Source organism: Eutrigla gurnardus (assembly GCF_963514095.1).
Source record: "Eutrigla gurnardus genome assembly, chromosome: 2".
Lineage (NCBI taxonomy): Eukaryota > Metazoa > Chordata > Actinopteri > Perciformes > Triglidae > Eutrigla > Eutrigla gurnardus.
In genome coordinates this window covers 9,526,817-9,598,905 of record NC_139916.1, presented here as the reverse complement: position 1 = coordinate 9,598,905, position 72,089 = coordinate 9,526,817, and the positions used below count along the sequence as shown (strand labels likewise).

Genomic DNA, 72,089 nt, shown 5'->3' with positions numbered 1-72,089 from the left:
TCCTTTTGTTTCATTACATATAAGTGCAAACGGCTGATGAGTAGGACGTGGGGGAAAAAAAACATAAAACAATCAAAAAACACATTCAGTGGGAGGGAGATTTATGGCAGGCTTGTACTCCAGGAATCAAAGGCATCAAATGAGAAGCATTTCAAAACAGGTCAGCTATCCGTTTGCTGCTGTATGAATCAGTATATCTCTACGTGTGCGTTTATGTCTAACAAATATCCTGAAGCAGAGAATATCAACAGTGTTAATACGATGGGGTGTGGCTGAAAAAACTCACCTTCTCCCTGGGTAGCCTTCGGAGTATTTGTTGTTCAGACAGGAGCCCTGAATCTCCAGAGCTGCTCGACTGCAGAAATTCTGTGGTGCGAACACACACACAAGCAAAGACACACACACACTCGGATCAATGGAGCGAGTGGACAGAAGGGACAAGGACGGCAAATTAAAGTCTGTTAAGTGATAGTGAGAAATCCCCCTCCGGCTAAAGGCAATCATTACAGTATTGAACCTCTGGACTTCCATAGACTAACACTCTGCACTTCATAATGCTTATCGCCTCACCGCTGCAGGATACAAGATTAACTTTTCTGCACATGCTGAAATACACGGGCATTGCCTTTTAAATCATTTTTGCAATGCATTTTCGAAGAAAAACACATTTTAGTAAGTGTGTTTTTTTTTAATATATATCTTGTCCATGAAAAATATTTCTGTTGAATATACAATACCAGCGACTTTTATCAGACTCATTCACTGGCATAACTTAAACTTACTAGTCTAACTCATTCCTTTGATTTATTCATTTTTGACTTCTTAATATCAGATTTTCTACAATAGAAGAGCATTTTTTATTCACATTTTCCTAAAATATGAAACCCTAATTTGAGAAAAAAATACCAAACATTCCTTAGCTATAGCTTCTGTAATGTAAGGATGTACAGTTTCTCTTTGTCTAATGCGATTATAAAACTGTATTTGGGGGGATTTTATACTGCTGGTAAGAAAAAGAAGGAATTACATGAGCTAGGAATTTGCCAGTTTTCTTACATTTTAAGGACCTAATGATTAATCAAGAAAACAACATTAATAAATGGTAATAGCAGCCAACTGTTGTCAACTGCTGCCAACTTCCTGTTCATCTTGTAACTGTTCTTTCCCACCTCAAGCCTATACTAAGAGAAAACATAAAATATAATTTTATAGTAAGCCTTCTGTAGGGAGCTATTATATTATGTGGGAAAAAATACAATTACATACAAACAATGAACATAATGCCGAATTATACAAATAAATATAGTGATCATCTGTTATATATGCAACAGATGATGCAACCTGTGTGTGTGTGTGTGTGTGTGTGTGTGTGTGTGTGTGTGTGTGTGTGCGTGTGTGTGTGTGTGGTTATGCCAATGGAGATCAAAGGAGATAACAGCTCCAGTAAAAGCTCTCTGCTGAAGAAATACATTAGCTTCTTATTGTCTTGAAGTGTGTGTGTGTGTGTGTGTGTGTGTGTGTGTGTGTGTGTGTGTGTGTGTGTGTGTGTGTTAGAATGCATGTCTTTTCATTCAAGGAATGCCTGCCCGAGCCGTTACTGTGATAGGCCTAGCAGAGTGAGGTGGGGAGGAGGAGGCAGAATGAAGATATCAGCTTTATCTCACACTAGAGCGGTCAGGCTTTGTGTACAGAAGGGGGCCGATATACTCCACTGAAAAACTACTGTGGCGGAGAAGAAACAGGTGGAGAGAGAAAGAACAAAACAAGATAAAACCCCTTCTGCTCTTTTGAATTGTAAAATTGTCCATTTCTCACCACCCGGCCCTGGAATGAAAACAAAGGGTAACCCAAATGTAACAGCTGAGCTGTTCTGGCTTACACAGAGGGCTGAATCCTGTGAGTGTCTTCATTACTAGAGAAGCTACATTTGTTTTTTTTTTGTCTGAGCCAGAATGTTTCTTTGCCCTAGCAAGCCACTGACATAGATAAAAACACACATTTACTGCTGTAACATATTAACACATACAACAGCTGATGATTTAGGAATATGAATAAAGATTAAATGTACTCTGACAGCGCATGCATTTTAAATACTAGATGTGCTGTTTATACTGCATTTAGTATGAGCCCTGATGATGACCCACTGATAAGGAATGTTTCTGTCAATGCTGCAGCGGCGATATGCAGGGGGGGGAAAAAGTAGAACTTGAATAAGATATCTGTGAGGCTGACAAGTCTATTCATTCATACAAATTTGCCAAAACATTAATCAGGAGGTGATGAGGCATTCTCAGCTATCTGCACTGCCAACACAGAGGAGGGGTGCTGCCAGCTTGTACAAGCAGTGAGTAGGTGTGTACATTGACTGTCTTTCTTTAAAAATATTTTACATTTTAATTCAGTATCAGTGTATCTGTCGACATGTCACATTCATGCCAAAATGTGTAAGGCATTGGCCAAATAATGTCCTTGACGGACCAATCATCGGTGCAATGAAATGTCTATACCATCTGTGTCCATCTCTCTGCTCAATCAAGCAGAATGTAACAGTCAAAAATCAAGCAAGATGCCTTACCTCCGATGCAATGAGCTCCAAGCCACGGCACTGCCTGTCCTTCTCCTTCAGCAGCAGATCCCACATCTCGGGGTCGTCCTGAGCCAGGCTTTCCTGGCCTGTCCATGGATGGTCTTCGTCCGCCGTGCGGGTGACGGCGTGGGACTGCTGCCCGCGTACGCTGAGACGGAGTGGGGCTCGCTGGCACAGTGGCTGTGAGCAGGAGAGAAGTCACAGGGTTAGGGGGTGTGATGAGAGAGAGACGGGTATCAATTGAAAGAATATTAGTTTTATAAAGATAGAACCCTGCATCCGCCTGAATCTAACGGCATTTGGAGTTACTTTGAGACACACAAACATAGATAACAAAAAAAATGCTGCATATCTAAAAAATGAATTTGTTAATCACGGGGATCATATCTAATTTAAAGTGAACGATTCAGAGACATCGGTATATTGACCCAGCATCTATTCTGGGAGAATGTGTGCAGAATGTTTAAGATTACTAGGAAGGGTTGATTCACAGTGTATTGTAAATGAAGAAGGCTCGATAAGAAGGAGAACATGAAAAGGAAAACATCTCCCTTTTGGATAAATGCCCTCCAAGCAGGGTAATGTTCGGAAGCAAGTGGTACTGATTGGACAACTGTTAGTCCCCCTCCACAGGAAACCAGACAACAAAACAACAGCACTGCAAATTCAAATCACCATAGCTTTAATAAAAGGTATGGTTAAAGAGTAGGACTGTCTGTGTTGCAGCTGCAAGATTTCTGCTTTAGAAAAGACGAGCAAAACATTTTAAATATGGTTGTGGAGATGCATCGGCTTTGTTTACCTCCTTTCAACTTCCGCATTAACAAACAAAAAGAAAATACAAAAACGGCCTATTTGGAATGTTTATGTTTGAGAGGGTCCATTATCTCTGAAGAGTAAACTAGTTGGGGATCCATCTGCAAAAGGAGGGACCAGACTGTAATGAAGAAACATCAGAGAGCATTACTTCTCTACATACTTGAGTTAATACCCTGATCTGTCCTTTATAAATAAGGAGACATTTCAAGTCCCCTCGTCTGTTCCTCATACACTCCAATATGTAACCCGGTATAATTAGAAACTGGCGTGTTTGCATGATATCAATAATCAGCATGGTTGTTCAATTATGCCGCTATCAGCACTTCTACAAACTGAGGGACCAACTTTTACAGCCTCAGTGTACCAAAGGAGGCATATGGAGAACAGATTCAGCACTTCCTGCTTATCTAATCTGGACTGGGGCTGGCGAGTTCTCCTGCTGCTGCTGCTGCTGCAGCAATGCCTGAACATTTGAGTGTCCACACAATTTTCACTGTCTCAGTCTCTCTCTCTCTCTTTAAAAGTTAAACATGAATCCTATACTGATTTGACAGGTTGACTGCATTTAAAACAAATTGTCTCTCTGCCGTCCTTTAATCAACAATATGATGATGACTGTTGAGAGCGATCCCACCACTATAGTTATCATCTGTACAGGTGTTCTGGGATGTGAGGGACAACCTCCCTCTAATAGTGCCATTAAAAAGCAATTAACACAATGCTCAGGACTGGTTAACGATACCTATATGAATACAACAAAAATGTGATCTATGCTTATTCAGTGTGGTGTAAAAAATGTTTAGGTACTTCATCGTTCGTAGAAGCTAAACTCCAGTTTTTCACATTTTGAAGACAAAAAAATTAAGAACGTTTCACAATTCAATGGCCTTTGTTCAAAAAAGAAGAAAGAACAACAGTTAATAGGAAGACTTTATCGAGAGGAACAGCTTGCACATAGTTTATCTACTCCATCGCTGTAAGGCCCATCCTCTCTACTCCGCCTCTTCATCTGCTCCCTGGGGTGCAGAGGGGGCAGAAGTGACACACCAGGGGAGGTATTCATGGCTGATTTCTAACAGTCTCTATTCTGGCCTTCTGTCACCGGTGGCGGTGGCGTTCATGGAAAAGGGGAGAAGCCCCCCCCCCCTCTGGGTTCGGGTAGAGATGAGAGCTCGGGGAGACAGGTCAGGTTGCCTCCTAGGACAAGTTTCTCGCTGAGAAATCACACGGGTCATTAAATCTTGACGGAAACTGTCCTTCGCTGTCTGCACTTCCGCTGAGACACACCAAGGCCGGGGAACGTACTGGCAGGAAAACCCTAACACAAGCAAACGCTGCCATGGTTATTCTACCACTGACAGCTGCAAAAGACAAGAGGGCCTCACCTTCCTCCACCTTCATCCCCTCTTTTTCCTTTCCCCCACGTTCAGCCTGTCATCCTAAGCCAATAAGCACGCTCAGCCAAGTAGCACTTGTGTGACGTTTTTATTAGTTGGCCTTGTCATCTATATCACTTCCATGGTGCCCAAATGGGACACTGAGCTTAAACAAAGAACACACAGGTCAGTCCCTGTGTGCTGCCTCTACCACTTTCCTGCCTCATTTCCTGGCACTGATCATTATAGGGAGATTAATTAATAAACACGAGATAAACTGATCCAAAAAAAAAAAAAAAGTGAGAGCCAAGATGCAAGCACCAAATATGTCACAGCGAGCCTATTTTTAGGCGACAGACGATGCTGTCGTTTGAAGGTGAACTTGATGAAAAGTGTGCTGAGAGGGAAGGGGCGGGATAGGCCACATCAACCTGGGCGCTAAGCACGAGATAACGGCGGAGTCACAGATGCACTGCATCTGAGTGACAATGATAAGGTAATTGTTGGCAGTTTACCTTCCCTGTCAAACATCTGTGCCCAAAGACCAATGGCAGAGAAGAAGAAAAAGGGAAGAGCGAAAATCATTTTGTTAATCCTGGTTCTGTATTATTTTTGCCATCGTTTCCTGAAGCAGCTCCTGAGGCGAGTCAATTTTACAGATGACTGCTGTCCATCAGTGGCTGTACCAAACAACGGTCAGGCAGGTAACAGAAGCAAAACAGAAGGGAGTAGAGAGGAGAAACGCTTAAGAAAAAAAAAAAAAAGATATGTAAGGTTGGAGAGAAGAAGTGTCAACAGGGCAGCAGCATCCGTCAGTCTGACACGTACTTGCCTCTCTCCCCGTCAATGACTAATAGCAGGGCTGTCCGTTACAAATTGCCCTGTGATCCAGTCTAGATAACACTAGACTGAGAAATCTGGATGGGGTGAAGAGGCGTGAAGAGACGGAGGCCGAGTCCAGGCCGACTCCACTCTATTCGGGTCAAAGGGTTGTCAAGGAGACAATCAGAGACATCAGAGACATAAGCGATGCTGGCAACAAAGCCAATCTTCAGGCGGTGTAGGCGGTGGAACGATACTTTTATGCTGTAATCTTTCCACAACACTTCTTGTGGTGATAGTGATGATGGTGAAGGAGCTCTACGCTGGGCTTCCTGGTGCCTCAGGGAGTCCAGATGCACGCTGTGGACTGTACTGTTGGCATTGCCAATGACCGCCTGTGCCCACAGCACTCTCATTGTCAAGTACGCACTGTGTTAAAATAGAAATGCTCAAAGCGATCTTGAGCCACCTCGTTATGGCTATTTTTACATCAGGAAAGGAGAGGAAATACATTTATATTTACTTTCAATACACTTTAATTAAGCAAGTATAGCAAACTTGGCTAAACTAGGGTTTCAACTAACACTTATTAATGTTATAATCAATTCATCTATTGCCATTTTTCAATTATTATATTCATTATATTATCTAAAATAATGTCAAACTAGTGAAACATGTCTGGCATAATTTCCCATGGCCCCAGGTAACATTTCCACTAGGGATGGGACGAAATATCGTTTGGCGAAATATCGTTTGGCGAAATATCGCGATACAAAACGTGACGATACACATCGAGTTTGAAAAAAATGGATCGCGAAATGAAGACTAGATGGCACTGCCACATGATTTGTGTAGTATATAAATTATTTAGTGTGTGTGTGTGTATATATGTGTGCGGCAGGCATACAGTCTATGGTGGCAGGTTGGCAGCACCATCTGCTGGTTAAGCAGCGGAAAACTAAATGAAAAAGAAATTACATCCGAGGAACGGTGCAGGTCACAGTCAGGTAACAGCGCATGCTGCAACAACAGTGTTGTTACAACACTGTACAGCAAGCTAACAAACATTAGCACCAACTACCTTGCCCTCAAACCGCCGAACAATAGAGTCGAATGAGGTCGAAATTGAGGACGCTCCGCTGGATACAGGTCATTTGTCTGGCAGTATTTTCTCATTAAAAAATAATTGGCTACTCTTCTCCTAGACAGGTAAGTTGAGCTTGGCTAACTAAGTTAGCATCATAGCTTGATGGGGATGGACATTTCGAATACTTTGAACTGTCGAGTAACAACGTTATTCATTTCAATCATAGAAACAAACGTTAGCAGCACAGCTAATGCTAGCAGCATTAGCACTGTCCTGTTACGAGTTGTGCTGCTAACGTTTGTTTCTACGATCGAAATGAGTAACGTTGTTACTCCGCTGTCCGGCCGCCTTCGGCGCGTTTGGATACGCCAACAGCTCCGGCAACCTTGATTCTGGAGGGGAGGGGGTGGAGGGGGAGACGGATACGACTCGCCGCAGTGTTTTGAATTTGAGTGTAGTATCGTTTTTGGCCACATTCTTACATATAGCGCCTTTAAGAGAGGCTGAGATAACTTAAACTAGGGTTAGAGCACTAAGGGAGTGTTCTTGTTTGTGTTTGAACTGTTGGGCCGTGTGTTTCCTTGTGTGCAACTGAAAAAAAAAAAAATAGTTGTAATTACGCAGTAATATTTTGTTTTGTTAGTTTGTTATTTTGTATTTTGATATCGTATCGTGACGTATCGTTTCGTGACCCTGGCATATCGAGGTGCATCGTATCGTGAGTTTAAGTGTATCGTCCCATCCCTAATTTCCACATGGCTTAATATTCAAAGATAAAAGAGTAATAATGGCAACTCATATTTAAGAAGCCTGAACATCACATTTTTAAATTGTTTTAAGTTTAATGATAAAAGAAAAACTCACTGACCTGCTACACACACACACACACACACACACGTATGTTTTATTTGAATGCAGAACAGTTTTGTCATTGAACTTCACCTGTATGTCCTTGTATTGTCTGTTGGAAACATGTAGATGAAAACCGCAACACTGTTTCACTTCCAACTGTGTCAACCTCCCTGACCCCTGACTTTGAGAAAAGTTTGAAAAGCTGCTGCAAATCTTTTTCTCAGACCTTCAAACAAAAGCATGAGTTGACAAATTCCAAAGGCCAGCAAGTCTTCTCACCAACAAAACAACAAAGCCCTGCTGAACAAATCTAATCTTTCAGTACACAACAGTACTGACAATCCTGAGTTGCTCTGAACTGTGATTTCAATACAGTTCACAATATACAATAAGGTACACGGTAAACTGAGGGAAATTTCACAGTTAATGAAATGTGATTTTTTTTCCAGCACTGATACTAAAACACAAACACGCATGTATTTCAGTATAAATTCATTCAAGTTTCCTGGTTACGCCACAAATGTGTTGATTCCATCTGTCCAGATGCAGCAAGCAGAGACTGGTTTAATCTGTTAACTAATTATCAAGCAGTAGCAGACATTTAAAAACAGGCATGGGGAATTCATCTCCGTTTTCTCTTTTGTTACTTTTCTGCATGTGCATGTTTCAATGCTGAAAAAAGTAGAGGACACATTCACTACGGACAATTAAACACAAGTATTCAGAACAGCAAGCCCTAAAACTTAAAGACATTTGAGCAGGCCTGCAGTACAAACACTAGTGGGTTCAAGTACAGAGATACAGCAGTCTGTTGAACTGAATTTTTGCTCATTCACTTACAAAATGTCTTACATAGCAGAACCCAAACTGTCAATACTACATTCTGTCTGTAGTTCTACATTAAAATCTAAGTTTGAGTCATTTTGGACTCAAAGCTGGATAGCCTGGGTCTGTTCCATCCGTCATTATACATAAGCTTTAACACCTCTTTATTTGGTAAGTGAAGATTCAAACTGAATAAAATAAAATAAAATAATCTAAAGAATCTGTACCGAATCTAAAAAGAAATGTTCTCTTTTTAAAAAATCTAAATAATGTTATTAGAAGTAATGGCTGAGTAGGGTTGAGGCGATATCCGGTTTCACCAGGTTCGGTGTACGGGATAAACCAATTTAATTAATGCACAAACAATTTGAACCGGCATTTGTCCTTATGACACATTCTGGAAAATTAAAAACATCAGCGACCTGTGCCGACGGCGTCATGGCACTAAATCCGACGTGTCCTTCATTAGTAATAAGCAGCAATAATGACAAGTCATTAAAATTATATTGTGATTATTTTTAAATGGATTGGCGAGTATCCAAGTCGGGTGGTGAGCAAAGTACACGTTTCAGTCGAGGTGGGAGGGGAGAGATGCGCGCGCAGTACATTGTGTTTGTTTACGTCGAGGTTTTGAAGACGCACCGCCACATTTAACGAGCTGAGAACGTCAATCCGAAGAAGATAAAAAAGCCGGAAGTTGCTCGTACGAAGCCGCCATTGTATGCAGCAACACGTATGCACAGCAACTTCGCTTGCGGTTGAGGAGTCGTGTAAATATGCAAGACGAGCAAAAGTTCACCTTTCAGTTGTTTTGAAGCCATGGAGCCAGTCGGAATTCCGACGCTCATTGAATACGTCACATGGCCTGCGGCGCCGTATCCGTGTCTCTGGTTACGGTAGACGGGATGTTTTGTAAAAAGAGCATGTATGTAAATATGCCGCAAAGCAAAGTTATTTATGGCTTATTCTCCTTTCCACGATTACGGCGCAATCTTATGTGCAAAATAAGATGTAACACTCAGGAGGGTCTGCTATGGCAAGTGTGACGTTTAGTGGGAAAGGTCGGTATAGCCTAACCGTTTTAAGTCTGGTCTTTGGCTTAGTACCAGACCGGTTTGAAAATGTTTAAACCAGTCCAAGCGTAGCAAAGAGCATTCTTTGGCCTCTCATAGAGGGAGAAAGCTCATAATGGGATTAGAGATTAATCTTTATTTTTAAACGGACAAACTGAAATCTTTGGAATCCATCAACGGCAGTAACTGGCCTATTTAAGAGGAAACACCCCCAAAAGACCCAAAATCAGAAAGTTTCCTCACATATAAAATCCACAGCAACAGATGATACTCTTCTAAGAAACAAGTCACAAAAGTGATTCTCTCATATTTAGACCAATCCTAAAACTGTGAAAAAATGTGTGTTAACAGCAACAATAACTCTCTCGCTCACTCACTGCATGCCTTCACCAAAAATAAATAAGAGCCTTGTGAGTCCTTTGGAAATTCAATGAAGATGCATGCTTAACCAATTTCCACCAATAGGAAAAGCATGCAGGCACGTGAATCACGAGGTTTAATGGGCAACATCAAACACGCAGTGACTTATAAAACTAGGTCTGAATACATGCCACACAATTTTGGCACAAGCGTGGCATAGCCTAGTTGTTTGAGACAAACTACATGAAATTTGTACCCTCTCTGAAATGGGTCACTCCATAAAAGTAAAAATTTAGGATATTTACAAGCCAATCTCTCAGCACAAGGAACACGTGTTCCCTTGGTCGCATATTGGTCAAAAGTTCTCTGGCTGGCTCTGATTGGACTTCCTAACCAGGAAGCGATGAGATAAACAACGCTTGGTTTACGATCCGGAATTCAATGTAGAGAAGAAGCTACTGTTAGGAGAACAACTTCACAACATGTCCCAGTATGAATATGAGGAAGATGTACTCAAATCATTCATTTATTGCGTAACTCGCCGTGTCAGTCGAGCAACTTTCAGCCAATATTCAACCTTCTTTATGCTTTGGTCCCTCTGAGCTGTCAATCACAACAGAGTCAAGACGGCCATTGTTTCTTACAAGAACTGAATTTTGAACTGGAATTTCAGCTAGAAGGAGGATTTTAACGTCAAACATGTTCTGTTACATTCTGAAACGTTTATTGAATATGGACAAAACGTAATCAAACAAACAATATAAAAAATAAAGCAGCTTTGGTAAACGTGGTGAGGTTTATGCAAGCTAGATGTCCAATGTCGATGGACAATGACATTTAGTAACAACTATTAACAGCATGTCAAAGGTTTTCATGGAAATATTAAATAAGTTACGACCCTGCAATACATATTTCAAGGTGATAATGGTGTAACAAGAGATTTTCATATAACTTTATGGCCATCCTGGTGGCCGAAGGATTATGGCGCTCTTGAACTGTTGCCTTACACTGAAAGGTGTTTTAAATACTTATATAAACTTTTTATCAACGAGAGTATATTAAATATTACAGTTGTATCACTGGTTTTAGCCACATAATAAACTACCAACTCAGTGTACAATAAAAGTGGACCGTTGAACCTATGTTCACTAAATATATTAAGATAATACCCGTATCAGTAAAAACTTGACTTATCCTTGAAGCTACCCTAAAGCAATAAATACTTCAACTGGAAGAATCTGTTGAGACAGCAGAATCAACTATTGTTTTCACAAAAACATACAACCCATTGGTAACAATAAAAGTATGAGGTTAATATTTTCTCGGTGCTCCTGCAGCATGTTTTTTACGCTCTTTTTTTGCACTTTGAACGTTATTGGGGGGCCCTTCCAGTTAACTTCCCTTCATTATCTGCATGGAGATACCGTGATGAGTGAGGCTTTCCACTCGTCTCTCCATTAAATCACGCAAACAGCGCGTGAAATGCGAATTAAACACTGAATAATTTAATAAAGTCGCCGTAACTAACGTAGACATCCCACGTGGAGTCGTTAAATGGGAGTTTTTTCGCGATAATCCGCGTCGCTTCGTGCAGATTCTTCCCCACATGATGAAACTGACTTGTCGCTGTTGCATCATTACTGCCACAGCTGCAGCTTTACAACACGCACACACAGCTAGCATGCTAGCTCACCTAGCGAGCAAAGATGTCCCAAGTCAAATGAGCATTACGAGACGACCGGAAGAGGCAGCTGGCGGTTAAATGCCGCATCTTCCATTTAGTGTCTTGCATAAAGTGCAGGTGGGCAGTTGAAACCCCTCTTCACGTCTGTAGCTGTGTTGGCGTTTAAGCTAGCTAACCGCTGGATCGCACAGACCCGGCGCAGGGTAACACTCAAACACGTCGTCATAGCGACGAGGACACGAAGACAGGAGTCTTTGAGAGCCACGTACCCGCGTGAGTTGTCTCAGAGCGAAAGACAGCATGTTTCCAGTCCTCGGGTCAGGCGAAGAAGCAGGACGGCCAGGCGACGCACCGCTGATGGGCTCCGACGGGGCGGATTGAAGTTGTCGGCAAACGGCGTGTTACGCTTATCCTGCCGAAAGGGTTGGTGGGAACTGTAGTTTTGTTGTTGTTGTGAGTGCAATTACGCAAACCAGCAGCGTGCCTATCATTACTTCCTCACTAGGGCCTACAACTGTGTCTGTCATTCATTCACTCCAGTGGTGGAAGAAGTTTCCTGAAGTAAAAGTAGAAATACCACCATAGTGTACAAATAAACAGTAAAAAGATAATTGTATCAATATAAAGGCCTAATTAAAAGTACCAAAAGTCAATGTACAGCATTTTAGATCATTATATCATTGGTCATAAATTCAACTTTACTTGTGTGAATTAATACTTGTGTACATTCATTTATGAGGAATTATTATCTAGTACAGTTCTGTTCTGTTCATTAGTTTCTGCTGCTAAATTAATCTATTTTCTTTAAATGTATCTATATTCTATGATACGACTACCTCAACAGCAGATACACAGCTATATGTATATTGTGTATATATATATATATATATATATATATACACAGCTATATGTATAGTGTATATATATATATATAATATATATATACACAGCTATATGTATAGTGTATATATATATATATATATTGCTATATACATAGCATTTCTAGAAAAAAAGACTCAATATTTTATTTCTGATTGGTGTGATGTAGTTATTGGACTTTTAATGGAGGTCAAAAGAAGTACAAGTTTTACATGTTTCACCATATGTAAATGTACGCATCAGTTACTGCATGCTGTCTCTAATCTCAGTGAATGTCAGTGTTTGAAGAAGCATATGGCGCATATTCAATCTGCATGTTAACATTAATTTACAAAAAAAAAAACTTTTTCTCTAGAGGTGTCTGATTTCTGTCCAACAACTTTCTCACCATTCTCACTTATGAGGCCCACCATCTCGAAAGTGCTGAGCTCATCACTCTCGACTGTCTGCGTGAGTGTCATCATCAAACTGTTGCATGTGAACCATATGATCAACTTGTCAAGTGAAGCGTTGGTATTGTGGTACTACACATTTTAATACAATCATGCTCTTACTATAATGTTCTTTCTTTCATATTTTATAATATGTTTTCTGGGAAATACACCCGGACACATACAGGCATGAATAAAGATGATCAGAATCTCTCTCTCTCTCTCTCTCTCACACACACACACACACACACACACACACACACAATCACAGTACATAAGGATCTGTCTACAACAACTAGTCCGGTGATTCTTCACCAAGCCACCGTAGAGAATCTGTGTCACAAAGAGGAGAACTCTGGAGAATCTGGGTTGCAGCGACTCCATCAATCTCCGTGTCCCCGACCAGCCACAGCAACTCGTGTGAGATAGGTGGACCTCCCCGGACCTCCGTCTCAAAGCCATTGATCAACGCCGTAATAGGCTATCGAGCCACAGTGAGATGGAGATTCAATTAGCATCGACTGTGTGTTTTCTAATGAAAGTATGAGCACCGTTATCATCAGATCAAAAGTGTGGAGAGCAAAGAACTAACAAGTCTGCGCTGAGAGAGAGAAAAGGGGGGGGAGTTTGTGAAAGAGGAAGAAGCGAGACAGTGAGATAATCGCAAGGTGGAGGCCTTTATTATAATCAGTGAAGAGGTGGATGAGTTGATTCATGCTCTCAGTTTGATCCTCTAATCTGAATTTTAAATATATAGCGCCAGGGATGCCATCCTGCTTCATTTACACTCATATTTTCAGCATAAAGTAAGCAATGATAAAGTAAAGAGTAGGTAGCCAACGGTGGCACCAGTAATAGAGCAGTGACGGATTGTGAGGAGGCCACCTGGAGCTTTAGCTGCCAGTGAAAAATGCTTGCTCAACTGTGCTTCCTTTGCTTGCATGATCAAACAAACTAAATCTGCCAGCCCTATTACCTCCAACACAGTAGTTATTTTTCCTTCCAGTTTCAGGGTAAATGTAATTAAAAATACATCAGATACCTCCTTCGGAGTCAAATACTGTACGTATCAATTTCCTCAAAAGAAGTCAAGCATTATTATCATCCTAAGAATATTTCACGCTTGGTTTTTCATGTTAAAATTCAATCCTTCCCTTCAATGTGTTTCTGAAAATTAAAATGACATATCTTTGCAGGAAGCCGCCCAATCGGAGTGAAACGTAAGTTAATTCTTCATAGTGTCCTCGCTGCGTTAGATAAAAAGGAATTGTGCCGCACGGAAACATGAACCCAGTAAAAGACAGTTTAAGAGATTTTAATGTGCTTTTTCATACAGTATATTGTATGCATATCCAGCATAGCATTTCTCATACATATAACTCTCTTATATCCAAGGAAACGTAGAGCTGAAAGGATGATTAACAGTCAGTCTACCGTAACATTACATCTGCCGTACAGTGACGGCAGCTGCCTCAGAGGCTCCCTTCGTACTCGGAGGGCGTAATACTGATTCCAGCTGTTTTCAACCGAATTCTCCAACTGCAAAAAAGTAATAACACTGGGAAACATAGATCTAAAAACAATAAGTGTGCTGAGGGTTGACTACATTATTTACAGAAAAAAAGAGCAAATAAAAACAGAAGTTAACAAACACAAAGTTGGAAAATAAGTCAGAGAAATCAGCCATTGCCTAACCATCCATAACTCGATTATACTTGATTTAAATCCACAACTCACAGCAGTATAGAGGCAAAAAAACTGTCCCCTGCTTCTTCATCGTAATCAATATGACTATGATTTCCATCATTATCATTATAATCATCATCGTCTTCGTTAATGTTGTCTCTTTTTTTTTTCTTCTTTCCCCTCTTCAGTCTCACTTACTTATCCCAAGTAAGGGTGCTCACTTTGGAAGTTGTAGTCTGGACACACTTTTTGAACCAGCTTGTAGTCGATGCTGAAGAACGAGATGAAGATGCAGATCACCTTGAAGGGTTTGGCGCAGAGCCAGGCGGAGTGGGACTGGGTGTTCTCCGTGAAGCAGGTCTGAGAGGGGTCATACAGGCAGGGCTTGGGCTTCTTGGACCTGTTGGTCTTTTCATACTCCACCCGACAGTTAAAGGTCTTTGTCTCTTTGGGGTCGATGGTGGACTGGGTCTCCCGGATCTGGACGTCCTGCTGGGTGCCGGGATGCAGATTCTGGACCTCAAACTCCACCACTTTGGTCGGCGGCACGATGCTGACCGACACGTTGCCCAGGCTGGACGAGTTGTGGCGGAAGTAGACGGTGAACGTCCCGTTGATGTGGTCCACGATCTTCCCCGTCACCAGCAAGCTGAACTTCATGGTCTTGACGTTGAAGTAGAACTCCCCCCAGCCAAAGATCTTCTTGGTCTTCATGGCTGTCTTTAGTGAGGGCTTGTGCTTCGGGCGGTATCCTGTCTGGTCCAGGAGCATGGACTGGTTCCGGGTCGAGTCGTATGGGTTGAAGAAGCTGTAGGTGGACGGCTTGGACTTCATGGGTGTCTGGTCCATGGAAGTGGAGAAGACGCGTGTTTGGTACGGAGGCTTGACCACTCCCCCCGTTGTTCCCCCCACAGCGCCTCCACCCATGCCATGTGGAAAGCTCTTCATCGCCGACCCCATGGGGGCCCGGTCTGAGAACTCCACCTGCTTCTCCAACCCCTGGACCTGGAGAGGAAAGAGACAGACAGCTGGTGAGTATTGATATGAGCTGACAAGAGAGACAAATGGGTAGTTTGATTTGGGAATCTGCAGGATTCCTTTAGACAAAACAGAACAGGGTGAAACAAAAACATCTGATTGGTTGACCCTTCACCGCATCATTGGAGCACTGAAGAAGGTTAAGACCAGCTCTGCTTTCATTTTGGGTGTAGCTTCACGTCACTGGCGTCCCTTAAAAGACACTTGTAGCTTGTTGCTGTGTCGCTCGTAGCGTGAACGCAGCATCCATCCCTGTTCGTTCGGGACATTGATCAGCTGTCGGGATGCAAAATGAGCATCACACTACAACTGATCGAGCAGGAATTCGGCCCAATCGGTGGTAACAAATTAGGGATTAAAATCTGTCTTAATCCTCACAATGTCTGCCCAGAATCAGCCACAGTATAGCATTCATGGAGCAGTTAAAGGCTTCAGGACTTCAGGGTAGTAGAAATGATTTTTCTGGGACATTGGTGGAAAAAACCCCCAAAAAAGAGTCTTGTATACCAGAACAAAACAAGACAAGAACAAAAAATGATCTTTATTAAGAGATAAGGCTCATCGATCATCGCAAATCCATATCGGCCAAAAATGTGGCATCTCTAAAAGTTATATATCAGCTCCCCCTTTTTTCCGTGGCTCAAAACAGCGATACGATCCTGTTCCAGTGCACGCCTATGAGCGAGCAGCATGCGACTTCTACGCCACGCAGATCGAGATCAGTCTGAATTACTCACATATTTATATCAAATCCCATTTTATCTCATATACAAAAAAAAAAAAATCCATTCCCATTTCATTTAACGTACATTATCATAATCGTTAGAGTTGTACGGTCAGAGATCTTTTTACCTCACATGATTTTTTTATTTCCCCGAGCATCCGAGTTGTTAGATGTCGCCACGTTTCATCTCGTGCGCTTCGAGAAAACAAAACCATCTATTTTTGTTTAACACACTTTAATTTTGTTGTCAGTGTTGCTCCGGAGAGGAAAAACAACTCCGCATGTAAGGTAATGGATGTGAGCCTTTGTTAGTTCAGACAGCTTTCTGCCTTTAATCCACAGCCTAGGTGGAAATTCACTGGGCTGATTGACTCGAAATCTTCCTCTGCTCTCTTTCAAGTCTCATCAATCACTTCACTGCCACGCTTCCATCCATATGCATATATGTACACACTTTAAAACACACACTTACGCACACTCGAGCGCACCCATGCAAACTTCAAGCTGGTAGCTGTCATGAAGTGACAGCGAGAAGTATTACAGCTATTCGGAGGGGTTACATGTGCTTCCCCTGAGGATGCATCTGGATAGAGTTTTAAACTTTTCTAGTGGATAAACAAACCAACAAAAATAAACGGAAACAAGCATTTCAAAAACAAGCGCAGAATCACATCTTTGTGTCTTCTCAAGCGAGGACAGTTTTCCCATCTGCCTTCATTCCTATCCGGGGCAGTGGAACCGACAGGCCTGTGCCAAAGCGCTCCTCGTCTTTCATCAATCACCGAACCTAATAATAACTCCATATTGCTATTCGCAGAGGCAAAAAAAAAAAAAAGGTGCGGCGCTCAATACGACACCTAATGTATTCGGCCATTCAATTAATGTATGCGCCTCTGTTGGCCATTCATTAACATGCCGGCACAGCTGATTTCTAAGTAGATTGATTGAGGGGAAAATAACTGAAAGTTTATTGACCACCGGGGGAATGAATTACCCCCCCAAAAAGACAGGTGTTGATAAATGACCGGTGACTGGGATAATGACCCGCCGAAGATTTTTTACAGGCCTGGACTCCCTCTGGGTGCTGCGACAGGAGGCCCGTGCGGTGGTCTCGCAATTTTAAGCAAATTTTTGGTGCCGCGAGCCGACTTTGGCGCGGACAGGCAGGGAGAAGCTGGAAACACCACAATATAAGAGTGAAGTGCATGTAGGATGGGGACTTCCTGCGAATGTGCTGTCAGCAGCGCTGCCAGCCAGCTCATTGTGTTGCCATCTGTCAGGCCAACACTCGGCTGGTGCAGGCCTCATCATTCCTCTCGCTGATGGGACGGAGCTGGAAACGGCACCATCATCATAAACCGTAACCATCTTCAGCGGCAACATCACGCCAGGAACCGCAACCTGACCTTCAGGGTCAACTGTATGAAGCTCAAAAGTGATTCCATGATGGGGTCTGTGGTCGCCGCGGGTCTTTCTACGGGGGGAGGGGTGGGGGCTGTACACAGTCAGCATCTTTAATAAACATCGATCGAGTGGAAAAAGATGAGTGCGGAGAGAGGGCTTCTTCTTCTGTGGCGCAAAAGTAATAAATAGCAAAAAAAAGCCAATGAATAGATGGACTTTCTATTAGCATAAATATGTTTTTTTTGTCCTGGACAGTAAATCCATTTAAAGGGTGAGGATTTGTTGGAAGAAATATCAGATATTTTTTTCCTGACATGAAATCTATACGTTATAGACTTTTTTGCAAAACAGCAGATGTTTGCTATAAGGTCACATTAGGATGCCGCAGCCAATCAGAGATTGACGGTTTTTAAAAATACATCTCCGCGCGTCACGCCTTTCTTCCTCCTCAGCCTCGATTCAGGTAGTTTACAATAACAGAGAGGTAACGTTTGGAGTAACAGCCGGAGGGATGTTGCTCGGGTGATAAAGCGGCGCTACAGCTAAATACACACAGGTGTGCACACACACACACACACACACACACACACACACACAGATACACTACTATATTTACACACTGAGCAACTCAACTAGAGAGAACATTTTAGTTGCATACATGCACATTAGTCACTTTCATCTAAATCTGCTGCAGTTATAGATTTAGTCTTATTTATGCTTCTGTTTAATAATCTTCATAAAGTAATCTAGGCCTTAAGAAAGTCAAATTAAGTAAATTACAGACAGACGTGTAATTCCAGGGTCAGCAGATGTAAATATACAATAGAGGCTTGTATTCGATTTGTTAAGCATGCAAGCAAATAATAGGAAAAAGAACATCGCCGTACTATTTAAACCAGCTGTCTATGTTGAAGTATGTTTTGTAATTACAAGATCATGTGTAAAAACTGATCCAATACTGGATCAATACAGATCGCTGTGTGTAGAGCAAACGGCATGATAAAGGACTCCAGTCATCCCTCTCATGGCATGAAAACATACACAGGCAGAGACTGTTCCTCTGAAAATATTTAAAGATAAAAAAAAAGATGTATTTAATTCTATTTTAGCATAATCTTAGTTCATTTACTCGTACTCTTCCCAGTATAGACTTATCAGTCTATACTGCCTTCTGTCTTACAGTGAATTACTGATTGTTGGATGTCATAAATAAACAAATAAAATAATCATTATAAAGCATATGTCCAAACTCAATGGGAATGAGTTAATTACATACAATGAAAATGTTAGTTTTGCAGGTATTTGGTCATAAATCTAAGTATGGGATGAGCTAGAGTCATGTTTGCCTCCGCCAACCAGTCAAGCTGCAGTTTAAATCCACTTCATCATTTTACCCCATTATACATGTATGTGAAATGGATATAACTGTGAAGTCATCGTGTTTTTTTCACATTCTAATCATCGTTCAGGTCTCTAGAAATCCCTCAGTAAAGGTAAAATAAAACATGACTCGGGAGGATGTTCTTCCCTCTCGTGGCCGTCTGCAGCTTCCAACCTGCAAAGTTCGCCGCATAGTGAAGCCTTACAGACGTCAACACGGCATTAGTGTTTCCTCCATTTAGGATACAGATTCCTGTTGGGTAGGATGCTCTGAGGAATCGCAGCATGAGATGGAATGCGTATTGCGTAGTGGACTTATACATATGTATGATACGGCAACTCAATAACGGCACCATCATAGAAAGAACAATCAGATTACAGAGCTCGGGAGATGGAGGGAGATAGTGAGGAAAATGCTATTAGTGGAGAACTGAGATGAGGAGCGGAGAGAGTAAGGAGATCTTGTACATTTTCTAGGAATGGGGAACATTAATCAACCATAACTTTGTTTGGAGCTTCATATGAGCAAAAAAAAAAAAAAAAGCGCCTTAAGTTGCCGCTGCAGATGGGAGGCCTGTATACCTGGAAGTACACGCAGCAATGAAATGCAGGGGTTGCTCAACGAGGAGATTAGTGAGTGTAGCTCGGAGTGAGTGACAGAGAAAAAAAAGAGGACGTGCTCCAGCAGATAGAGGAGGGTTACTTAGAGAGAGAGAAACGGAGCGGTGAAGGGATCCGTGCAAACTTATTAAATAAGAGAAGGTCAGATGAGCCTCTAGAATTGACTGCTGAAACCTGATATATCACATCCAACCACAATTAAGATCTCTTGTCATCATTAAGGAAGCTTTGGATCAATGGCAGCAACTCGACTCTCCCCTTTTCATTTTACGCTCGCTCTGTCTGACGGCTATCTGATCCTCCGTCGGCATTTCTCTCCCCATCACCTCCATCCATAACCATCCACGCCCCCTTCATAGCGAGAGTATTTGGGGTGGAATGGACCTGGATCCCCCCCGGAGGACTGACGAGAAAATGAGAGCTGCTCATCTCGAAGCTCTCCCAGGCTTGTTTCTTTATTTAATTGGAGTTTTATTGGTGACAATCAATTCATTTCTATCTGCGCTGCAGGCTGCATTGATCCGCTGTCACAGGGAAGAGTCAAATGTACAGTTCCACTCCCACTGCACTGCAACCCGCAGACACTCTGATACTAACTACTTGCTTTTTCTAATCTTTCCGTTTCTACTATGTTGCAGCTCGTTGTGATTACGGACAGAAATGGCTTTCTGCTTTTTTCACATTTTTCAGGTTTTACCTCGTGAGATGTTCAATGCACATCTGTTTTAACTTTGATGTCTTTGAATCTTAAACGCTCCCAAATGCCATCAATCTGTTCAAGCTGCTGCTGGGAAGCTGAACATCTTCAAGTAAAAGTTATCTTATAGTTCTTTACTTCAAAGATGACATTTTTTGGATGCTGAGGTAGGAGTTATTGTACAGCGACTTTCATCTCAGATATATCATTTCCATTACAAGTATTTAGATAATATTTTACTTGGGAACTGTTGTCGAGTACAGTTACTCTATTGTATAAATTTGTTATTATAAGTTACTTTCATCTACATATTATTATGACAAAATACAATCAACAATATGTTTTATTATTATACAGAATAAAGTAATTAAATTTGCTGCACCTTGACCAGCTGCAACATTAAAGTGCAACATAAATGCATCAATAAGGGGAATCGAATTCTGCATAATAAGTACTTTTGGTACTTTAAATTAGCGTTTGTACTTTGTAACACTTTGAATGCAGGACCCGTTTGGTATTTCTACACTGTGGTATTACTACTTTTACTTCAGTAAAAGACTGGCGTTTTTCTCCCACCATTTCAGATAATACTGAACACCAGAAAGCCTCACAGTGACGGGTGAAAAGGTATTTAGGGAAATCTCCACAGGACGTCATCTCTGCTCTTTTCTCCCCGTGATGCGGTTCTGTCGGCTTCACTGAGCTGTGACATCCGCTGCACGTTGGGACAGCTTTTGCAGCCGAGCGTGAAGCAGATGAGATGAGGGTCAGCACCTCCGAGTCGACGCACCGCTGCCCCAAGTGAGGGAGTTCAAGTATCTCGGGGTCTTTGAGGTAGACAGGTAGATCGGTGCACCAGCCGCAAGGGGCATCAGCGCATACTCACAATTGTAGTGAAGAGCACCTGGTACACCAAGTGGGCACCCAAAAGCAAACCTAGAGATCAGAAAGCCTTCAGTTTGAAACAGGAAGGCACATCTGCATCAGGTGACCATACAGAAGGTCACATTGCTTCACCCTTGGGGTGAGGGATGAGGACCTGAGACCTCCAGAAGGACATGCACGCTCACACACGCCTCCCAGTAGGAGGTCAGGGCACACCCCGTACCCGTAGGTCACTACCCAGGGATTACAAATCCCTTTTGCCTCACGAACACGGCAGGAGCCCCCCTGAAAGTGTTACAGGACGTGACTGAAAAGAAGAATCTCTGGGCCACCATGACCTGCAGCTTGAATAGGACGTCTAATGGACGGAGCTCCCAACAGACACATTAGACATGACAGAAGTTGGCTATTAGGCAAAAGGACATTTCAGAATCCTGCAAAGTGCTCATTGCTGCTGAAAGAATGGCACTAATTTGTAGGGCAAATAAGACTTAATTGAACGTATTTAGGTGCTGGTGGTGTGGCACTGTGGCTTAGACGTGTTCATTTCTACCAACAGAGACTCCATTCTGTTTTTGACAACAATCATAATAAAGACAGAAACTTTTCTTCCTTCTTCCACAAAAAAAAAAAAAAAAAAAAAAAAAGGAAATGAGAGAACTGAAAATGACATTTAATTACAAAAAGCAAAATAAAGCCAGGAGGAAAAAGATAAAACCGGTGGGGGGAAAATGTAGAGAGAGAGAGAGACAGAGAGAGAGAGAGAAGAAGAAGAAGAAGAAAAGGCAGTAAAAGCGATTTCGCAGTCCAGTGGTGTCGTTGGATTATCATGAAAATGAAAGCTACTGAGTCAGGGAGTATCAGGGAGCAAGGAAATGGAGCCGAGACAGATAACACAGTCAGGGAGAAGAAGAAAACGAATAAGAGGAGCGGGAGTAGAGAAAGCAGAGAGAGGTCTGGAAGACAATGTGAGGGGAAAGTGCAAAGAAAGAGAGAAAAGGTAAAAAGACAATATATATACGACACACCCTCAGATTATGAGTGCAATAAGACAAAAATGAGAATCACTTCAGCCTATAGAGAATAATCAGGGGTTTCTTGAGAAGTAATATCTGTAATATTGTTTCGAGGAGACCAGCTCAGCTCTGAAATAATTTTTACTGAGTTTTTTTTTATCCCATGCATCAGGCAAAATGTGAAAGTATTCCGGTTGATCTCGAGCCAAAAGTTTCATAGGGAAGAATGTGCACATACTTAAAGCAAATAAAGCTTCGTTAAAGTGTTGTTTGGATCACACATCAGCTGAGGAAGGAAGGAAGACACAAGCGAGGCGGTACTCCTACATGAGAGGATTTGTGGAGGTATTGTGTGCTAGCTTAAGTGTTATACGCTGACAATATTGCAAAATATTGCAGATGCCACTAGGATTGGACTGAGGGGGGGAATGTAAAAATCCCCAGTTGCCGTGTGCAATACAAACCCGCAAGGCAATTTTCCAATTCTGTTGCATTGCTTCGGCCCTTTTTAAGGTTCTCTAAGTAGAGTACTTGTCTTTACAGAGTTTCATGGTCGACCATTTATCCTTGAGCACTGATTCAATTTATCTTTGGAAAATGTTGCTATTTTCTGTACAACCCAGATAAACTAATTTAACATTAACATCACCAGTTAAGCAAAAATGCTAACTCAATTTCGGCATCCATTCCTGCAAGGGGGAAACGGGAGAAACGTCTCCGTCTGAAGGGAACAGAATGAAACCTCTCAGCGTCTTGAAAACTCCCTCATTAACGGATCATGTCTGGTTTGTTTTTCCGTACAAAAACTGAAGAGTATAACAAAAAGTTGTGGTTTTACGGGGCGTTGTGTGCTTGGCTGGGAACGGTTACTTCTTGAGGTGACAACAAACACTATAATCAACGCCCAATTTGAAATCTCTTTGCATTGTCATCTAAACTCCTGCCTGATAGCAGACTGTTTCCATCTTTGGTCCGACATCCAAAACCTGGAGGTCCGAAGGATGAAATATATACTGCCTCTGTAGCACAGGGGGATAAAGTAAGGTTATGAACTCCCAGAGATGAACTGACCTGAACAGACCGTACCACTCTTGTTCACCGCCTTCCGTAAAAACAAGGCAGGATTATGGAGCTACGTAGCATGTGAACCCAGGAGACTGAACCACAGCCAAACAAGCACACGGTGCTTACGAGACATTCAGTGCCAGCAGTGTGCGTGGGAGTTTTCATTCATGTATGTTTAAAACAATGCTGCCAATACCAAATCAGTGAACCCAACCCAAATCCCTCACGACTGTCCTCCAAGAAACTAACTAAAATGTAGCACCAGCCCTTTAAGAAGATCACCGTCCATTCATGGTGAATATTAGTCAATATAAGGAATGTGGATAACAGCAAACAGAAGCTGACACGTGGATTGGCATCCTCAGGGCATACAATAACGCCTCTGGCAAGGTAGGCTGTGCTAATCTCACAAAACATTCAATCTCATCGGCCGCTTTGCTCTCTTTGAAAGGTAATTATTGTACTAAACCGCTACAAACCGGGACCATTATGAGAATGAGATCTGCAGTGGAGACTCTTAACTGGCCTGAAATCAGCCAGAAAAAACATACGTGCAGCACAAAACTCTTAAAACGGCATAAAATCATTAATGGTATTTCCCGAACCGGCAATAGTCCTATAAGGACATTAAGGCTGTGCAGAGATGTCCAACTGCCAACAAGAGCAACTGCTGTAATATCAGACCTGATGGTATTTCCATGCACTTCAACTCTATAATTATAAATATAATTTAAAGAGACATGCAACTTTTTAACACGTACATTTTTCCTTTTTGAGAAGTTTGGGAAATCGTGAGTGCTTTCTCGTCACGAAAACCCGAAAATGATGAACGATGTTATCTCGCCGTTTGAAAGTAAGAATCGCGTGGACATCCCGTAAAACTGGAAATGAGAAAAGTCAATAATGAATAACTCCTATAGTGGACAGAACGTTAGGCTCTAGTGCGTGTTAGCAGCCCAGGGCGACTTTCTGAAATTGTATCCAATGAGAATGAAGCGTTTTGCATCGCGTTTATCCGCGGTGCACCTCATGTCTCAGCCTCACCTTAACCTTATACCCTTGTTTTTGTTACATGGCTTTCCTCACTTCTCACTATCCCGTCTGCTCAAAGAGGAAGGGAGTGAATGCGAGCCGCAGTGTGCTTTATCTACAAAGTCATTAGAAGATTTTGCTCTCAGGAGCCTGACTTCGGTGGCCATAGATCAACTGTTTGCAGGAGACATCCTTTGTTCTTCCTATCTTACTGATCACATCAGATCAGCATGCCGGAGTGTTTTTTGCCCAGGCGGGTGGGCGGGGTGGGAGGGCAGACTTCCCACGTGTCTCCAGTGATGCCACAGCACCTGATCAATCACCCCAGGCAACTCTTTGGGGACCGTGTCGGCGCCGGAGGGAGGGGCTAAGAGGCAGGGAGGCATCGGCAGATTGAGGGTGTCTCGTTTGCATGCGGGACGGCGGGCAATGCATCAAAAGATGACAGCCATCCCATTCTTTCCTAAATAAGAGTGGTGAGACTCTCGCTGGCCTCGCCTTTTAACTTTAATCATTCATCCAAATAACTGTTGCAGAAGTGAGAAGGGGGGTTCGGCAGCCAGGCGGGCTGTCACGGGCATGGGGAGGGGATATGAAAACTGACGTGGCGCCACTGGATTGCTCATTTGTAAACGTGTAAACATATATTTGACTCAGATTGCGAAAAGCACAAAGGCGCACCCTCCTCTCTCTCTCTCATGGATTTATGTATTGAACGAGTTTGAAATTTGAAATTCATCAAGGTTAGACTGAGCGGGTTCAGTTCTCGGGCTCCGGCAGCATGAGCGACGCGTCGAGAAGCTAAGTGACAGTGATTGATGCCCTCTGTGTTTCGCAACTTATCAAGCGCACATACACACACATTTACACAGACACACACACACTCTCTGCAAACAGATAAACAGCAGAAACATTTGAGATAAATAAAGAATCAAACAAACACAAGGAACTGGCAAGAAAAAAAGAAGAGAGAGGGGAAAAAAAGCGATCTGCATAATGAATAGAGGGATAGAAGGAGGGAGAAGAGAGGCAGAGATTCCCAGCGGGTGAAAGTGAGCCTGGGAGACGTCAGTCGGGGAGGGATACAGGGACACGCGGGACTGTGACGACTCCGACAACTCACCCAGGCGGCAAAATAAAGCCCGGCTTCCTCGCATTTGTTTCCAGCGCTCATCAGTGGGAGAGCTGGATGACGGATGGACCGGCGCTGTGCACAACGCAAGCGTGTCAAAGTTACTCAGCATAATAAAGACCTGCTCTTTTTCCTTCCATCGCTTCCTTTATCCCCCCCCCCCCCTTTTTTTTTTCTTCAGCCACCTGCGGTCTCACTGCCTCCAACCTTTTTTAATTTTTATTTGCCTTTGGTTGTCTTCTTTCACCCCTCAATTCCTTCAATTATTCCATTACTGATCTCTATTGAATCCCTCCATTGTTAAATGTTTTCCCTTATTTCCTCTTTCTTGCATCTTTTCATGTCTTCATCCATTCAACCACGCATGACTTTAATCTGATTCATTTAATTAAAGCCGACTCTACATTTGTCCTTCCTTAATTCCTCTCTCTGTGGTCATCCATCTCATTCTCCTCCCTTTATTTGCTGCATCCTTCTTCACTTTCCCATCAGTAATCTGTTCTACATCCCTCCTTCCTCCCTATACTTCCAGCCATCTTCCATAATTCATCCCTCAAATGTTTCTCTTCATTCATCTCGTCATCTCCTCAGCCTTCGTTTCTTTATCTTCTCCTATTCTAGATTTCTCCATCCTTTCATTCATCCATATCTCTATTTCACTTTCATCCTTAACGTCTTGCTTATTTTCTCAACATATCCTTCCATATCCCTTCATCCTTATGGTGCTATGTCTAAGATATTCCCAGAACTTTTGTTTAAAACAGAAAAAAAACATTATCATGTGAAGAGGTTCCTGTGTTGATGTGTTGCGTTGCAGAGATATCTGCTGAATATATCTCCCTCACCAGCTTGCCCCGGCTCATCCTGTCTTAAATGTCTTCCATATGCACAAGAAAAATACTTATATTTAAACTCTGTGCCTCGTTGCCAGGAGACCACTTGGCTGAGGGGAAGCCAGGAGTCACCGTTGTGGTTTGGATCCAGCACTGGAGGTGAACCGCTGCCCCTACTTCTTTGGATCATGTGGCGAGATCTTCCACATTGCATCTTTAATTCCATACCTTCATCCCACTTTCACTCCATCTTGTTGCCAAAGCGCCGGCCTCCCAGTCAGCTGACTTCCAGGATGTAATAGGATGATTACACAAAGATGAAACGACTAAGCGTTTCCATGTGTGCTTCCTCCCCGCTGCGAAGGACGCCCTCCATGCATTTGGGGCCTGAGCTGAGTCGGCCTGTGAGGTGGCAAAGCTCAAACCTGCGAGGGGGACACGTGGCCCTCGGGTTCGGGGCCACACTGTCTCCACCGGGGCTGATGGCAGAGTTAATTGGAGAGAAAACAGTGGGAGGTTATGAATAAAACTCCTCAGAGGTGCTGGCAGCAGGACACGCCGGCGTTCCCCTTTCACTTCAAGGTTATGCACACACACACACACACACACACACACTAAAACACACACACACACACACACACACACACTAAAACGCACACCTCCTAGATGCAGCGACAAGGTAGCTGTAATATCATTTGCATAGAGAACACAAGATTAGCTTCATTTTATTCTGCGAAGTAATTTGATTAAAAAGGATGCTGGAAATAACACGATAGATAAGATGGATGAAGATAACAACACGTACACATTCGGGTGCAAAATGTATAGCAAGTTTTTCTCTTCTCGTGCCTTTTGGATGCCTTTGCCAATATATAAATCACCCGGCTTCAAGGACGCAGCACTGGGACCCCTAACTGGGATCTTTCACATCCACCATCTGGATGCAGAGACCCAGAGTGCTGACCATCGGGCCCCGCTCTCATTCTGCTCCTCAGGCCGAGCTGCAAGAAGGGGGAGGGGGTTGGGGGCGTGAGCTGTAGCTAGAAACCTAATCAATCCAACAACTGCTTACTATGTACTGGACTTAATGGAAAAATCCTCACTGGAGATGAAGAGGCGTCGAACAGAGCAGTAATGATATTTTGAGAGAGTGACAGCGGCAGAAACAGACGGAAAGCAAGGAGACAGAAGCCTCCAGCATCGATGCCCATCCAGAACTGTCCCACGTACTTGTTTCTACACTCCCTCCCTCCTCCCCCGCTGCCTTCCAGAGACGGTGTCCTTCCATCATTCGACTCGGTTTCACACTCTGAGACCCAATATCGGAGCAGAGGGAGAAACACAGGATTGTCTTTCCACAGACAATTGCGTCCAATGCAGTTATTTCTGTCATGCCATCCACGGGTGTGAGGCGGCCCGTATCTCTCCGGGCCGCCTGTCCGACTGCCTGCTGTCTTTCCATCAGGACGAAGACATGACTGAGGACAGCAGCATTCCTCTCTCTCCACCCGCTTTGTTTCAGCTCAGGTCATCTCACCTGCAGGGTGCTGCCCGCTCGCTGATCGCTTGGTCACTGTCAACACCCAGATGTGCATACACACACACACACACACACACACACACTCGTGGACATCATCCTTGACCACAGATGCCCACATAAACATCTGCATTTGATTGATATCAGTGATTTGAACATCTTAAAATGTATTTACTTTATCACAGTGATGATATATATCTACATTATAGATTAATCTGCAGATAATCTCTCGATTATGCTGCATTCACGTAGAATCAGTCAGATGGCAGATAGACAACACTTTCTGGAAAGCACAGTTAAAAACAAAAACACTCTACTGGCAGGATTGCAAAAAGAAATGCACATGAAGTTGCGTTACTATGGTGATGGAATAATATATATTAAATATAATTATTTTGTGCATACTATTTCATGGAATTATTCTAGCATCTCATATTGAAACGCAGCTTACTCTTAATATTCTATTGCAAACTTGCAACTGTCTCAAAATGTTTTCGAGAGGATGGCAAACAAGTCGAATTTGTTTTATCTCTGTTTCTCATTTACGTCTAGTTTTGCCAGTATTCCCTGTCGGCCTCACCTCATGCTCTCATCCACTAACTGATGTCTGGTTTGCCGTCTACTGTCTGCCTGATTCCATGTGAATGCAGCATTCATCTTCTGGTCAATAAAATGTCATCAATCATTATTATCATTAATAACAATAATAATATTAAAAGCTGTAAACCATCACAATTGAGGAGCTACAACGAGGAAAATTAAAGATCGAGTGATTAAGAGGACATATGCTCAGTATATTTCCCTTTACTTTAGTGTGTTTATAGTTTTGTGTGCATGTGGAAGGTCTCCAGAGTTAAAGTCCTAACCTAAATGGAGTCAAAAACGCTCCGGGTGGAACAAGTGGCTAAAATGAATTCTCATCCCTTCTGCTCAGAAGCGTAACTCCTGTTATCTGCTTCTGGTAAGGGGCGTGACATTTCAGAAAAAACACACTAAGCAGCTGACCAATCAGAACAGACTGGGCTTTTTGGGAGGGAGGGGCAAGAGTTCAAACAGAGCGTTTCAGAGAGATGGCTGAGAAGAGCTGCTGCAGCACAGCCAGGAGGAGAAAAATAAAGTGTTTTTTGAACATTAAAGCATGTAAACATGTTCTAGAAGTAGTCTGAAATAGAAGTACGCAGCAGAAAAGGAGCATAATAGGCCCTCTTTAAGTCATTAATCGGATCTGCTTGAGATGAAATCATCCAAACAATCCAATAATGACATAAAGAGGTCCTTTCCTGGAGTGGCCAAACAGAGAATTATCAGATCATTTGTGTTTATTATAACTTTTTTTTTCTTTTTACATATAGCTTTGGCTGTTGTTTCCATTCTGATAGCATTGCACCAACTAAGTTAGCCGCTAAGAATACAATATTATTTTACGTTAGCAATATGGATATATCGATAATAAGGGAGTATCTGTTGTTATGCTGGCCTGGCGATTGGTCCAGTGCTGCCGATTTTGGAACAACCAATTAATTTAGAAGTAAAACATCAAGTGAGGACCTGTTATTTTAATAATGATCCCCAATTATAGAGGAAAGCAGCAAGAAAGGTTGGTTAAAGTTGGATGGAGAAGTTAATTTGTGAAATGTGATGGAAGGTTTGAATTCACAGTAATATTTTTACAATTCGCCTTCCTTTCCCTTTTCAGATAAATATGATTTTTAAAGCCGTGCCATCATCTGAGTGCAGCCCCCGCGTTCCCAGATCAGAACCACAAACCTGGAAAGTACAACTTTTGCAAAAGATGCCAAGACCAAAAAAACTCTTCATTCATGTCATAATAAATCATAATCATTCTTTAAATACAATTAGGTGAAATCTCCGATTGCTGACACATTTTTTTTTTAAATCATTGCCACATTAGCCAAGTCTCCCTTTGTCCGACTTTCTTTTCTCGGGTACAGAGAACTAACAGGAGAGGAATCGTGTAGAAAGCAAAACGGTGGCACTGCTATGATAGCGACATTTGTATTACTGACCTGCTCTTATTCACACTGCTTGTGTTGATTCAACGGCGATAAAAGGAGCTGGACAGACCGGGACTTGTGACTAATAGTCCAACAGGATCTGTGGTTCAATTACCGTGTGGGGCAGCTCCTCATGTCCCTGGGCTAGATGCTTTACTGCAATAGCTTCGGTAGACACACACACACACACAGCCTTTATAAATGTGATGTCACTGACCAAAGGATATCAACACTGATACATTTCTCTCCCTGTTTTTTTCCCTTAAAGATACGTCCAGAAGAAACATATTGGAAGACTGGATATTGGCACTATCTAAATGAATGTTTTCAGGCCCTCGGGAGGCAAAGGCTCACTGCACCGTCTGGGTCTTTAAAAAATCCGGGGACAGCTGATGAAAAGCTTGGCTGAAGCAGCTTATCCACAATGAGTGAGAAAACTCAGGAAATGAACAGTGACCTCACAAAGTCAGTTCCTGCACATTCGCAGAAGTCTTTTGACAACCAGTTTGGGCTGAATTCACAGTTCGACTCAGCTGGCAACCGATCTGTTGTGAGTTGGAATCCAAGGACACGCGGCGTGTGTCTTAAGCAAACAAACTTGAGCGGGTGAAAGATGTCAATGACATTATGATTCCGCGTCCGTTTTGGACAATATAAGGAAAAGCAGCTCAGCCTTCGCATTCACAAGGAGCAAAGAAAAATGATGAATGCAACAAAAAGCGTGAGGAGAATTTCCTCCAGGGTCCCCCGCTGGTCCGACTAAACTAGATTAAAAAATACAAAAAAAACTGAACGGACCGACAAACGCCCACACGGCGTAAACACGAGACGGGTCGAAGGCTCTGGCGTGCTTCCAGAGCAGATGGGTGGGCCGGGTGGGGGGAGTGGGTTTGGCCTGGTGGGTGGTGGGTGCAGGAGAGCGCCAATCTGTCATTTCTAACAAGCCGGGAGACCTGCAGCCAGGGCAGGTCACAGACACAGGACACACACACACACACACACACACACACACACACACACGCCCTATCCTCGTCCTTACGCAGGCATCACATTCCAACTGTGGCATTCCTGCTAATTAGAACACAAATTAATGATCCAAGCGAGTGAGACAGGCTGACTCTCCCTCCCTCTAGTCAACATTTAGTTCCTCCCTTTTGCTTCTTCCTCTGCCTTGGCTTCTTATCCGGACTCCTCTTCTCCTTTGTTTGGTCTTTTCCTTTAAATCGCCCTTTCCCTTCATTCAGACTTTAATTAACCGTTGTTTGTCCCGTTGAGATCAAAGATCTCTCCGACGAGGGAGACCTGGCCGAGAATAGCAGCAGCACGGACTTTGAACAACTAACGTAAACAATTAACACAAAAGCACATGGAACCGGTTCATTCAAATTCATCAGACAAAACATTTGCATACAGAAACCATGAACTCATTCAGGGTTGAAGCTACAGATCAGTCTGTAGATTGTTTCATGCAGAAGGTGACTGTATATAATAAAGGGACGTAGTCATGGTGACGCCACCCATTAGTTTGTGGACTACGGATTTGAAGCCTCGATTTTGGCATTTTGGCCGTCGCCATCTCAGATTTTTTGCAACCAGTGAAGGAAGTGACCATATATGGACTGCTAAGGAGCGACGGGTGGATCTGACGGACACAAGTGACAGAGCGACACCCTGAGCAGACAATCACAAAAAAAAGGCATAATTTGTAAACCGATAACCAGTTTGTAGAATGTTGAAATTATAGTCATCAAATTCTATTGAAAATAAGGGTTGTGATCAGAAAACTAACTTGATGTCTTTTCTGTTCTGTGCTTCAGCAGCTGCTCCGAGAACAAGCCGAGACTCCCACAAGCCTCTCTTCCATTAAATCAATTCTACTTTCTAAATAAATGCTTTAATAACTCTCTAATTATAAATGTTCATTAAGTCATCGCTGATTAAGGAGACCGGGGACATGAAACGGTCTGCCTACATGGGGTCGATGGCCATTCAAAACTAAATAAATAAAATAAACTCTTTTAACTTGCTCAACTCCAAACAGCACTTTGACATCCAGACTGGGGCGAGAAGACAGAATGTTTAAGCTATTTTATCAGAATTAATTAGACCAGCGCTTTGGAACATTCACATGGACTAGAATCAGCTGTCAACCACCCGAACACATCTCCTCGCACCATCACCGCGTTCGGTTCAGAGCGTGAAACATAAATCGGCCGATATAATATGAGGATTTGACTACGTGGCCGTTATTCTTTCAGGAAAAGCAGCGATGGATTCTGGGGCAAAGTCACAGGAAACAACAACAAACTCAATCTGGCGGTGCTCCTCGGTGGCTCGGGACACGTTGCCCATGATGCATCAGAGGAGGGCTGACCTTGAGTGCTAGGCATTAAGGTCACGGAGCATCATTAGTCCTGCCTCCCCACCGCACGGCTAAGAATAGGAACACGGACACGATCACTCACTCATCATCTCCATACATCTTTTCTTTCTCTTTTTTTTTTTAACTCTTGCAATTCATTATTTTGGGTCACTTTTATGTCCTGCTGTCGTACATGTGGGCCTCAGTGGGATTAAACAAGCAGCAGAACGGTGATGAACATCACCTACACCTCCAAATCAGCATGGAACACTTCTTCTTTAATCCTCAATAAAACAAACATTTCTCTCACGTACAGGTGTATTATTTTTATCATTAACTGGTTCACGATGCTACACGCACCAACGATTGTCTCTACATGCCGAGTCTCGTTACAGAAACATGTCCTCGAGGTTTGTTTGTCAGGGAATGAAGTACGACTGCTTGAAAAAAAATAAAAATAAACTCCTCAAAAATAATAGCATAAATGTTTGAGTGGAGAACGCTGGGAAAAGAAACATACAAATCACCTGCTGGTAACAGCCCACACCCTCCATCTCCGTTCCCTTCTCTTCGGTCCCAGTTGGCTCACAATCAATACCTTTCACCGCTAAGATAATCTGCAATAACAAAGGCATTACAGACGGGGGGAAATAACACCAAATCTTATTAAACATGGGAGATGGTCGCTCTTTTATGTCTTCCTGTCTCTCGTTGCCTCGGTGGGCAGGAAACCGCTCCGCTGGACAAATGGCGGGGCGGCTTGTTCCCTTAATGCTCCGGGATGATCAACGGACTCCGGATCAGGGTCGGTATTGTGGGTTACAGGTAGAGGTGGAGATTAGCATTCTGCTACACTCGCCCACCAGCCATGTATATTTCACAGGGTTGTCTTTTATATTCAGTCTGTGGCTCAGCGGAGCACTCATCTTTATTTCATTTTGTGGCATTTTTTGTAATTTTAGCTGAGATTTATTTTTTATATTTTTTTGCACCGTCCGCCTCTGCCTGCATCCTTCCTGACATCCCCCTCTGCTGACTGAATCAGCAATGACATTATGCACCTTGCACTCTGAAGCTTTCAGCAAAGCAAACACTAACTTCTTGCAGTCGCATTTCTGCCCTTACAGCTCCGAGTCTGGACGGAAGGAAACTCAGACGGTGAAAACACAGGGTTTGATCACACAGTGAATACAAATCCTCTCATTCTGTAACTTACTCTTTGATTTCTAAATACAAACGCAATTAAGAAAAGACACTGTATTTATATGTTTCAGTGTCTTTCAAGAAACACTGTTCTAGTTATTTCTTTGGTACAAACCTGCATTGCATGGCTTGAAACCACCACTGAGAACATATTTTTAGGGGGTTTTTTTAAGGGTGAACTGGCCCTTTGATGGTGACATTTTGGGGTTAAAATCCATGGTGGAAAAAACCCTTTACTTTCGTAAAAGCAGCAGTAACCTAAAATAAAATAAAATACTGTCCTGTAAATCAGTCATAACTAATTAAAACAGGTACCAAGTGCAGAATGTGTTTGCACATTTCTAATACTAGATGTTTATGTTTGAAGCAGCATATTAATTCATTATTAACATCATTCTAGTTATTCCATGCACAGTGCCGTTGTTTACTTATATCGACTGTACGCCGCATCCCATTTTAAACGATGATGACAGATTTGTAAAATTGGAATCTGGATTAGAAACAACTAAGCCGCCAGATAAATGTAGTGAAGTGAAGAGTGCAATATTTATTCATATTAAATGTGGAGAAACAAGCATAGAAGTACAAATACCTCAGACGTCGTTGAGTGAATGCTGCTTGGGGTGAGACAACGAGTTACAGCAAAAGAAGAGCGTTTTTCTCTCTCCATCTTTAACCTCAAACATTCTATATGCATCTAAAACTTTCTGCCGTCTCCACAGTGACTTTCCTTTCACACGTCGGCGCCGTCGCCCTTCCAGAGGCCTCGAGAGCGAACTGCAAGGACGACGGAGCTTTTCACACTGTCTCATTAGAGTTGGCTCGGTCTCGAGGGGCAAATTAACCCACAAACACAACAATCTAAACACTCGGTTAGCTTTGCCAATACACCCTCAAGTCCACGTTTCATTTACACATTTGTTTGTGGTCCCAGTGAAGCTCTTCACAAGCCTCCTGGACCGTCACCAATTAGCCGGTGATTAAAGCGGTGACACGCAGCGCCAGAAATATAACAAATCCACACAATTCCAATTTACAACAAGAGAGTAGCCAAAGTTTAATTTACGTTACAGTGTGTTCAAGCTGCTGATCTCATCATCCCAGAACTAGTGTTTGGAGACTGGAACAAAATGCAGTGTGGATGTTTTTGTACAGTGACCTCCACTGCTGCTGCTGCACCACCTCCACCTTTAAACCGACACATCTGAGTCATCCAAATGTTATCCAACTCCATTTTAAGATGCAGCCCTGATTGGGTAAACCTCCTTCTTAACTGTTAAAAGTTCTACTGCTTATGTGTTCCTCCACTTTAACATTTACATTGTAAATTACACCACAGGCTCGTGTGCCAGTTATTTAGTGTTTTACATCATAACGTAACACAAAGATAACAAGTAGAGTACCTCCTAAAGTGAAGTTTTCTTTTAAAATAGCGTATTTTAGTGACTTTTTCAGAATTTTTCCTCCGATCAGAGACTACGCAGGACCTGACATGAACTATGGGAGCAGATGACTGAATCTACGTACATGAATGAAACACATCGCTGATAAAACTGTCAGCTGAGCCAGTCGCTGCATAATATTAGTGAAACGGAGGACAAGCAAATTTTACACAAACTCACTGAACATTTAACAGAAATGATGAGATTGTTACATATACAGTTGAGATACAGAAAAAAATTTTTAACGGATTTGCGTAAGAATAGTCAAATAATAATATTAAATAATTTATAATGCTTTAAAATCCTACAAAAAAGTTGTATTACTCCCGAGATCCTCACGAACATGATTAAATTATTGTCCTAACCTAATTTGTCGATATTTTTATTATGATATGATCCTGACTGTCTCTGGTATTGAGCTCCTCTCAGACATCAACACTGACCTAATTAAGAGCCTGAATATTTTGCATACTGCATTGCATTGTTGCAAGTTATGTCATTTAATTATCTGCCTGCCAAATGATTCCACAGATTCTTCCGATGCCTGAAAAAAAAAAAAAAGGAAGCACGCATGTAGGCCAACACGCAGAAAAGAACCTCTTTATCCAACATGACGTTCAGTCGGATCCACAAAACAATTCCAGGGATAATTTGGCGACAGATTGTAATGTTCCTTCTCCACAATGAGAAGGAGACGCAGGGGTCTGATATCTCAATGGAGAGCCAGAATGAAATCATTAACTAAACCATTTGGGCGACAGAATCTAATCTTTGCTACATCAGAAGTGGTAAATGAAATCGGGAGGGTGGGTTGATATCTCAATAAAGAACATTTGTTATCGCAGATGGAAATCAATTCTCGTCAAAACAGAAGTCATTGCAGAGGCAACGTGCATTAAGACACCAGAGGTGTTTGGTGCAGCTGGGCGATAAACGAAAGAAAAAAAAATATGGTTTAAGACCTTAGAAATAGTCAGAAACAAACATTTAGGGTGAGTCCACTTTGTTATTTTTGTTTTACCACTACCCCTTGTTTTATAGTGCAAGTAGTGGCTGGGAAAACCCTGAACCCCCAACCCAGACCCTGAAACCTCATCATTTTTAAACCTTTCTTTAAGAAAAAACCCACTTACTTTCATAACACTCGCTTTGGAGAGCGCCTCTGAAGGACCTCCATTTTGGTGGGGGGTAGACCTCTATCACTACAAGAACAAGGACGCCCAATGCTTTGGCGTGAACGTACAAAACAGAGGGTCGGGTCAAGTTGGTATTAGGTCTAAATCTCAAAGCCTTTTGTAATCTGTGAAAGATAATAACCGGAGCAGGTAGTGTATCTGATATGAATCTGAAAAAAAAAAAAAACAGTGTGAGAGGAATGTGAATTACAGAATTGATATGGGTGCCGTGGGGGGAGGGGAGGGTGGGGGCACTGACCCCGTGGATTAAACATCTTTGAAAATGACAGAAAACATTCATCAGCGACATTCATTTGTAAATCTCATTTTAATCTCTATTTAGCGGATGTGGCAATCTCCAAATATCTAATGCACATGCAGTTCCATACAAATTGCTTTGCCCGATGAGATCTCGTAAGATGTGATAAACCTTGAGGCGCACAATAACGCGGGGAGCAAAATTTGTGGACACGTCATTCCAGACATTACTCTGAGGTTAAGTCCTGAGGTCCATCTCAGGAATAATGTTCGGATAGTAAACCGCCGCCATAAATTCTGGGTGTGTGTCGCTCTCGACCCAAGTGATTACTCACTCAAGGTCTACGCGGGGAACGTTGGTGCCAGACTGCTGCACCGGTACGAATACACACCGACTTTTTCTTCTTCTTTTTTTTTAAAACCTTTTTGCTATTTTACAAGGCAACAGGGTAGTCAATCTATCACAGATATCTTTTTAATCTCTTTCTTTCTGTCCTCGCGTGTGCATGCTCTTTGATTGATGTGGCTCAGCGGGCCATCGGGACACCGAGCTGGCCCCTCAATACTCCGCCCGTCTGATGTAGCAAGACACGGGGACCACGCTGGCCCCGCTTATCGCAACCACGAGAAAACATCCAACTGCAGAGAGTGACAGAGAAAAATCTAAAGGAAATGAATACCTGGGAAACAAGAGGACTTGGGATAACACTGAAGAGTGGAGGAGGAGGAGGGCGGCTGCACTTCCACAAACGGCGTGAGCTGAATGCTAACGCTAGCATGGCGACATACTCACGAGGCTAATTTGATTATATTTAGCAGGTTTATTGTTTACATGGGCTTGAATTAGGATTTTTTATGTTAACATTTTTTAACTTTTTTTCTCTCTGAAACCTTTTCAATGCACATCTTATGCTGACAACGTGAAAGCAACGCAAAGATAAATATTCAGTGCTGGACCTTTACTTTCTACACTCTCGAATTGCCACCTTTGCTACCATGTTTTGCTCCTATTTGCTGATTTGATAACACCAAAATTATTCCAAACGAGGGAAGCATGGACGTGAGAACTAAATAACGTTGCAATACATCTAAGAGTTGTTGAAGGTGGAGTAAGAGGGAGAAGTCAGGAGGCCGAAGTCATCAGGATGAATGACCTGGGCATCATGGATATCTAAAATATCAAATGTCATGCGATCCATCCGATTATTGTTGAGATATTGAGCCTCAACCAGTGACGGAGCGAGCAACAAGCCCTAGATACCAGCGTGACAGTGTGACAGTGTGTGCAGATGAACAGCGCTGGAAGAGCGCCCGGCGTCCCCCTGAGCCGCCAGCACCTGGTCGCCAGCACAAGTCCACCGGCGAATGAGTGGGGAGCTCCAGGCGCTCCGGTGACACAGAGCTCGTTGATCATAATCGAAGTCATGCCTTGTTGCAATCAAAAATAAATATATGAATATGACTTTTAAATGTAAAAGTTTGATGAGCGAAAGAAGACCCCCTGGAGGAGCAGCAACCACGTTATGGAAGCTAATGAGGATCTAAGGAATGAATCCAGTACATATAAATGCTAGCAGAGAAGGAGTACATGAGAAACGCTGCTCTGAGTGGGGGGGCCACCGTCCGTGTTTGATTGACAGCTGAGCCAGCAGGGGGACGGGGAGTCGACGTGAACAGACAAACGAATGCAAATCCTCTCTGCCTATGAAGACAAAGTAGCAACAGACTGGGCTTCACTGTCGCCAAACCAAAAATATGAAAAATAAAATTGTTCCCTTTCGGGTATTTTTACTCTCTTTAAATTCAGTAAACATAGAAAATAGGAGCTTATAACTGAAGTGTCTGTTACACCAAAAAAAAGAAAAAAAAAAAAACATTAAGAAAGAAGAATGATAGAAATGAAGACTGTAAACTCCTGTAGTTTGTACAGGATGAGTCGAATGCATCACAGAGTTCGCAAATGAACTTGACTCATCCGAGCGTTTCCTGTCTTTTCATCCCTAAACTGTCGTTAGTTGAACTTCACGCAGGCGCCCATGCAACGCGTTTCACTGCAGACGTGCTCCGTCAGTCTCAGGTCCCTCTGTCGCCACCTTCTCTGCCCAACGTCAGGAGAGGAAGTTTGAATGTGTCCTCCTTCTTTATGCTGCGTTACATTTTTTGTCCACACTTATTACCCGAACACACAGAACACACAGCCGTCTGCAGAGAGAGAGAGAGAGAGAGACACGTCCAGCATATGTGTCCGTCCGCCCGTCTGTCACTTCCACAGCCCTCATCCTCTGTCTGTCTCTCTGGGTGCCACATTATGTCACTGTCACTGACTGGTCATGCCGCTACATGCAGGGTTGGCCTCCCGGTCCAAGTGTCTGCCGAGGGGAGGGTGACATCTGCTGAGCGAAGTGAACCGGGGCTTCAGGAAACCCGTTCCATCTGCGCTTTTCTCACCACAGAAAGGGATTTTTTTTGGTTTAATATGAACGTGTGTGATCCAGAGTCAGAAGGTTGAGTCTGAATGTGTGTTAAAACCTGAAGTTTCATCCACTGGGTTGGATTCCAAAGACTTAACTAGATAGTAAACGTTTTAAAAAAGGAAATTAAAGTTATATTAAAGCTACACTTAAATGGTGATCACCAGTTACAAAAAATGAAGCAATTTAGGTCATGGACTTGGACTTCAGGACTTATCACCAATGTTGACATTAAGGTTTAGATAGAAAGCTTCTTCTTGGAAACAGAAGAAGAAAAAGCATCTCGCCACAAGGTGATTGGTTAGGGGAAGACAGTGCTCATAGAGACAGGATGTGAAACTACATTTCTCTCTAAAATCCTCCCAACCCGCTTACTTCAGAAGTTCACTACTTTCATTGATACTACACTACGGTCTTTGATTTCATGCCCTGACATTTTGACTAGTAAGCATGAATAATTATATACAGTTTATCTCATTTTCCATATATATGTCCACTTAAATGATTAACACAAGTTTGGACTGGATTTTAAAAATCATCCAACCCCAAAAATCCAGTCTGTATGTAGAATGTAAGAAGCTAGCACTCCAAATTCCAAATATATTATGATTTATTGAATGCTGTCGGGATGTAAAGAGAATTTCAACATTACTAACCCTCGCTTTAAGCCCATAAACGTCTCTGTGGAATATAAATATGCAGCGCTTTATCGGCGGACACAATCATCACGTTGCTGCCACCGGCAAGTGTTTTCCCTTATTTGGTCATCAATTATTTTGCTAATATTTGTCAAACAACGAAGACGCAACCTCTCAGCTGAGCGCGCACGCACACACACACACACACACACACACACACACACACACACACACACACACACACACACACACACACACACACACACACACACAGACCGTTTGTGTGCAGGACTGATACAGACAGACAGTCTTGTTTCTCTATCACCATCAGTGGGGGATCTACCTGTTTTTCTGAGTCGGTCAGACAAAAGAAAGAAAAAAAAGAAGAAGAAAAAAAGAAAAGAAAAGACAGTTGTGGCACGTCGGCCCACCGGGAAAGTGCCCGGCCTGCCAGATGGCCGGTCCAGCCCTGGGTGGATCCAATCATCAACAAAGAGATTTTGGTCTACGCCAGCTGATACTGCCTCTAACCCAAACAAACACATAGTGAGCCTCGTCAGGCTGCAGCGAGTGAACAACATTTTGTGGGTTGTGTTGACAAGGCTTCACACATATTAGTAACGTCCTCTCTTTCTGTCAATTCTGTTGTTTGGAATCTGTGACATCATCAAAAACACGCGTGCCCAGGTCTCTAACGCACTTTGACAGTTAAGCCCCACATGAGGCGCAGCGTAATTAAATTCAGTTCAGTTTGCTCTGCGCTCGTCTCCTTCCTTAGTCCTGACCTAGACTCCCTCCTCAGCAACCTCCTTTGGGCCAACTTGGACCAAGTTAAAGGAGGGAAAAGTCTACTCTCGCAGCCCCCGCACACACCACTCCTTCCCTCTTGCCATCAATCCCCCCCCACCCCCCCTGCGCTTCTTCGTTGCTTGGACTAATTAACTAAAAACCAAGCAGAGATTTTATATAATTCAGCTGCGAGAACTGCCATGTCTTGATCCAGAAACACCCAGAGAGAAACATGGTGACTGGAGCCAGAAACCACCGGGAGATGGGTGGGGGAGGAAAAACAAAAAAAAAAGAACGCAAATCTCACCAGCACAAGCTATCAGAGCACGAGGAGCTGGAAGCTAAAACTGAAATTCTCCTCACATATTTTATTTCTTCCAGGGCGACATTTTAATCAGACACAAAAGTAGTTGCGGGCCGTGCATGACCGGTATCAAGGCAGCGGCGGGGGAGGAAGGGGGGGGGGGGGGGGGCAGGAGTGGAAGTGGAAAAAACATGCAAGAGGAGAAACGGGGCGACGGAGTGAAGGATAGAGGCTCGATTGTGACGGTTGTGACGGGCGGGTGGCAGGTGAGGAAGGTGTGAGATGAAAGCGTGAGAGGAAGACTGAGGAGAGCAATCCGTGACCGAATGGTTTCGCAGAGTCCTGAAATCTACGGACCACTCTCCATTAAGCTCGAGTCCAGGAAACAATATCTATAAAGAAAGTTTTGACGTGGGAAAGCAGTCGGCAAGAAAACAAAACACACACACACACAAAAGAGAAAAATCACGTCTTGTACAACGTCTTGCTTTCATCTCATATTCCATGTAGCTCCTGAAATCCTGAAAGGATGCAAACAAGGCTCTGTTATTACATGTCTTCTTAAAACATCAAATCCCTGAGATTCCTGTATTTGCGGCGGGATTTCCGCGGAATCTTTTATTTAATAAGATGCCGAGGTTCTGTGTGAACCGAGGCTTACCGGAGGGGTCACCGTCCTCGCACAGTTACCTGTGTCTTGTTTTTTTTCTCACCCTGCCTTCAGTTCTCCAATAAATTCAATGCATGTCTGAATTAATGCATTACAAGCCACGCCGGCGATATTAAAAAATGATAAAAAAAAAAAAATTAATCCCTCCTCCGCAGTCCCATCTGTGGCAGGGTCCTCACACCGACGCTGACCCTGAGCGTTCCTCCGCCGTCTGCACCATGACTTATGATATTTGGTGTCACTCGGATTGCACTTAATATTTCATTACATTGCGCAAAACCCCATTCTATATATCTCCCCCAGGTGTGTCACTATTAATCATGAGACGATGTGGAAAAAAAACCCAAGGCTGTCTTATATGTGCGATGCACTTATATTCAAATAAATGTGAGTGTGTGAAGGAAAGAATTCCTCAAAAATCTACAGTTTATATAGAGGTAATTACAAATTGTGCACGTAACTAACACACACACACACACACACACACACACACACACACACACACACACACACACACACACACAACCTGTCATTTTCTTTTTTTATCTGCAATTCAGCACTCTGCATGAGCTCCTGTTCCGTTCTCATTCTTGTCTCCCGCACCGGCAAACGCACGTGAACACATCAGAACACACACTTTATCAAACAGCAAACGTATCAAGCACAGCGGGCGTTTCCTCTCCCAGGGGCGGCCGAGTCTCGGCAACGCGTTGACCACAGGCAGCGGCGTGATGCCATAACTGGTGCCCCCCCCCGCCGGGAGCTGGACTACTCATCATGCATGTATGAAACAAACGCGGCGCCCGTCATCGGGAGCCAAGTGTCCATTCTGATGTGGTTTATTTTCCAAAGCTCAACTCTGCTCCTCGAAGCCAGGAAACAGAGAGAGAGAGAGAGAGAGAGAGAGAGAGATATCAACACACTGCTCACATCACTAAAAATGACAGGGGACCTCTCAAAGTGGAGCAACACGGGTAGAGCAATCCAAAGTAGGGCTGCCCACTTTACACCCGGCGCCTCCCCCTGCTGCTTTATTTATTAAGTCATGCAAAAGAGGACAACAACAACAAAACCTCAGCGAAGATTCAGGAAACTAATAGATAAATACATTACTAAAGAAAACAAACACACAAACCCTTTATAAAAACCCAGAAGGCTTTTGATTGAAAATAACTCAACGAAAAAGAGCCAACGCGGCGCCCGAGTTTCAGCAGAAAACCGGAGCGATGTTGATTTTCTATTGCCATGCTGTGACATGTAGAAACACGCTTTTCTTGAGACTCCAAAGTTCTCAAGTATTAATGGTTATCTAACAAGACTCGAGAGTCTCCTGGCCATGCTGGCGGTGCTGTGAGGCTGCACTTACGGCGGTGTTTTGAGCGAAATGCCAACTTTAGCGTGCTAACGCGAGCACATTGGCTGATTAGCAGTAAACACAATGTACAGCTGAAGCTTAAAGGAAAGTCTTCAGTGTTTGAAGGTATTTGGCACACGGGGGACTTTGGCTTTATTTTACCAAACCATGATGTTTTATTGCCTTAACCTACGGAGATTTCTGGCAAAAAAAAAAGTCTCTTATGTTCATTTATTTGGTCACAAACCAAAAGTGCTGGAAACAATTTTGATCTGATCATCTGAGTCATCCTCTGGGGATCACGAACGCCTTGACGAAACGTCAGGTTAATCCATCCATTAGCTGTCGAGATGTTGATGATGGATGTAGTTGCGGTGCTCCGCCCTGTGGTGATGGATGGGTGCCCCCCTTAGCAGACGGCATTGCGGGGGCCGTGACACGCCCAGCTGTAATGTCCCTTTATCGGCTGCAGGTAAGTGTTCATTTTCTCCCCTCCGCCGCCGTCCCTCAGCACTAATTGCTGTGTAATAGATAAGCTCTTAGTCTCTCACACCTCGGCCATGACAACATGAACAATGGGGGTCCTCCTGTAACCCCGCAATCCGGGATTCTTAGCCCTCGGCTGCATACACGCGTTTCCGCCCGCGCCCGGGGAGAATACATTTGTATCATCGCTCCATTCTATACACGCACGTCCACGACACGTATCTTTTTCGGGCAAACAGATTACGAGTAATATTTTCAAATTGATTCCTTTTCAGGCGTTATCGTCTCCTCGTGCATTCCCTCTGTTTTGCCCCTCCACCACCACCACCCCTCCTCTCAGGGAGCAATTTTCTCACAGACGCTCCATAAGACTTGGTGAGTCATGCACAGCACTATTGTAATAACGCGGCCCGTCTATCGAGGCAGACCAGGACGCATTAAAATGCTACGCGAGTGTGTGTGTGTTCTGTGGTGTGGGCCGAGCTCAGTTTGGAGACAGATCAGGTGTGGTTATCTTGACCTGGACCTCCTTATGTGCTTCGCCTGCTCTGCCCTCATCCTCCTTTCCCCTGGCTCGGCTGGAGGGGGGGAGGAAACGGAGGATGCAGAGGAAACGCAGAAGACGAGGAAACATTCTTGAAAAGAATAACGATGCGCAAACTAGAACAAGCAGAATGGTTTGCCTCCTTCATCACCACTGCCCTCCTCCATCACCACTTCCTCCATCATTTACATTTACATTAAGGGGTGTTAGTGGGTCATGCTATGTAGAGTCGAGGTGAGTCTGAACAGGCTAGTCTTGAGCCTTTTTCGGAAGATGGCAAGTGACTCTGCTGTCCTGACATTAGTCGGGAGTTCGTTCCACCACTGAGGCGCCAGAACAGAGAAGAGTCTGGACTTTGCTGAGCTACATTTGTTTGATTTCAGCGATGGTGGTACCAGCCGGCCAGCTGAAGTAGAGGAGCGAAGTGCTCGCTTCGAGGGGGTGGTTTGACCAGCGTTTGAAGGTAGACGGGTGCCGTTCCATTGATGGCCTTGAAGGCCAGTGTCATCGTCTTGAATTGGATGCGTGCTGCAACAGGGAGCCAGTGGAGGTCACGGAGGAGGGGGGTCACATGGGAGAATTTGGGTAGATTGAAGACAAGGCGTGCTGCAGCGTTCTGGATACGCCATCACCCCTTCCTCCTCCATCACCAACTTCCTACTCCATCCCCACCTCTATCACCACTTCCTCCATCACCTCCTCCTCCTCCATCACCACCGCTCTCCTCCATCACCCAGAGCTGGCGGTTACACAGAGAGGCTGGTTGGAGGCCCCGGGCGGGCGGTCAGGCCACGAGATGCGAGCCCCTCTTGGGGTTGAGGCAGCAGCTGTCCACAGGCCTCCTCCTCCAGATCATCTTGGCAGTGAAACGAGCGCGGCATCGGTCTGATGTGGAGCCCGGTGTTCTGCTTCTTTCTGCGCCGTGTTTTCAATGAAGCTCAAGAGCTCATTTTCCCCAACAACAGATCAGGGATATTTCATGTTATTATGTTATGAGCAGTGACACGGCTGAAACACTATACTCTCCTCACTGTGTTTGTTTCCACTGGAGCTCGAATGAATTTAGGAAAGGAGCAATTTTATTTTCCACCACCAATTTACATTTTGTTTCAGCTTCCTCCTTTAATAAAGTAGTTACATCAACTTTTATATTTAAAAAAAATGATTCTTTAGCATGTTGCTGTAATGCAGAAAACAGAGCGATATACTGTTATATGTATATGCTGTATATATAAATATATGCTGTACAGGTAGTACTTTTATTTCTGATACTTGAATTACAGTTAGCAGGTAATTCTTGTACATTTATTAAGACTCTTAATGCAAGACTTTTACTAGTATTTTAACATATTACGTATATCTGCTTTTCCCCCCCTCTTTTCTTTTTGGCATTTTCGACTATATTTGAGGGTGTAGAAATTAGGTGGAGGAAAGCATACAGCAGAGGTCGCAAGGCCAAGATTTAACTCGCAAGGCCAAGATTTAACTCAGGATGTGATGACATATGATGGTTTTAAATTGCTATTATTTATTATTTTGATACATTTAGGAGGGCGTGGCATGCTGTTTCTTAGTCAAGTGAAGGGTTTCAAGAAAACATCAACAACCTCCCAGATTTCTTTACATTCACATTCTGAAAGATACAAACTTCACAACAATTATACTTGTTGGTTTAAAGGTATAATACGTGATCACATTCTTGATGTGGAACCTGTGGGAAGGTGCCGGATTATGAATGAATGCAGTCCAAGGGCACGCTTCATCCTGCTGTGGCCTGCCTAATCTCCCCCGAGTCAGGCCTTCGAGCCTCTGCTGATGGGTGTTTGACCTGGGAGGGCAGGTCTCTGCAGAACCCGACTATACATTGTTTTGTTGGGGAATTTGTTGTATATAATACATTTAAAGTTTATTTGGTTACATGTTTGGTAAACAAACCTTGCAATCCCATAATCATGGCAACATTCTGATAAGGCTTGTTTAATGGTATCTCAAATATGTGTAGACAAGCTGTGCAGCAATTTAAATGTTCCCAGTTTGTGTTACATGTCACACATTTTATATGCAACATGATTAACACATTTTCATTCTCAAATTCGGTTCCACTGATTTCAAAATTCATTCAGACTTTCAATTGAGCCCGGAAGGACTGCAAAAGAAACAAGTAGTAACATGTTGTGTTGTATCTGATCACTGCCATGGTGCCATAAGTTATATGAAAGACATTTTTGTTTTACATTTTATATTAACTTGAGCTTTCTGGAGCTCCACACGAGCCCAGACGAGACAGGAGGAGGCTTTTTTTTTTATTCAAGTTGCTTGCTTCTGCTTCTCTGATTTCCATGTTTTTCTTTCCAACATAAAAGCTTCAACCAATTGCCAATGTTATTTGCAGTTATGTGAAACTCTGCCATCTGGCATTCACAACCAAGTCGATCCAAACCAAAGCAACACTATTCTGACAGCTGGAGGCTAGTTTGTAAAATTAAACAGAAAAAATAACTTGATTTTCTTTTTCTTTTTTTTTAACAAAAAAATCCTGTCTTTTTTCTCACCTTGGTACGTTGTCCAATTAAAAAAAATTATAAAAATATGCATGAAAAATAACTGATACATGGATAAAATTTCAGCAAATACCTCAACACTAAAAAAAATAAAAACAGTAGCCAAAAGCCTGCCAGTTATAAAAACACAGTAGCAGTAGGAAACTGGCAACAACATAAATCCTTCCACTGTACAACTGTGCATAACAGGAGACGCTACCACCAGGCCGTTAGATCATTTAACTGTGGTGAGTTTAACTGTGTTTGTATACGGCGCCTCGGTTATAGACCGCTGCCACCTTCTGTTCAACGATTTGTAGATTCGGAGCACAACTAACATCACTCCATCAACATTTATTTGTCTTATGATGCTGGCATTAATTAGAGGACGGGGACCTCGTTGTCAGGAGCCCATTCTTTCTGCTGGTATTTTTAGCCCCACTAACAGCACGACTCGAAGTAATGTCAGTCTGATGGTAATGTCAGTCTGTTCACGCAGCGGTTGAATCATCATGACTTTAATGATTCCCCAACTTTCCCTACAGCCCTGTAACCCCAGAGTCTGCCCTCGGCAGAGGAGGTGTAGGTGACTACTGGGAACGCCATCCATCCATAGAGACGCCCAAAATCATGGAGGAATAAGTTGCAGTCCAAAAATGTCGTCACTTCATCATACATTTAAATAAATGAATGATGGGCAAAAACACGTTTTTATGAGGTCACAGTGTCCCTCAAATCAGTTCTTGAGTGTACGTGGACATTTGTGCTAAATTTGAAGAAAAAATTCCTTCAAGAATGATCGTCGTGGACATTTGTGCTAAACTTGAAGAAATTGAGAAGCTCACAACAATATAACTATGTAGCCGATTAAATATTTTCAAGGCCGCATCAGCCGGGGGCAAAGAGATCATGACTGAAATTCTAAATTGAATCCGAGCAAAATGAAATGACAACCACATTAAATTTGGTAGACTTTTTTGACCTGGTTCATTCTCATGGAGTTACAAGGTGTAACTAAGGGCTTGATTGTTCTGAAAACTGCTTTGATGTAAAATGTCTGTAACACGAAAAAATGAAGCAGAACTACAAACTGAGTCTAATCTCTGGGTCTTGATTTTGATACATTTAAGGTGCCACCCCTAAAATGTGATCCAAAGCCAGTTGCGCGTGTGACAGTGAACACACCACAGCCTCTCCCCAGCTGTTTCCCGTCTGCCCGAGGAAGCGTGATCTGCCTCGGCATTTAAACCCGAGACACATCTGCTGGAGACCGGCGAGAACAGGAGCCGGTTGGCGACATTGAAACGTGAAGAAGCTCTGAACTTTAACAAACAAGATAAAAGTGTAATTTATTTCCATGAAGAGTCCAATCCTTTATTATCCTCTCATTTGTGCTCTTCTAGCATTCACGTGCAACCGTTGCTTTTCAGAAACATTTCTGAAGGCACTTTGAGATGTATTTGAATGGAACGTACTATGAAACACCTATGAAAACACGATTCATGGTCATTTTCTGTGGCAGCAACTTCAGAGTGAGAATCAGTGGTGGAAACATTTAAATTAGTGTTGCGTTTAAGTACAAATCGAGGCAGTTCATGCTGCTTTATACTCTATTTCAAAGGGGAATGCTGTGTTTTTAATCCATGTTACATTATTAAGATTTATACAATATATATGATCAGTTTATATAATATGATACATTTTTTTAGATGTCTTTTTTTGACCTGGTCCTTCCTCTTCAGCCACATGCCCTCTTCCTCAGTGACTGACGGAAATAAGTAAGTAAGTAGACAGAATAGACATGTTTTAGTTCTATGACATTTCACTGGCAACCTTTTGAGCACTTTCAGGAGTCCTAAAACCAGGAAATGAGTCGACATTTGTGCACTTCTGGTTCCCTGGACTTTTGAGAAAGTTCTTTGGTTATATCATTTTAACATTTTTTGCACTATGACATAAAATACGTCGGCACATTTTACATGTCATTAATAAGGCGGTCCCTAGCTTCATGGTGAAGACGTGAAGTCATTACCGAGGTGTAGTTCATTTATAGTCAAGCGATTCATTTACACTTCAAAAATCATAAAAGTGTTCATCTGCGAAGCGTTTCATAAACTATGTGATTACCACAGCCCTTAATGTCTGCAATAATCCCACTGCAATGTGATGCTTCCTTCTGGATTGGGCTAAAAAAAATCAAAATCCAAAATACCTGTTCCCACTTCCCTCACCTCCCCACTCCATTCATCAGCCTATCATCTTTGCTGTGTGGAGTCACCTGTTACCTACCTGCCCGTTACCTGCCTCGCTTTTTAAGAGCAGCAGCCAGAAATAATAATATTTCAATAAATCTCTGCATTCATCCCTTTAATCTGCTTCTGGGTTCCTCCGCCGCCGCCTGCCCTCCCCACCATGACAGTAACACTCAGAGGGGTAATTCTCCTGCAACGTGAACACCTTTTCTTTTGATGCTTTGTGTGCGTTTTGACGATAATGCTGACGTCATCGTTTCAGTGCAGGGGTTGAACTAGTAATGGGGTATTTATGACAAGGCTCCTTTTACCGAATAAAGGATATAAATACTTTCTGCTATAGGTGAGGATTGATTCTGGAATCAATACTGAGATAAATAACATATTATATACATAAAATAGTGATGAAATGCATTCACTAATGAATAGAACTCCTTAAATATCGACGTATCGAACACGAAAGGTGCGGCTCCGTCAGGAAGAGAACCAAACACCTGCAGTGGGCCTTTTCAGCCGAGAGCAGCAGCAGCTGTCGATGCTCCTAAATATGCTTTGTTTCTCTTCCTTTGTGCCTTAAAAATAACACCATCGCCTTATCAATAACTTCAGACGCAATGCTCCCTTTCTAGGAATCTCAGGTGTAGTCAGGCTGTCACTCAAACAGAGGCTGCACACGCTTGTAATTTAATTTCGGCACATTTACATTTAGGCACCATGGTATTGGTTTTGATGCCTGCTGTTTGCCTACCTTATTATTATTATTATGATGATAACTGGATCCTTGAGGAAATTGCAGTGGTAGAATTATGATGCAGTTATTGTATATACACCCAACTGTCTTAAAAAAAAAAGTGTTTTAATTACATCGTCTAGAGTCCAACATGAGCCCCCAGAACCCGACCGGCGATGACAGATGCTGGTACAAAGCCGGACCTACAGGTCCTTAACGATGTTTTATTTGACATTAGTCTAAAATATATGGCATCTTCACACATTTAAATTCAATTCCCCTCTCCTTAAGGCGGACACAAAGCCCGGGGTGGAACTGTTCACTGCACCAAGCGAGTGATAACTCATTTCTAAAAGTAATGGGTTGTCAAAATGGGGCACAGGGCTGTTGAAAGGGGAGAAAACAAATTAAATAAAAATGGATTGTTGCTTAACCTTAAGCAAACCATGTTAGAATCCATTAAAAACACTGGGATGAATCTGTGCCATTTTTTTTTTTTTTTAGGGTTAAAGAACGCTTTGATCTCCGGGAACAATTTCGGAGGCAATAGATATAGCCGTAATGTGATTGCTTCTGTCATCGTGTTTCAACAGATTACATATCTAATCGGTTAGTGAATGGAGAATATAATTTGCGCAGATTACAGACCAGTGGTGCTTGTTGAAACTGGGCCGCTTGACGGTTTAGATGATCCACAGACGGACAGTTGGGTGAAGGAAAAGACAGCGAGCAGAGGGGGGGGGGGGGGGGGGGGGGGAGTGGAGGGGAGAGAACCAACAACCACCTGGTGTAATCCGCGGTGGAAAAACATCTGATCCTGCTGCTCTGACGGCTCCATTTCTTTTTCTTTTTTTTTTTTTAGTTCCACACAATGGGGCGAATACAAGAACGTAATGTGGGCACGAGGCACACACACATCTCATCGGGACGGAGAGTGAAATGCAAAGCTATGCAGAATACATGAGACCTGATTGCAAAGGCAGAGGGATATACAGTATAATGATATTAAAGTGACTGCGTCGCTGTAATATCCCTGGGGTATACAGCTAGTTGTTTTATGGGGGGAGATAAGAGGATTTTGTCAGGTTGAGATGCCGGCTAATGCCATTGTTCCTACTGGGAGCATAAAACAGCAAAGGAGCTTTTCACACATCTTTTCTCCTTCTGTAGTGCTGTTACTGTAGATATGCTTTTCAAAGCACGAGGTGGAAAACATTTAAATATTGCAGCGTTGGACATCATATTGAGTATTTCTTCTTTTTTTCCTGTGAGAATGTTAACGCATTAATTTCTCAAAACACATTTTTTAAACACATTGAATATTTTAAAATGCGGTGAGAAAATATAAATGATACGAGTTTGAAGGAAGAGGGTTTGTCGTCTTTCCTCACTTCCTCTCCTCCTCGTCTTCCAGCAGATGCTCATACTCATGGATTTAAACAGGCCTCTAAGTTAAGGGTGATACCAGGAAATTAAATTAGAGAGGTTAGTGACGCCCTTTCTTCCTTCCTCTCTGCTGACTTCTGTTTCTCTGATTCCCTTATTCCATCTTTCCTCCTCCCTGTTCACCAAATCCTTCACCGCCTCCTCTACCTCTTCAGTTATTAATCCTTCAAGCTAATAGTCCTCCCAAGGACGGGACGCGTCACGTTATGTCAGCCGAATCACCGTGCCATCGACACCTCGCACAAAACAAACAAGACTCTCGTCCCTCGACTCCAAAAAGAAAAGGTTGGGGAAAAAAAAGAAAGGAAAAGAAAAACGATGTAACACAATTCCAAATGGCACATTACTGAAAAGTATGGCTGATATAATCTAATACCAAGTCAATCCTGATACTTGAACCAGAGTTGCACTCTCGTGTAGAGGAAGCACCGCGGTTCCACTTTGCAGCAGCAATGCTTTGCATTCAATCTTCAGAAGAAGCGTAGGTGTTATTACCTGTCACAATACGACCTCGCCCCAATCTGCCAGCAGCCAACAGGGTGTTTTTTTAAACAAAGCAAAAAAAAGAAAAGAAAAAATCTATGTTTGTAGAGCATACCGGCTACACTGGGCCGCTGAGCAGATGTGTTAACTGTGAAAGTTCCTCATCAGCTCTACACAGCACTCACACTCCAACCGAGTGGCGTTCCTCTGCTAATAACACTTATTTTACACTTCCTGGGAAGCTTAAAAAAAAAAAGATTTGACAGTCATGTATGCGTCTGTATTCAGAGATACCAAAGAGGAGAAAAGGGCGTAAAGGAACAGGAAGGAGTCCAAGGTGAGGGGAAACGAGGAGGATCATTGTGAAAGGTCATGTTTTTATTCTCTTTCATTCCTTGAGGCCAAAGACACACTGGGTAGCCTACAGATGGTGTTCTGCTGAAGCAGACAGACAGACAGACAGACAGGCAGACAGACAGACAGGCAGACAGACAGACTCCTCGTGGATTCTCTTGCATTTTACTCGATTCTATTCTCTCATGTGGGGATATTGACTTCCATTATTAGTCAGCAATCGGGGGGGGGGGGAAACACTGATATATAATGCGTACAAAGATTCAAAGATGAGTGGCGCGCACGTACACACGCGCGTAACCACTCATAATCAGCAGCATCAGAGCCAAACTAGGCGTACAAACTCTTTGCCATGGCGATACCGAGATAAAAAAAGAAGCCACGGGCGTGTTCAACTTCTGAAGGGAAAAAAAATTACGGAGGAAGTTGCTGGGAGCGCAAATAGATAAATAGATAAGGTGGAGGGGGGGGACTTAACTGGGAATAAAGGGGGGGATGCTCAGACAGCAGAAATGTGCGCGTTTGGAGACCGGGCAAAAGTCCCACACCCGTTTATTCAAACTAACAAACACGAGATAAACGGGTGGTTCTGGAGTATGACACCTCTTGTTAATATAGAACAACTTTAAATCAAGTTACAGAGAAGAAAGGAACAAACTATAAAATCTCCACATCCTGCTGCGTCTGATTCCGATACAAGTATGGATGTAAGCCGATAAAAACGTGATTGCATGTGTGATTTTGTGCAGCGGAGTGATTTCTAGGAAACTGACCCTCTCGGAGGAGAAGCCAGGTGTTCCTCTCCAAACGCAGCATGCAGCGCACATCTCCGTGGCCATGATTTATAAAAGAGTATTTTTTTTTCTCTCCTCCCCCTCCTCTCAGGATGATAATGAACTCACCTTCCGTAGGATCCACTGGCACAGGAGAACTATGGTCCAGCCGAGAACCTGCATGTCACCTTCCTTATAGCGGACCAAACCCCCGAAAAACTACACGTCTCCCCGGATGAACATATAAAAGAAACGCGGCGGAATCCAAGCAATCCCAAACAGGCAGGCGGCGGCGGCTACAAGAAAAAAAAGTATCAGGAGAGCAGGAAAAAAAACACGCGCAAAGTTGTGCTGGTCTTTCCGGTTCGGCGTCGCAGCGGTCTCTCCGGACAAACTTTGAGCGGGGGCTTCAGTTAGTGCGCTCCGCCTCATGTGGCGCATCCATGGTGTCCGTCTCCGCTCACGCTGCAGGTTCGCTGGAAGTTTGGCGCGGAGGCAAAGTCGGCTCGGAGGGCGGAAGCGGAGACGGGATTTCACTGAAGATCACCGGCGCTTCTTGTGTTTTTTGGAGATTCTGACTGGTTGGTTCAGAGAGATGATATCTCTCCCTCCTCTCTCTCTCTCTCTCCCTCCCTCCCTCCCTCCCCTCCCTTCGTCCATGCGCGCGTCACGGCGCACAGCAGCTCCCGTTTACTCGCAAACGCACTGACCACAACTGCATGTCTGATATGTTTCGCCGGTGTCTGGATAATGAGATGACTCTACGCGTCAAAGAGGGGCGAAGTTAACAATGATGTTTACTCTTTAAAGTTGGTGGAACTTCACACCGAAAGTAAGGAGTCGGATTACGGTTTTACTTTTAGATGCTATTTTCCTCCAAAATCATTATTTCCATCATTCTTTCATAGAGCTAAAACTGTCCATCAAGTAAACCATTAACAGATCGATTACTTTTAATAAAGAGTAATTATATTAAATCAATATTGTTCATTATAGCCCTATTTTTAACCACCTCTCATTTAAAATGCCATTGTGGATTCTGCTTCAGACTGTGCACTTTACATCACTTTATTATTCCATTTTTCTTTTAACGGGGAATAAATCAAGTTAAGTTCAGACACTTGAGGAAAACCCAACAAAGCAGACAGACAGACAGACAGACAGACGGGTTTGTGGCAACTTGTACTCTGATAAATACGAGCAAATGGAAAGCAATCATTATCTCACACAAAGGCTTCGTCCACGAGGAGCGCGCGCCTGTGACGGAGGCCAACAGAGGCGAGCAAGACTATAAATTCCCCCAGAAAAACAATTTTGAAATATTAATGCTGCATGGATATATTGGGGCATCGTGGCCTCACATCTCTCCCTGATGGCCAGTCCCAGCTGCTGCCCGCCTGATTGTGGACCTTAAACACACACACACACACACACACACACACACACACACACACACACACACACACACACACACACACACACACCGAACTGATTTGGGATGCGCGGTGATCGCTCGCCTGTCTCGCGAGTTTATCTGCGCGCAGATCAGCGCGCGTCTGTCAGCCGGATTGTTAAAGAGCGTCTGTCCGCGAGACGTTACATAATGCTGTCAATCAGTCACCCCGACTGAGTGACTGGCGGACGTCTCGTCTGTATAAGCGTAATGTCTGCCTCGACTTCCTGTCCGCGCGTGATGAAGTGTGTCCCTTCTGGATAACTGAATGTCTGAATGACTGACTGACCAGCAACTGTCTATTTGTTTTCCCCCCAAAGCCCCTTTTATCTACCTGTCCGTCTCATTGGTTTTTTTTCCATCCTTTTTCTATGTCTGGCTTTTTCCAAATATTTACAGCAAAGTGCAGATTCAGTCGACCAATTTACCTTTTCAGTGTCAAGACTACTCGGGGACTTCTTCTCCAGGTAATAGGCATCCCAGCTCACCTGTGGCACTCCTCATGCTTCATTGGCGTGGCCGGGGTTTTTTCACAGCAGGGTGGGGTGGGGGGGGGGACTTCTGGCCAAAGTGCACATCACAGTGATGCGAGACCCTCACAGATGGAGTGTAAAAACCAACTGCTCTGGGGTTTTGTGGGACTCCATGTATTGTATATTAGCAATCTGTGATCACTCTCTGGAATGCAGGCTTCTTCTTGTTTTTGCAGCCTGTCTGTGGCTCTGGTCGATGGGAGAATGACACAGCACTGCCTCCCTGCGAGGCAAAGAGCCACTGCATGCAGAGGCAGAGACGCTGTGAAGGCCGGGTGATGAGTGTTCACAGGGGGGGGGGGGGGGGATAGACCCGTCTATCAACAATGTCATGTATTCAACCTTCTCCCTGAAAGTTATGTTTGGCCAGCGTAATAATTTACATAATCCGGTAAGAAACCATGGAGATACTCAACTCCGGGGTCAGCTGATGTACAGGAAGTTACACAATATAATGTTTTCTTTCTTGAATTAGGAGAGTTTGTAAGTATCTGGCTTTAAGGAAATAAGGGGGCAGCGTTTTACCTCGTCTACCGGATCCATCCATCCATAGTCTACCGCTTTATCCTGTATTCAGGGTCGCCGGGGGGGCTGGAGCCGATCAGCTGTCATTGGACAACAACCATTCACGCTCACATTCACACCTATGGGCAATTTAGAGTCTTCAATTAACCGATCCCCATCCTGCATGTCTTTGGACTGTGGGAGGAACCCGGAGAGAGCCCACGCTTACACGGGGAGAACATGCAAACTCCACACAGAAGGAACCCGAACCCGACCCGGGAATAGAACCCGGGACCCTCTCACTGTGTGCTACCCACTACACCACCGTGCAGCCCGTCTACTGGAACCATTCAATCTAAATAAAATATATATATTTTTTTAATATGACTCATATTTTTGTTTTGTGACCACTACTAGGAGAGCGGTCGGCAGCTGAATGAGACGGACCTTCAGTTATTTCAGAATTCCACTTGCGACATTGCCGGATTCAGCCAGGGCGAACTCAAACATGAGTCATTAGGAAATAATCAAACTAGCTAAACGTAGCCTCAATGAAATGACAAGCCCTCGGGGCAGCTCTACTGCTTTGTCCTCTCATGTTGGACTGAAGGCAGTCTGGTCCCGGAAGTGACTCATTATCACTCCTGCAGGAACACGTGGTATTACAGGACGGGACGGGACAGGGCTAGCTGCTTCATATTCTGTTGATAATGTTCTTTGTGAATATTTCAAACTAAAAGTCTGGCCCTATCTTACAGATTTCATCTTTAACGCGTCCTCACTTCTAAATAAATAAAAGACTTCACCGTGGCCCATCAAAGACCGGTAGTTAGTTACTCTTTTTGTTTCTGCCAATCTTACAGCGGCTGTAAATCAGTGCGTCACATCCACTGCTTATTCCTCAGCAGACCATGAAACCTCGTCTATCAAACACAGCAGGTCTCAAAGAATGCGACCATTTCCCATTTCCATCACCGCCCTCCATTCAATCTACTGTCTGTGATTTGTATGGCCACAGCACACTCTGTCCTCCTGTTTCCCTTAATTCCCCCCCCCCCCCCCCCCCCCCCCCCATCCCACCACCGTCGGAGAGGGGTTGCCGGTGTGAGTGCAATTTCTGATCCACATTGGAAGTGGCAGGTGAATTTCGCCCAGCTGCTCCCCTTCTCTGTTCCACTTAGCAGCAACGCTCCTGTTCCGAGTCACTCGGCCGCCGCGTGGTTAAAGTAAATGAATGAACATGCGGAGTGCATCTACTTTCACCGATATCAGCCTCGCACCGCCACGCCTCTTCTTCCTCCACCAAATGTCAGGAGAACGTTTTTTTTTCTTAGTCATTTCCAAAACGGCACACTTAAAGGCCGCTCATGTCCATCATCTCGGTTGTGTATCACTGAGGACAATACATTACAGTCAGGACTAAGTGCATCTATAGAAGTCCTTAAAAACTTAACGCACGTTATCATTAATGCCCTCAGATGGATGAAGAGCAAAGCATGATGAAGGAGGAGGTGGTGGAGAAGGATAAATGAGGAGGACAACAATGCGAGCAGCAAGTGGAAACACAAAAATGGGAGAAGTGGAATGGGAGGGGATGGGGAGGCGGCTGGGAGGGAAGGTCGTAAACTTGATACAACAACATCGGGGGGAGACAATGGAGGGGATCTGGGGATTCAAAGTTAAGTCAGGTTTGTACTTGACGCCTGTCCCGCTGTAGATAACCTACAGCCTAGGTCATAATGTACCTAATATCACAGTATCACTAACAAATGACCGTATCATGCTTGATATACTTTTTACACTTTCAAGCATCTCATATCCGGAGAAAATCAAGATGCTTTAAAAAACAAAAACAAACGAAAATAAAATATGACAAATCAGAGTCGGCGCTCTGCCAGTTCAGAGAGTAGTGATAATGCACATTTAGTCACCAACAATTATAGCATGAAGAGACAGAAGCTCTCACTCACCCGCACTGATCAATGCCCCGAGTGACTGAACGGTGTGATCGCAGGTGTTGAAATCGCTGGCGACGCCTTCTCCTGTTGCTGTAATCAGACGGGAAGAACCACAGCTAATATCAGTGTCATTTTCTCCTCAGTTGCTGCGATTACAGGGAACAAGACGCCGTGGAGGTGATTTCCACAGACAGCTTGCTAACGTCGTTACACCTGGGAAGAGTAAAGATTACGCATGTCTCTTAGGCCACAAATCATCTATGAAAACGTCCTCATCAGTATAAACAATTTCCCAACAATTCCAGTCCGGTTTGAAGGCCTCTTGATACCATTTAAGCTTTTTTCTTTTTAATATCTGATAGCTGCCACAAGGTGTTTTTTAACTTTATTGCGCCTTCAAGCTCCATCCAGTAAAAATGAGTAGTGGGCAAACGTAACAGTATCATGATGTGTTCAAACTATTATTACCAATTTGTAAATCAAACATTTAAATAAAATTACAATCATTTATTTCCTAATGATATGAAGTGTGTTTTTATGCAAATATAGATGACAATATTAAAATAAATAAAAAGATGACATTTTTAACAACTTTTGATGGCTTACACCGACATCAACACGTATGACACAAGTCTGACAAAGTCTGGAACACCACCTATTCCAGTAAATCAACCCAATCTCGATTTACATGCTAAAGAAAACCACACTGTCTGTGGAAGTTTGCATTTTAAAAATTACACAAAATTAGACACAATTGCAGAGCTGGAAACGGCTCAATTTGCTATTCTGAGTCTACGGAATAAAGAAAACATGTATCAAAGATAATTATGAGTAATTGCAAGCATGCATAGTTGGACAAAAGGAAAATAAATAATCAGCCATGCCGTTGGCATTTTTTGAAAGCTGTAATTTTTAATGCTAAAAATAGAGGTCGATGCAAACATGACCGCAAAAAGAGAGCGAGGAAATGTTATGAATGACGGATTCCTTGCCGAAGTGTGAGGAGCTCTGGTACATACACAATCACACACACACACACACACACACACACACACACACACACACACTGAAGCGTCAATCCTGGGGTGTGTAACTCGGGGGTTAAGGAACTGAATGACAAGAGGTCGCCTGGCAGTAATGGAGCCTTTTGTGTGGGGAAATAGTCATTTCCCTGTGTAGTCTGGGGGTATCACAGCGGCGATATGAAACCCTGTCATTTTGTTTTCCTTTCTATCGATTTCAGAAAGGAGAGAGGGCGAGGGAGGCACAGCAGAAGAGCACGAGCGGCGTTGCCTGTTGCGGGTGTTCGGACTGTGCTATTGTCATTCAAATGTTTTGTTGCAGGAAGGGAATTTGAGAGGAGAATGGGCGAGCGGCGCTAATGGGGAGCAAAGGGAGAAGTGGTATAATTGGATTTGATTATGTCTGTCTGTCAGAACACGGCAGGACATAATATGCGGCTAGAATTCTTTCGACTGTGACACTATGTGGATTACATTTGTGAAGTTGGTTCCCGAAATGAAGAATGAGAATCGTCTTGAGTGAGATTTGTAGCCAGCAATGTCCATCAGTCTGTCTGCCTGCCTGTCTGTCTGCCTGTCTGTCGGTCCGTCACTTTGGTCCAGAGAGAAATGTATCAACATCGGGAAAGAATGCCATGTTTTGGGACGGACATTCATGTTTTCCACGGGAGGAATTGTAATAAATCCACTACTTCCCATTTTTGCCATAATCAGGTGCAAACTTTAATTTAATTCTAATACTTCAGTTTATGATCAAATACCCTTCAAAACTAATAACAATCTAATCAGCTTCCGCCGTACTTTGTGTTTAGTGTTACTTTTGCAAGTGTTTGCATGTTAGCACGCTAAACAAAGATATGGTAAACACTGAACCTGTTTAACATTAGCATGTTAGCAAGAAAATGAATGTGTCTATGATCTTGTGAAATATAAATTAGTGAGAAATGTGTGAAGTACATCTAGCTGTGACTTCAACTTTTGAAAGATCCACCATTTTCTTCTGATGATAGCAGAAGAAAATGGGTTGTTTTTTTAAATCTACCTTATTTACCACTGATACCATCAGAGGTTATGAAAAAGGGCCTCGGGATGGCCATGAATAATGAAGACTGATGCTCGGACTACAGCTAAGATTTGGATACAAGCTGGGAACTGATCGATTTTAGCCCGGAGGCACGGCTGAGTGTGTCTAATGTTGAAAGACCCTAAATAATCTGTGACCTTAGGTGACATCGCTGGTGTGTTCAAATCCATCAGGTGACGTATCACGTCACCCGACACGAAACATGTAATCCATCTGATCATCATCTCAAATAGATCAATCTTAAAGCCACTTTGAACAAACACAGTCTGCCTATAAAACGCTCCATTTTCCACAAAATCATGGATTTGATTTGTGTACATTTAGGTGCATGTCGTACTTTGGCCAAATATGAAAAATGACTCAGTCCTCAAAAAGGTCTCCACCTGTATGGTGGAGGTGTATGCAGACACCTCACAAAATCAGCCGTTCACGTGACTAGTCGCGAGTTAAGAGGGCTACAGCTGGCTTTAATCTGTTATGACACGTGTCGAACACAAGTATCGAGATTCAGGCTGAGATCATTCGACTCTGCTCTCAACATTAACGTTATTAATCAGCCGGTAGCCAAGTAACCAAAGAATGAGCCGATGATGGAGCGACTTCAGTGAACAAAAGCTAAGCTCAGTAGAATAAGCAACGGGGATTTTCACAACCTCAAGTGCTCGTGTTATTTGGCTTCTATGTTTCTGTGTTCACACACAGAATAGCAAATGTTCAGCTTGTTTGTTTATCCGTGCACCTTCTCAGAAAGACTAATTTCTATGAGTGAGAGCACCTCTACCCTCGGCGCTCTGCCCCATACAAATACAAACGCACCACCACGCAAATAAACAACAAAAAAAAAAGAGAGAGAGAAAGCATAAACACGCAAATAACCTGAGACGCAGTCTATACCAGAAGAAGCGGTTGCCTCGCTGTGGGTGGAGTGTTGTTATATCAGCAACCGTCGCGGATAAAAGGCGCTTTAAGCAACAATGGTTATAAATTACCAAAAATAATCTGGCACCCAGGAAGCATAGAGGGCCTGTCAGCACTCCGCAACTCCCCATCTGTCACAGACAAGCACGGACACACGCACGAACACACACGCACACACACGAACACACACGAACACACACACACAGACAAACATACTGTAACAGCAGCAGCATGCATCTGCTGCTCTCACCCCCCCCCCCCCCCCCATCCCCACCTTATTAAGATTCATATCCCCGAAAGGTGACTTCTTAGTCGGGCACAGTGACAACCCCCCCCCCCCCCCCCCTGCCCCACAAGCTGCCTGGAGGTATGAGCACAGTGACAGGTAGCTCTTCACTTCCCTGGGCCCTGGGCAGGGGTGCAGAGGGGTGTGTGTGTGTGTGTGTGTGTGTGTGTGTGTGTGTGTGTGTGTGTGTGAGTGTGTGTGTGTGTTTGGGGGTTTCCATCGTGGTAAAACTGACGAGGAGCAGGATTATCAAGTCAAAGATGCCCCTGTAGATAAGAAGTCTCTGGGGAAGAGTGTCTGTCAGAGCACTGGGAACTGAAGCCTCTCTCTCTCTCTCTCTCTCTCTCTCTCTCTCTCTCTCTCTCTCTCTCTCTCCCCCTGTGTCTCTCTCTCTCCGTCTTTCCTCTCCGGGCTTATCTACCTCTCACCTCCTACGGCTTGCCATTCTCTTTATCCTCTAACGCTCGTTCGCCCTCCTCCTCCTCCTCCCTCCGTGGCACTCCTAACTCCGTTTGCACTCCAACAAATGAATCCAGCCACTTGACTCCTGATCTGAGCGCGCTTGTTAAAGCACAGCTCCCCTCCAGCAACCACACGGGCTGTAAGAGGTCGAAACGTTCCCTCTGTTTGTCTCATGCAGCGTTCACACCGTTCTGTCCTCGCCGGATTCACAGTGGCGCCTTTAAATCATACAAAGTTATGCACTTTTTTTATGTCCATTGATGATTTCTGTTGCAGAGGAGGTAACGGCAGTGTACTTCTGTTGATTATGTATTATTGCACTCTGGAAATACAGCAACATTCGAGGTCAAATTGAAAGTGACCCCATCACAATCCCTCATTGACCAGGATAACTGAGTGCGTGGTACAATGGGTCATAACACACACCTTGGAATCTGTCATCCTAACATCCTGGTCTTTTTGTTGCGAGGCCCTTTTTCCTTCCAGAAGCCCTTCGTCTGTGAGGTCTAGCCTGCAGCCTGAACCGGGCATTCATTTGAATTTATAGGGAGATTGGAAGCTATATATATATATATATATATATATATATATATATATATATATATATAAATAAAACGACACTTTGGAAGAATGGATCCTTCCATCGTAGGCACCAGTTCAGGGAGCTGAATCGGGCACAGTCAAAAGAAGAGGGCCGAGTTGAGGGACTTCTGGGAATGTTCTGGTAGGTGGCACCCATCAAGTGAGGTGTTTAATGAGGCGGTCCGAGCAGACAGGCAAAGCTAATACCTTCACACCAGGCTGATTAGTGTGAACCTCCCCTAGGCTGCCACCTTGAAGCAGGTCTAGGTGCCAACCTGGACCTCATTATTACTCTTCAAGCAGGGAGGAAAGACACTGGATTATTTTCATTATTCCCCCCCTACTACTCATACACTACACGGCTTTGGGCATTTCCGTTCGCTTTGGTGGAGATGAACTGATGACTCTTTTTTTCTTCTTCTTAGAATTAAATATAAATACTGTAGAGTATTGCTTTAGAATATAGAGGTGTTTTAAACAGTACATTTACAATATCTCTGTCTTTACGAAAACACAGTGTGAAAAACGTCATGTTTTTGGATTTATTAACATGACAATGAAAGCTGAGTCATGACTGCAGAGATAAGTATTTTCTTTAATATAGAGCTGTTTATTTACTGTAAGCATAAGCAGGACGTGTACATTCTAATCCTGTTATCAATATTTAAATAAACCTGATACGATACATTTGAAAACAATAAAAAACAAATTTGAAACAATAAAAAAATATGAGACAATATATTTCTGCCTGATTTAAGTGTTGCTGTCCTGTTAACTAGCTTCATGATTATGATCACAGATTAATGCTAGTTTTGATTTCTCTACTGTCCAAATAATGTACTTTGCCCCTCATTATCTTAATATGTACTGAGAGAGAATATATCTATTACTTAGCTCAACCTTTAAAATGTGAAGTAGCCTCCAATCATTTTGAGCAGCAGGACGTTTCCAGCATGTAAACAATAAAGAAATAATCTTTAAGTATTGTTTGACTTTCAGTTCACACAGTCAAAGGTGGACTTTTGATGCTAGTCAACATCACAGCCAACATGTATCTTAGTTTTTCATCACTCCATCATCAGTAACAATGAGACAATAGGAAAGTGAGTTCATGAAACAATAGTTGACTAGACTTTCTCCTGGTAGAACTAATTAACAGCTTCAGAACAGCAGCGTTGACTCTGCTTGACAGCATACCGGCTGAAAGGCCCACGTGATAACAACTTCTGTAACAAAACGGCCCTCGGCTGTCTGATGTATTGTGGTTTTTTAAAAAAAAAGAAGGAAAAAAAAAAACACCCACTGCACATTTACGACAGAAAATACAACTAACGATGGTCCTGTGTTTTTCTCTACGCCATTTACAACAAAGGCTTTGAGCCCTTAACAACATATGGCCTGAGCAATTAAATGTGTTTGCAAGCTACACGTAGAAAGAAGCCTTTGACTGGAGAAGACGTCTTTTACACCCTGAACTTTACAGCATGCAGCCTTACATACATAGGAGAAAAAGAAAAGGGAGACAAATGGAAAAAATAAAATCGTTCTTTGGTATATTTCTGCACTTATTTGTCATTCTTTGATGAGTTAAATCTGTGTTTCTCTTTTAAAGCTGAAAGTCCATACAGTTAACACAACCGCAGAGCTTCACTACAAGGACCATGAATTCATCACAATCGACCCAAGATGGAAGACCACTCGCAACATCGGAGCATTTGGCGCTAACAACTAACGGTGTGGCCTTTCCACACAGCGAGCAATTACGCGCCGAAACACCTCCAACGTACCAACAAGCCCCGAACACTCCCCTGCAGCGGGTGCACGGATCATTAGCATGCATGGACCAAGGCGGGGTGCGGTGCTCGGGTCCTGTCCTTCATTGTGAGATGTGGATGGAGCAGGGCAGGGCAGGGCAAGGCAGGTGAGCAGGGGATGGGGCTGTGGCTCTTAATGAGCTCCTCGGTGCCTTACCATCAGCGCGGCGCTCGGTTCCCCTTACATGGCACCCTGGGAGCTTGTTAAGAGGCATTCCCTTTAAAACAATCATCTGCCAGCAATCATCCCCTCCCCGTTTCCGTGTCTGCATTTCCAAAGCTATTACAAGTCACGCCGTCTGTTTCTCTCTGCCCCAGCCTCACTGCGGTTTCTCTCACCCAACCCTGCTCGTCTCGCCATCTCCTCCCTATCCACATCACCCGCTATTCAGGCATTTTGCTCACTATTCACATTGGTGGCTGTGGCTTTCCCCCCGGGGAGCAGATCCAGAGTCTGACATGCTTCAGAGGGATCGGAATGACAGGATTTGGAGAAAGGGAATGGAGCAGGCTGAAATGCAGCAATTGGTGTATACAGTATGCATGTCTATAGCTGAGAGGTGGTGGATAATGGAGGAGATATAAAGTACATCATGTATTTGCAAATGAGGGTACAGCAGAGAATTGGGAGAGGGAAGTTCTTTACCGAGCAACGTTCTCTCTAAAAAAAATAATAATATTCATGTGCCACTAATCTGCACTGAGGAATTATATTCAGGAGTCAACTTCTGTGCAAATGTCGGAGGTATGTTTTATGAGAAGATCATAGTTGAAAAGAAAAGAAACTCTTCGCAATCTGGGTGTCACATGTAGAGAATCACATTACTGAGTAACTGTGGAATATAATACAATTTAAAAAGGTGAAAATAGAGTTCTGTACGTGTGATCTTTTTCGTTGTCATACACTTACCTTTGCAGCTGCAAACTCTTGTGTTGAAAGTGTTGGGGTAGTAGCAGGAGCAGATTTGGTTATCAACAGTTAATTATTAATGTCAATATGATTATCGATATTAATAATTATATTTAATATATTATCATGATATAATCATGAATAAACGGGGCACCACCCTGGGATCAGGGAAAAGATAACCTAAAACTGTATTCAGTCTCAATATAAAGGTTTTATACTCACATGCCAATCATCGTGATCATTGGCATGGAAGCATAAAAACAATCTAACAATTAAAAAGGCGTGAAATTCGAGCACTAGCCTTCACAACCTGCTGTTATCCAGTGACATATACACAACAAGCACAAGAGACCGCTAGTTATAATATAATAAGATTTATTAAAATCAGTAATAATGATCACAATCAATAACACTGCAATTAACAAAGCCTTATTACCTAACTACCTAACACACAAAACTAAGCTAAACAACGGAAGAGACACACGTGGAGTGAGTGTGTGTAGAGAGAGAGAGCGAGAGAGAGAGAGAGATATGGCTGGGCGCGACCACCAGATGGAGCTATCCCTCACAGCGTTCAGGGGCGGAGCCACTGACGCCAGATGGAGTAGCGAGAGAGGGAGAGATGGCCGGGTGCAGCCACCAGATGGAGCTATTCCTCACAGCGTTCAGGGGCGGAGCCACTGACGTCCGATAGGATCGCGAGAGAGAGCGTGCGAGAGATGGCCGGGTACAGCCACCGGATGGAGCGTCCTTAGCGTCCGCCGGAAACAGCTGGCGTAGGACACGTGTGGGGCGGCGTATGTGTGCATGTGTGTGTTAGCGGGACACAAACAAAGAGAGGGGGAGAATGCGCGCGCAATATACTAAGGCTCAGGAGGCGTGTTACTATCACACGGGGCTCGTGAATGAACTGGCGTCCATTCAGCGGGACCGGTCTCTTAACTGATAGTAGACGCTTACTGGGCTCGCGAATATGGCTGAGGTTTAGTCAAAAACACCGTTACAGAAATCAACCCAGCGGCGTGGGTACACAATCAGCATTCAAATACAACACGGAAAGCAACGGACTCGGCGGTCCGTGATCAAAACTTAAAACACGTTAACAAGAATTACAAGCATATCCTACACTATCAAACTTATGTCTCTGCCCAGACCGATAACCTCTTACTGGTGTCGTTGCGTAGCTGCAAGTCCGTCCTGGCGATGACGGCGTTCCTTACCGCGACGGCGGTGGTTCGGGAGTCCCGGCGGCAGCGGGGGACATGATGAGTCGGCTTAGTCCAGACGAGAGCGGAGCGTGTTTCCTCTCGTTGATCAAACTCGAATAAAGAAAACAGTTCGTGTTTCTTTCTTCCGCAGGCAACAATATGGTCGCGGCTTGGCGATTTAGTCAGCTTACTTCAGACAGGAGCTGGTAGCTGGAATGCAGGAACCGGCTTGGTTCCTCTTGTTGCAGCGGTGTGCTGCGGGGGTCGCCCCCTGTTGCAACATGGTGTTGCGATGGAAGAGAGTTGGAAGCAGGAAGAGTAAGAGACTGTTCTTAAGATGGCGCTGGTTTATATAGTTCACGGCTGCTGCCGGGGACCCCCTGGGGTACCTGCGGTTGTCAGCCAATAGGGCACCAGTTGTGTGACGTTGCACTTCGCACCTAGGTGAGAAGTGAAACTAAAATGGCGGTGTAGTTTTGAATCCCCTTTGTCCCTTTGTTCTGACCGCATAGGCTTTTGTAGGCCGCATTGTGTAGTCCTACTGGTGAGGTCCCAACCAAAGTTTCTGTGCTTGCAGCTTCAGCAGGCTTCATTTATTAAGTTGAAACATTTAGTTGTCTGCCAAAAAACTCTGTTTAGCAAGATTTTACCTTCAGTTTCGGGCTTGTAAACTTAATTTTACAAACTGCAGCAAAAATCACACACGGAGGCGTGTGTACAGACTTCTTAAGTAAATCAGTTTTTACATCCAATAACAATGAGGAGGATTTACCTCGCCAACGACTTTAAGGAACCAGCTAATATGACCTAGCCATTCACTTAAGATCAATTCATCATCAAACATTTTGTAAATCTGAGTGTGCAAATCCTGGTTTACAAGCAGAAAATGAATGTTCAGATTGTACAGATTAATGGTTATAAAATACCTCCAAACCTTCATCTGGTTGCCTGACAAACCATGTTTTCTATTTCTACCTTTAAAAAGAGAAGAGACAACTTTTTCTACTTGGAGAGCCACGGGGAGACGATGCCGCTTATGCTAGCGTTAGCATGCGCCAATGTTTGCGTGGATGTATCGCTATGGCTCGCCTATGTGGCTCAGGTGAAGTTGCTGGGTCCCGTATGGTTGGGGCAGATCCTTTTACGAGGGTCAGTGTCGAGGCAAAGCCAGCTTTGTACTGACCCTCATTACTGAAGCAGTCTGATGTGAAGTGGTTAGCACACACATACAAGCTAACACGAATCATAGGGGGCACATTGTCATTAAAAATGAAACACAAGAGACCAGACCCGGACCGTCGTGCACGGCGCTCTGTCGGAGACGCGCCCCGGGTTCCGTCCGACGGGAGGCAGCAGCAAAGACGCACCATAGCTCGTGAGACAGAGGGAGGATTGTCTCCAGCTTCACCCGCACCAGGATTTATTCACGGAGCACCAGCCTGATCACCCAGCGCCACAACCGATAAGTCGAGCTGCGCTCTCCCCGCTGTGTTGTGAAACGCCCCCTCTTGGATATCTCCTATCATCACGCAGAGGAGTTCGGCCGATGCAAATGACTCCCTTCCTTACGTAATGACAGGAGCTGAATCTGAATAGCCTGTAGGAACGCTGTTGTACCAGTGGGTGGGCTGCAGAGACCATGCAGGAGTCGCTTGTTTTCCTCATCCTGGGAGTTGGCAGGCTCAGGGAGGACCAGTTTAGAGGTGTAGAGACCAAAGAAAACCTGTTTTTCCATCATATGGGACCTTTAACCCCCTGGTAGCTTAAAAAAAATGTAACTATCAACAGTTTAATGGATTTAATCTATATTTAATCAGTCATGTTTTCTTTGATTAAGAAAAGACTGAAATGCGGGATGAGGTTGACTAAATATGACAAAATGAACAAACACACGAACTAAAACTAAATTAAAAAAGCCGACCAAACCAACAGTAGTTGGGAGGCTCCTTTGTCAGATCCATGCTGAAAGAACAGTCATGTTACAATTGATACAACTATTTAAAAAGAAAGAAGGTAAAGAAAGAACTTTCTCACTGGGCAAAAAGCAATGAGCAATTGATCGGATTTTTCAATTAACTTGACCGACACTGGTCCTGTTTCAGCCCCCATCTAAAGACTACTCTTTTCCTAACATTTGCAGATACAGTCAATATTAATATTATTTTGATGGATTGAACACAGATGGGATAATACTTCGATTCAAACGAGATGTGCTAATGTGAAATAGCGACGGAAATCGGAGAGGAAGTGAAGTGACTGGAAGCGTAAGAAGAGAGAGACGGAGAGGTGAGATGAGTGAGAGAGACGAGAAATGTGCTGTGAAATCAAATCAAAGTAAATACCTGTGAGAACATAGACGTGCAGGTTCCACGCAAAGCTGCAGCAACGGCACACTCACAGGAGAGGTAGACTGTCAGAGGATTACCATGCGTCATTGAGCTGCACTCTATACTGTTACACTTAATATATGAAGCTAGCTCAAGGTAGCAGGGGTACTTTGCCACAAAGACATTGTGTATTTCAACTGTTGAAGCAAATATAACGTGCATGAATGGACGGCCACGTCTTTAGTGTAAGATCGACAGATCAACTGGTGGTAGGAACATCGTTTCTCTGTTCATTATGTGTCCACAGCTCAGAAATGTACTTCAAATGCTTCATGAACGTACAAAGTTCCCAGGCAGGTAAGACATGCTGTGATTAATTAAGTTATATTTACACCTGTGAGGCCCATTTTACACAAGCCATGGACACTAAGGAAACATGGCTATCTGAAATATGACAGTTCATAGCGTCGCTTCATTACAGCCTATTCATAAAATACTCTCGTCCATAATCTAGCATTTAAAAGATAATGACTCTGAACATAATGAGCTTTGATAGATAGCCTCGTCGTTCATTCTCAAGGAATATTAAAATAATTGTCAATGACAATACAAGACTTTCCAGGACGTTTGACTGTCTCTCTCAGTTTCCATGTGCATTCCACAAGTGGAAAATGAGTCCACTGTTTTCCAGGTTGTCCCGGACGCGTGGCAACCGTGTTAAATGTCATATGAAATGTCTCCTCATTGGACCCATGAGATTTCTTTTATTGGATGTACTGCATAATATATATTTATTGGACTTCCTGCAATATCATTGTTGAATTATATGTCCCTTGTGAGTTTCTTACCTACAACTTGAACTGCACGGCAAGCCATCAGAGCATTATAACACAGTTCTACCTTGTGTGCCGAGGTATTTTGGACTACTTTCGTGTCTTCTTTCTAGGAAAGATATCTTGGGCTGTGTTGGAGACCGTTAGTTGTCTCGGCCTGTGACTGAGACGTTGGATGTGATGTTGAGCTACGGAGTTAAACTCAGAGCGTGATCTTGTACCAGCAGAAGGAGCCTCAGCACAGTAGAAGCACTGGCTTTGTGTAGGCTCAATGTGTGGCAACACATGGAAATATAATTCAAATGTGGGTTTACAGCTAGTTTTGGGATATTTGGAGATTCTTCCGTATTCGATTCAATGCAAGTGTAGAGATGTACTGCATTCAATGTAGCATACAACAAGGAATCAAGCAAAAAAAAAAGAAAAGAAAAGAGGTAAGGTGGTCTTAAGACACATCTAATAGCAGGTAGCCCCCTTTGGTGTGAATATTTAAGAGATACTTCCGTAGTATGGCTCGCTGTGGTTGAATCTCATTCCTTTGTTGTTGTTGTTGCTGTAGATTCTTAGCCCAGCTCTTGATTTAATTCAGAGAGAAAAGGAGAGAGGAAGAAGCCGAAAGCAGAGGGGGCAGCCGGGTCCCCACCTCGCACGGAGCTGATCTGTGTGTATATATTGTGACATTTCCAAGTGGTCTCTGATGTCGGGACAGCACACCTGTTTAATGAGCCACTAATGGTGGCACTAATTGAGGTGGGCTAATTTCATGTCATCGTGAGCTCGTCATATGTGGCACCAAAGGAATTTCAATCCGCGGCGCAGGAGATATTCTGTGATAGCTGCCGGGTTGAAACAAGGCCAACACCCCCACCCACACGAGCCTCTCTCTGCTCTTGGATTTGACTGGGCAGCCACTCCTTAGATACAAGCCAGATTTTTATTTTAAAAAAAAAGGCTTTTCACAATGCAAGTCTCTTTTTTCTTTATCCATTTTGTGTGCAGCATCGCTGCAGTAATGAGGCGGCGTTTTAAAGCTCGGCTGGAGGTTTCGGTGGAGTGGTCTGAAGGATTGTGAGGCAGCGGACAGTGGAGAGTTGTAGCTAGGGAGAAGACACAGTCCTTCTCACAGCCCCAGGGCTTTTCCATTATCCTGCTCTCTCTGGATCATATAACACAGGGCTGTGTGTGCCAAACCAACTTGTGTTTGGATGCGATCGCCTGCACACGATTGTGTGCACGTTCACATCCATCTCACCGAGTCCCTGTTCATTTTTGTTGCTCTCCCTTCACCTTTTCTGCTCCTTTTTATCACTGTTAATATCTGGTGTGTTCTACCAACTGGTGCCGTTTGATACTAATTTGTCGAGTGCCCCCCCCCCCCCGGGGGTCTTAAGGACTTTGTTGGAGGGGAGAAGAGGAGCAGAAGAGGAGTGAGGTGCAAGAAGTTACAGGAAGAGAATCTTTGTCACATTGTTTCCCTCTCCACTCCGTCACACTCTGTTAATTACAGAGGGAGACAGACGCGAACAGGTTCACGGACAGATCGAGTCTCTCTAATGCAGTCCTCACACATGCACATAAGCACATTTAAAACGTTGGTGGGGAGGTGATCACTGTTCTTTTCCTGTTTTATTGATTATCATGATGAAGGTCCCACAAACTCAATGAAGTCCTTATTTGAACCCAAACCATGATCTTTCCCCAGAACCCAACCAAATCATTGTTGTGCTAAAACTGTGTCAGAAGGTGTAGATTAACTTGATCGTGGCTAAAATCAGAAGATACCCACTTTATTTGACTAATCCGATATAATAGCTTCAGCATTTCTACACATAATTAGACTGTGGATTTCTCCTCCCTTCACATTAGTAAGGAATCTTTTCACAGCCACAATAAATGTATGACGGTCACCATATGGGTGTATTGTGTATTAAATGTGAATCTCTGCCTCCCAGTATCCACTGGAAGATGCTTCTTGCATTTCCTTGCATCTCTGTGCAACAGACTTCAGCAGGGCCCCCCCCCAGAGCTGTTGGCGGACCGTCGGTGCCGCTGTTCTCCCTCTAAACCTCCCTCAGTTGCGGTCAAACCCTGTGTACTCCACACGTGCGTTGATAGACACTCCGTGTTGGCGCCCGTGCCCCGGGTCAGCGTACGCCATCCCTCTCTTACCCGCCGCACAGCCGCGCGACTGTCTGCAGCCTCGCAGAGCAATGGAGTAATGAGTCCCATGACAGCCCGGCGGAATAGGCTCTGAATAGGTAATGACGGAGTGTGAAGGTGCTAGAAACACTGGGCTGTGTCTGATCGGGGGGGGAAGGGGGGGTGTTATAAGGTAGCCTCGGAGCATTCCTCCCTCTGCTTGTCGGCTGGAGTTGTACTGTTACAATACCTGCTATCTAAAATGTATGGAATAAGGCCGTGTTGGAGCCGTGCTCCCCGACACACTGCCCGTCGAATGGGATTCTGATCCCTGCCCTTGTTAATGGTCTACACGTATAGTATCCCCCCCTCCATATGTATGCTATACCTCTGGCTGCTGATAGGGAGCACAGCATAAGCCACTATGACGCTTTATATTCAGAGGCGGTGGAGCTCAGACAAGCACTAACTGACTGGCTGGACTGAGGAACCTTGGGACTGACACTCCCCGTGTTACATTCAAATGACTTGTGTTAATGTGCTATTCTTCGCAACTCCAGTGATCGCATCTTATTGTATTTATGTGCATGCGTGGGGCACATGACATTTCCATCCACCTGTCTATCTGCACTCATGTATTTATGCTCGGGGAGAGGCTGCCTGGTAGTGCCTAAGGCATAATTAAAGCCTGCGAGTCGAGGCAGAGGAAAAGTTCTGGGAGGTGAATCAGAAAGAGCAGGCGCCTGGCAGACGCTGACAGACAGGAGTGGACGGTCATCTCTGTACCTTCCTGCTCAGGGGGGGGACCCATAATGCATCTCCATCTCATCTGCGGCACTAGACAGAAAGATAGGCCACAGATTCCAATTTATGGCTTATCTCATCATCATCGTTCTTCCGTCTCGTCTTACTACCCTTGAGATTTCACCCCTGGTAATCAGAGTTGGGAAGAGTTACATTTATTACTGTACAATCATGTATCTGTGATTAGCCGCTCAATGTAACCGCCGTGAGCTCCCAGCTTGCTCTTTAGGTAGTCGTCTCTGTTACTTTTGGATTACTTTGCCTCCTAAGCAATTTCCAGTGTGAAATCCCAGACAGAAATGTCACGCCAGTGATACATTCAGAGAGCTGGGCTGGAAATAATACACAATTATTGAACACCCATCTGTGCTGAACTCGTAAGTTCTCACTTACATGAAAATACTGTAAAAAAAAAAAAAAAAAAAAAAAGGTACATTTGGAGTTATTGTGTTACCAAAGAAAACAAGGTGAAATTGCAAATGATGAATGCCTATCAAGTGTTTGAACACCTGCTTTAGCAAGAAACGCTGAGCCGATGAATAAAAATGTTTTTTTCTCCCCCCCCCCCCCCCCATCATAACAAGAAATATTTCCTGATGGTGGGAAAAAAAAACACACTTCCCCCTTAAATTACCATGTCTCGTTTTTATTTCCTCAAGTGTTAAATCACATTATTAAAAAACATTTCCCTCTTTGCACACGAGGTCACGAGCTTCTCATGAGGAGAGTTTAATCAGGACACCGACGTAGACCGGCAAAGAAATCCTGAACACCACGATGAGGTTTTTCAGCTTATGTCAGCATGATCAACAAAGGTATGGGGGAGAAAGGAGAAGAGGAGATGGTGAAGGAATGCATAAAAAAAAAACCTGCTAAGAGCCTGTCAGCCATAAATCTTGTGACTCCTTACCAATCGAGTGGCTGCAGAATGGTTGCGGAGGACTTTACCCGCTTCCTCCCCATCTGTTAAAAGCCTGTCTGGTATGGGATAGGTGTGGGTGGCAAAGTGGTGTGTGTGTGCGTCAATACACACATGCATGTGTAATGTTTCTATCTGTCTTAGGTGGGGTTGCGAGGGCCAGCTGGATAGGGGATGAAGATTGCCCCCCTAACACACA

The 72,089-nt window shown here is 43.6% G+C and overlaps 2 protein-coding genes across 3 annotated transcripts in view; both read right to left on the bottom strand.

The window, feature by feature from the left end:
• shmt2 (serine hydroxymethyltransferase 2 (mitochondrial)) overlaps positions 1-11,884 on the bottom strand; it is a 21,706-nt gene extending 9,822 nt beyond the window's left edge. The window contains exons 1-3 of the mRNA XM_084026873.1: positions 11,755-11,884; positions 2,576-2,767; positions 287-366 (exon numbers count right to left, since the gene is read on the bottom strand). Of these exons, the coding sequence (XP_083882999.1) occupies positions 287-366; positions 2,576-2,767; positions 11,755-11,787 (305 nt within the window). The 5' untranslated portion in view covers positions 11,788-11,884. The remainder of the gene's footprint in view (positions 1-286; positions 367-2,575; positions 2,768-11,754) is intronic.
• A 1,663-nt stretch (positions 11,885-13,547) lies between these two features.
• Positions 13,548-56,630, bottom strand: nxph4 (neurexophilin 4). 2 transcript variants are annotated; one of them, XM_084023629.1, is made up of 2 exons: positions 56,595-56,630; positions 13,548-15,486 (listed from the first exon to the last, which is right to left on the bottom strand). In XM_084023629.1, exon 2 carries the CDS (start codon positions 15,439-15,441, stop codon positions 14,680-14,682), a length of 762 nt encoding a protein of 253 aa, XP_083879755.1. In that variant the 5' UTR covers positions 15,442-15,486; positions 56,595-56,630; the 3' UTR covers positions 13,548-14,679. The 2 variants fall into 2 exon arrangements, with proteins under 2 accessions (XP_083879755.1, XP_083879754.1); XM_084023628.1 differs by lacking the exon at positions 56,595-56,630 and adding an exon at positions 52,264-52,687.
• Between the last annotated feature and the right edge of the window lie 15,459 nt (positions 56,631-72,089).

Bases quoted from the DNA above. Each gene is read 5' to 3' on its own strand.
- nxph4 (XM_084023628.1), bottom strand. From the start codon at position 52,317: ATGCAGGTTCTCGGCTGGACCATAGTTCTCCTGTGCCAGTGGATCCTA. The intron at 15,487-52,263 runs GTGAGTTCATTA...TTTCCTCTCCAG, and splicing joins GCCAGTGGATCCTACGGAAG to GTCCAGGGGTTGGAGAAGCA.